The sequence below is a fragment of the Cuculus canorus genome, chromosome 3 (assembly GCF_017976375.1).
Source record: "Cuculus canorus isolate bCucCan1 chromosome 3, bCucCan1.pri, whole genome shotgun sequence".
In the NCBI taxonomy this organism is placed as follows: domain Eukaryota; kingdom Metazoa; phylum Chordata; class Aves; order Cuculiformes; family Cuculidae; genus Cuculus; species Cuculus canorus.
This window is the reverse complement of record NC_071403.1, coordinates 85,190,689-85,262,777: the sequence shown is the minus strand read 5'-3', so window position 1 is coordinate 85,262,777 and position 72,089 is coordinate 85,190,689. Positions and strand designations below refer to the sequence as shown.

Here is a 72,089-nt window from a genome sequence, read left to right as displayed (position 1 = left end):
GGCGCGAGTATCTTTTACAAGCTATATTTTGTATTCTATGTCTATAAAAGCTCAACAATGCTATAACTTAAAGGAAGAGGCATACTCCGTATGCACTGGAGAACCTCCCTGTCCTTACGTACTGGAAGTGAAAGGGACAAAGAAACTTGCTTCTGTGACTTTTCTGTTTTACCCCAACGTACTTTGCCTACTGCTGCTCTGGAAATGAAAGCAGCAGGCAGCCAGAAGAACAGAGCAATAATGCTCTGAAGTCTCAAAGGAAGGATTTTCTCCTAACCAACCCATACGGATTAACCTGGAATCCATCATGGCTCTTCAGGCTCCATACTGGCATCGGCATTTGCCCCTCTAAAGGTGAGCTGACCATGATGCGGCAAGCTAGCCTTTCAAAAACCACCATGTAATTTCCCTCCTGCACTTGGGCAGCTGTCAGGAGGGGTCTGCAATGAAATCCAATACCGTGGTACACCAAACAGCCCAACACTCCCTGTACTGCCTTATCAAAACCAAACCTGAAATCATGGTCATGTGTTTAATCCCCCTAGGGGAAAGCATAACAGCAGCCAATCATTAGCAGATACACTATGGATGCTTTCTAAGAAAATAAGTTGCTCCAGAAATGTTGAATCTGAAGCACATTCAGAATCATTCACACTTCAAAATGTTTTCTGTGTTACTGAAACGTAGCACTAGCAGAATCAGTAGCACATTTTCCTTTAATATTTGGAGCTCATGTTTTTAAAGCTGTCTTTGTATCAAAATCATTCAATAAGGTTGCTGAAAAAGAACACCCTGTTTAAAGACCTGAAACTAGATTTTCCACTTTTGCCATTTTTAAAGTTTTGCTAATAGCCAATACTCTCTCTTTAGTACCTCATCTCTCCCAGAGGAGTGGCAAACCCTCTGGAAAGAAGTTTATCTTCCATGGTATAAGTTGCCAACACTCAAGCATCCTACCCTTTCTCTCTAGTCTGTAAAGACAGTAGTTCAGATTTATCTCAGGTAAAGAAAAATGAGATGTCCGTAAGCAATACTTAACTGAGTAAACAACGAGAACAAATCTAGAAAACCAGTCTTAACAAAACTCCTAACTTCTAAGCAGCAAAACCTTCATGTTCACTATTTGCATGTGTTTCTGCATAGTATAACTCCATGTCAGCAGCCCCAAAGTGAGTCACAGAAAGCTCAACTGAGTACACACAAAAAAAAAAAAATTAAAATCAATGACAGTTGGATTAAGCCCTTAAAAGCGAGAGAGCTTCATTTATTTTTAAGGAAATACATTGGAGAGAATCAAGGACTGTGTGGAGGGGAGGAATCTTTCAGCTTGCCTACTCTCTAAAGATTTTTCCCCAAATAAATATATAGGTGAATGACCATTTTAGGACTGATGTGAGTCAGTACAGAAGGAATCATTTTTAAAAAAAGTTGTTAGTGAACAAAAACAGGTGGCTATAATTTGAGTTATACTGCAACCTTAACTGTAGTGTTTGCTATCATGAACAATATAACAACAGATGTACAGTTGCACCTTGGGATGAATTCATTATGGCCTGAGAAACATAATCATGCCATTCAGACCATATTTTGTCCATATGCTCATGTGGTTTACACCCCTGGTTTATTGGCATTGCACTTGGTTATATAGCAGGAGACTCCCAGGATCATAATTTGCACTTACTGCTACCATTCAGGAGAATCCCTTTGTAGCACGGGTTTCCCATTAAGGCAAAGACTCCCATTCATGCAGAGAAGGAAGGCCTGGGTAATAGTCTTTGTGGACAGTGCGGAAACTTAACATCTCATGGGAAGTTCCATACAAAAGTTGTCCCATAGAAACAGAAAAAAAAAAATAACCTGAAGAGTACAAGGGGCTACCGTTCAGGAAATTTTACGGTTATAAAAATTTAGATTATACTGCTATCTTATCTTGTAATTCGCGGGATGAATATTGTAATTCATTGAATGTCACGACTTATCTTTTATTCATATACTTACTATTCCATTACCAGAGAGAGAGGTTTGTCAAAGGTTAATTATTTTAAATTGCCTAGGCAAATTTATTTTGATTTGTACAATTTTTTTTGAATAATCAAAGGGCTATATATTCATACTGCCTTATGAGGGTTCAGGATTTTTTAAAAATAATACTCCTTGAAGATACAGCCATATTAAACAAATGCTTTCACAAGGACCAAAAATGGATTCCTTCAGCCCTGAACATAAAGAAGCAAAAAAAAAAAAAAAAAAAAAAAAAAAAAAAATGAATGGTTCTCTCTCCCTCTTAAGTTTTACAGTAAAAAAAAAATACCCTAGAAGTCTTAGATTGCTGAATTATTCTTCCCTCCAGCAATCCAGTTACATGTAAAGAGCATCTTGCCACAATCTCAAGACCTGCGTCCATGAGGCAAGGACTATTTATCTTAATTGCTTCCAAAGCACCTATCCCAACAGGCTCTTGATTTGTGCTTCAGTCATGATATAAAAAATAAGTGGCATCATAGTACTGAAGTACTTATTGCTCAGATGTTGCCCACTCTTCTGTACCTCTTGGTTCCTAAAGATGCTTGGTTGTTGTGAATTCACATAAGCTGTTAGCCATTCAGCTTCAAGCACCTAAGGTAAGAGCATGGGTTCTGGAAGCCATCAGAAGATCTGCCGCAAAAGGAAATGCTCTGAACACAGAGCCAAATGTCAACAGGACTACCTCCCCCTCTGCTGACCCAGAAGAGAAGCCCCAACAGAAGCTCGAAAAATGTTTCCAGTAGGAGGCTGTGACATGGACTAACAATATAAGGATGCCAAGCCCCAAGTCTTCTAAACACAAACCTCATCTTTTCTCCTTTTAAAAACAACCACTTTGCCCATTTCTGTGTATGTTTATTTTCTGTAAGCAAAGTAGGAATAATGATACTTATCCTGTAGAAGTGCTGGAAGTTTAAATTCGCGCAATCAAGCACTGTGAAAGCCTTAAATGGAAAGTGCAATGCAGGTGCTGAGCACTGTACTTAAAAAAAAAAATCATTACTATTCTTATTACTGAACTTCTGATGAGACTGCTGGAGTTGTAATGACAGAAAGGATGGTCCTTGAGGTTCGAAGTACCTTTATCTGGACCCTTTTCTGCTCTTTATGTTGGTTTCTAACTGCAGTAACTGCTGCTGTTGAGACAAAAGTGCTTCTTGGGAGGGTAGAGTGCACTAGCAAGGGAGACACAGCTGCTACGTCAGTACAGCTGTGGACTGGAATTTATGCTACACAGCAGTCCAGGAGCAAAGTATGAGGTATAGCATGGATCAGATCTTCTAGAGAGGGTTTTGTTTTCAGAAGCTTTTATAACCAGGAGGATACAACAAGCAGGCAGTATCCCCAAGGGCAGATTCAGGCTCTGTGCTGCAGGGTAGTGCTTGGATGCGGTGGTAACAGAGTACTGCAACACCCCTGCAAGGTTCCACCTGGCCCAGCCAGGCAGCACAGGGTGCAACACTGGCTACTTCCACCTCCTTCAATGCCATGCTGTAGGCAACAAGGCATGGATGGGAGCGATTTGGGGCAACTGGGGAGGAAGCAGGTCCTGCCATCCACCTCGCCTTTAACACAACCCCTGGAGATCTGTAGCTCCCTTGTCTGTGAGACTGCCCACGGGGAAAACACACAAACTGTGTGTCTCAGCCACACGGTACCATCAGGACTTAAAAACTTGTTTTCCTCGGCTCCCTCTCAATTCACCATCACCTCCCTCCACTGCAGGCAAGGCTGCATTTGCATTCTACCTGTCCTTAGACAATATCATGCCTTATGGGCCCTCTGCCAGCATCTGCTGTGACTTAAGTCAGAGAAGACAAGAGCCTAAAATCTACCTCGTTACCTTGAAATCTGGTTGCTGGAAAATAAAGCACTGTCCTATTGTTCTACATTCTCCTAACCTTTCATGTTTTCATAAAGCTCTTGGACAATATTGGGGCGGGGGAGAGGGGGGGAACTCCAGGGAAACAGCTGATTAGATTCTGGCAAGGCGGACCAAACATCTGCTTCAAACAAAAGACATCTGCATATTTCACATTTATTTTTCATAATTTACAGAAGCAACCTGCCAAAATTTAGCAAGGGAGAATAAACTAGCACATAATTAGCTAAAGTTTGCTTGCTTTAGAAGTTATTAGCATGAAGCCCAGTAGCTCACCTGGGAGGACATCAAGGAATGTAGATAACTACAGTTTGATTTTGTAAATTCAATTTTCAGTCTGGTGTGCCAGGCCAAAAAACAACATTGCCATGCCAGTTAATGCAAGCCAGCAAATGTCCTGATGTCCCAATGTCATACACTGTACAGCTGTCTCAAAGGCATTGGTAACACTGCTTATTAAATAAGAATCGATTAGGCAGACGTTTTTTGCCACAGTTTATGTGGTACAGCAGGCTGCAGGTTGGAGAGCAGAACAACAATTTTTTTAAAAAATCAGGAGGTGCACTATGTGCTTGTGTACAGATGGTACAATGAGTGCCGGGGAAGCAGGCATCTGAATTCTTCGAGGCAGCCAAAGAATCTTCCTTAAAAGTGCAGAAAAAAGATCCAAGAATGTGTATGTTCCTCCATGATCTACACTTCCTCAACTGAATTTTGTCATCTGCTGGGTTATTAGTATATTTGATAGCTATTATACTTCCAATTTTAATAAAGTTAAGGAAAACAGCATGAAATCCTGAGGTTTTGATATTTAGCTTTGAAATCAATAGGCGTTTCACTGAGTCTACTTACTAACTCAGTATTTAGCCTTTAAGGGCAATAAATAAACAGGCAGAACTAGGGTGGGTAATCCTGCCTTCGCTGCAAAAAGAAGTGGAAAAACTCCTGTTAACTCTGAGATAGTCAGGGTTATACCCTGGAGTTGACACAGGAGTTGAAGTAATAGAAAAGGGCTTTCTTACAAACCCCAAATTAAACCCAGGTTCATAAAAACATCTGCAAATCTTCTGCATGAACTAAGGTGAAGGTTTGCCCTCCTCACTCCAAAGAAGGATTTATTGTTTCAGATAGAAACCATGGGAAACCCACTCACTTGAACTGAATTCTGCTCCATATTTCAGATTTATTTGAAGCTACATCTCAGAGCAAAACTGAGAGAGTGAAAACTTAACTGCCAAAAAATTCTGTCAACCCCAAGGAGCGCAAATTGCCAAATACAGCACAGCTCTAAAAGACATTTGAAGCCCCTTAATCTGGGCTTTATGGCTTGCACCTCTCCATAGTAAGATGAATCCAAGACTCAATCTGGACACCATTAATTTGTGGAAGTAGAGGGGGTATGTATAAGAGTGAAAACTGAAGAATTTAGTCAAAAGTGGTCAAAGCCGACTGGAGTAGAAGCCTCTTTTTGTGCCAGATTGATACATTCTCATCTATACTGGGATTCAGCACTCTGAATCATGCCCTTCACTACCTTAAGACACTTTCTTCCCCACTCAGACTTACTGCAATTGAATGATAGAATCAACCCCACCTAATTTCACTATATAAGTGAAAATCTCTAACAATCTCCAAAATATTATCGTTCAGATGCAGCATTTGAACTGGTACTAAGGCTGACTTGAATAATTATAATAGCCATTTTATACACTGAGCTTCCCTCTCCCTTGCTACCAACACATTTCAATATCATAATTGCCTTTACAAGTAAGGAACGCTGGGGCCTATAGTAACAACATGAACTTCCCAGACACAAACTTTCCTATCAGCAGAGGCAGGGACAGGACAGAGATCCCACTGCAGTGCCAGCAGCAAATACAAAGCTTTTTTCGTTCTTTTGCTTTTTAAAAAACAAATATCACAAACGGTACAGTGGAACTAAGTGACTAAAAGCCTGTGTTGACCTAGACTTAGTACAGGATGCTAACTATAGATATATAAATATTCACTCATTTCAAACATGCACTCAATTTTGAAGAAATTAATAATCTTGTTTGAGCGAATCAAGACTGCTGTTGTTGTTCTGGGCTTACTAAAACAGGATTGCTGCAAAACTGAAGGTTTTTTTCCTAAGCTGAACATTTTGAAACAAAATATAATTTCAAAGTTTCAAAGCACTTAAGGATACCAAACTGGTGCTCAAAATCTTGGGACTTTTCACTTTGCAGTAAGAATACTGAAATGTTTATTTGTCAGCCAGTCTGTAAGCAAGCTTTTATTTACATATTTTCAATCCCCCGAGAAGTTCCACAATAAGAGTTTTATCCAGATGTAGACATTCTGAACAAGGCTGATCTAATTTGAAATGGTGACCACTGCATTGGTGCTACTGAACGTTTCTAGAAAAGATCTCTTCCTTCAAGCTTGACTTATCTACTTACTGTATTTAAGTTGTTCTTTAGTCACTCCGTTTACCTAAATTTAATCACTTCCAATTTGGTCAGAGTTGACCAGTTTCTACTGCCTTCTTGAAACAGCCGCAAGCTCCTGTTGCTCATTCAAACCAGTCAGGCTATTCTACATTCCTGTCTGTGCGCCTACACTTGGGAAAGCACTGAAGCACTTGCTTAACATGCAGGTGGGGCTTTTGTCCTCAGCAGAACAAGGATTGAGTTACACTGCCAAAATCACCACTTTGCACAAAGCGTGAAGATTTTTATGGTGTGGCCACTAGCAAGTGAACCAAGAACAATTATTTCTCTTCTACAGACTCCTCATTTCTCAAAAAGTAACTTTTCCAAGGCCCTGCTGCTGAGGTTGCCTTGCTGTCAACTCCTTACAGCTACTGTGCCTCTGTCAAGATTATAAACTGAAGAAACACCAACAAGTAAAGAAAAAAACAAAAAACTTTTCCACTGCTCTGGATAAAATACAAGATGAACAATGAACAGCAACAGATCAGGATGGTAGCAAGCAGATAATATTAAACAGTAGTAAACACATCCTCATAGGATGAACCTGTTGCATTGTTAAAAGTGGCCCATGGTATCTTGAAAAAAAGTGAAACTGTGTGCCTATGCGGGTCCTTTTCTTAATATTACATTTGACCTCACTCACATGTAATTTAATTTTCCTGCTTTGTCATTATTCAACTCGTTCATTCCTTTTAATTACACATACAGTAATTTATCATATATATTTTGTTATAAAGACTTATTTAAACATATATTAGTACAGTTCAATGATCTTGCCAGTGACCAAAATTCTCCTGTGGATTAAACAGAAGAGGAGGCATTGAATATAAATTTGTACAGTAAATAAACAAAACACAGACAGCCTTGTAAAGCAGGAAGAAAAACAAGGCCTACAGGGCCAATGTATTTCAAGAATGTTACAAACGGGAAGCATTTACTTTTTTAAACATTAATCATATACTCACTCCATTTATTTACTTATTTGTCCTCTTCATGGAAATTTTCTTGAAAGTGTGTAAACTTTAGAATTGCAAACAAGAAGCGAAGTCACATTAGGTATTTCCCCTATTTACACTGTAATTACTCAACTTTGCTGAAAGCTGATAAATTAAAAGCTTTTAATTTCTATCTACACACCTTTTTAGCTGGAAGGAATCTATTCCATATTCCAGTATAGAAGTATGAGTTACCACCAGATGAGGAATGCTGCAAACCTGCCTATATGTATGCTTTGACCTCATGGATATTTGCCATAGGTTTCCTCACATTTACAAAACAAAAGACAATTGGTAGTATACAAGAGTAGATACTTTATATAGCGAGGTATCAAAATACTTGACAGGCTAATAAATTCACATTCTAACACACCTTATGATAAGCTTTTGACTACATAAACCCTCAACCTTATGTCACTATTCGTCTTGGAAGGTGATTATGGATATATACAAGATCAGAGATGAGTTACCAATGCTCAGCACAGTATAAGTCAGAACTCTATAGGTTCTGCAATGCCTTGGCTATATACCTGCTTTTTCTTAGTTTTGTGAGGAAATGGTTGAACAATTTCTTTTCCACCTTCACAAAGCTGGACAGGCCTTGATGCAAACTGAAATCCTTTGATGGTAGCCAGAAAACAACTCTTGGAGTCTCAGACCCTCTACACCACTTCTCCCAGGGCTATACCTGGACTAGGACCAGTCTCAAACCACCAGTCTTTCTCCTCCTCCACTCCAGAAAAGCATGGCCCAGAAAGCAGCTGTGTTGTGTTCTGCTTGGCACATGAGCATTCTCAGCTGTGAGAGGCAACAATTACCAGACATGCACCATGCTTATGTAATACAGATCTCTCAGTGATACGCATCTAAGCCCTTTTTTCACTCTTCCTTTGAAATCAAAGAAGATATTAAGAAAAAAATTGGTTTGCCACTCTGAGGGAAAACATTTTTAGGAGTGATTAATATCTGCCTCATTTAAGCAGTCTTAAAAAGAAAACCTCACACAGGTCCAACATCGTTCACTTTATCCTCTCATCGGAATTCTGATCATTCTGGTTCTCATCATTACCACAAAGCCAGGTGAATAGCAGTGGCAATCCTACATCCCTTTACGCGTGCAGGCAGCGACAAAAGGGCATAGACAAGTGCAGCAATTAAAATTTGCTAGTGACTAAAGATCTTTCTGCAGATAATCTACAAAGGTAGGTGCAGCTGAGACAAATACATTGAAAAGCTGCATGTTCTACATCCCTGAGGTCTGGTATCCTGGGCAGAGTTTGAGACTCCACGGGTTATGTGGAGAACCTGGTTTTATACACCAACAGGTACCAAGCTCAGCAACCAAGTGCATAAAGACATTCTGAATGCTACACACTCCCAAACTGCTATACGCTCTCCCAAACTCCTTTGGTCACATAGAGCCTGGCAATGTAAGCACACATTTTCAAATGCCTGCCGCAAGGCCTGCAAAGATCCTCTACAGCATCTTGTCGTCTTGCACAGCAGTAATTATTTTTTGCTTCTCCACTACATCCACAGTGTCATTGCTAGACTAAGGATATGTTGAACACAGAAAATGGCACATACCTTCCCGGAGTTAACACTGGTCATCTTAGAGCAGTCCTGTAGCAACAGCTGGAAAATTCAAGAAGTAAAATTAGGAAGATTCTAGTTTTCAAACTTCCCTCCTCCAGCATGGACATTTAAAACCTAAAAGGGAGGACTAAAGACTATCCTTTGCACTTGCTCTCTGAAAGCACTGGGCTAATTTGCCAAGGTTTTTGAAAAGACCAGCCATCTCTGGTTTGCAACATAGTAGTTGGCTCTGCTGAGAGGGATTCCTCTCAACACCACTCCACCTGCAGCTGGAAGGTCAGCTCCAGTTTAAAAAGAGGACTGCTATGTTCTCCGGGAAATGCAGTGACCACAGCTCAGATCCTCCAAAATCCTAATTCCTCCTGACTATAGGATATAAGTGTTAAATGCATCTATATTTCACTCCATAAGAACAGAACCTCAGTAACAAAAGGCCTTCTTATGTGGCGATCTGGTTCTGGTAAGGGTGTCATCTGTTCATAAATATTCCTTGGAGATTTGCTATGCAGCCACTGATCTGAACCAAATCTGTTTGGACTACAGAATTTTCATCACAATATCACAAGCTGGTGTTGCAGTCTACACAGAGCTGAAACAAAGAGGATTTATTATGCTATTGAAAGATCTCTTATAGCTAAACTTGTATAAAAGCAACACATTGATACTTCTGTAAGATCATAAACTCAAATGTACACCAGCTGAAGAAGAGGACAATGGTAATGCCAGATGACAAAGTGATATAGTCATCATATTCATCAACACCAACAGCAGCCGGTCACTTCCTCCGCTTTGCTGATTTAGCCATAAAGGGTTGTTTCGATGATAATAAAAACATGTTAAAAACATGCATCTAGTGGCAGTTCAGAACAGGATACTTAGAAGCCCACATCTGAGGAGGGGTGGTTAAAAAAATGCTTGCTAGGAAGGACTAAAAGGAGATGGAAAAAAGAAACAAAACCAAAATATAAATGCATGGTAGGGAAAAAAAGTAGATTAAAGACTAAAAAGCAGGAACGAGCTTGACACTAAAAACATGCTGCATTATTCAGTCTAGTGGAAGAGTGTGTGAACAGAAGTGATGACAAAAGCTACAAAATTCAATATGATCATTTGAAGGGTGGGAGATTTTGCAAGCAAACACACTACTTTACAGCAATGGAGAGTCTCAAAACATTTGAAATAAACATTGAAATTTTACACATTGAGTTACAAGCTTGTTTATAGGCTTCACGTGGTCTTGTTTCTTTGTAATCCTGAGAAGTCAGACAGCTGCATTGTACACATGACATTTTCAAGTGACAGTGGCATTTTCAAAGGAGAAATCTGTTCAACAATTTGGTACGTGGGTCTCTGTTTTGAGACAAAGGCATCCATATTGATCTCACTTGGAGAAAAAAAAAATCATACTTAAGGCTTTAAACCACAGGTTTCTTTATTAATTATTGTAAGCAGCTACTCACATAATGTAAATTCAGGACACATGCAAGAAAAAGGCTGTTCATTTTTTCCAAGCAGCCAAACAAGGTACAGGCAAAAATAAAAGAACAGGTGAAATAACTTCAAGTAACTAAAAAGGTAATTTTTTTTTTTTTAATTTTTGGAAGGTTTAGTTTCTTTTTAAAAGTCATCATCAGTTTGACTTCTCACAGTTTCAAGCAACTTCCAAGTACAAGTACCACTTCAGCCACAATAAAACTCCTCTTGCTCTCAGCCACCCATCACCCCAGGAAGTGTGCATGTCTTGAGAGGCAAAGGCAGAGGGGTTACAAAGCAGCAGAAGAGGTCAAAGATGGTCCTACACTTGGATTTTCCCTGCTGTTTTTCCTTCACAGGTGTCCTAAATCAGGGGGCAAAAATACATTCTCTGTGGTTTACTCTTGCAAAAGCCTCTTTAAAAGTCAATCCTGAATCACCCACATACATTTGCACTAGTTTTCCCTGCAGCCCCCAACATTAAGAAACTTGGGGCCTGATCCAAGGACCATTGGATGGGCTCATCAGCCGCAGCAGGCTCCAAACCAACCTGTAAAAACAAAATGCTTTAATTTTGACTGAGCAGCATATTGATGTTTTCCTACATTTTTTTCAGGCCTCATTAAAGCCACAGGTGTGGGGAAAACTGTTACTAAAGCAGAAATAAAAATATGAAAGTCTACTTCACCTCTGGGTCTGGGATAGGGTGTTTTCTTTGCTTTTTTAACCTAAATATTTGGTTTGGAAACACTAGAAATACAGAGAAAGACATGCAAAGAAGGATTACCTCATCACTGTGATAATCTCACTTTTTATCAGAGTACTTCTGTCAGGCCTAGGGGCACTCAGGAGAAGACAAAAATAGTTCAGTGAAGAATCAGTAGGTAAAAAAACCCCACAAAATACAAATGAATTATCTGTAGTTTGTTCCTCTTCTTCCAAAGTTCATTTCATGCTTGGGCCTTCAAATGAGGCTGCCCTTCCTTGGCAACAGAAACCACTGTACAATGGCCAAACAGAAGCCCATCAGACTTGCCTTTGATAGATATTGTTTTGCTCCACAGCAGTTCTTTCAACCTTAAGTCACTAACCTCTCCCTCTGTAAAAATACTTTCTTGCAACCTGTGGCGAAGACTCAGTTCTCACTTGAATTTGGTCCAGCTCTGAAATACCCAGTGTGTTGTTGAAATGCTCTCAGAGAACTTGTGAGAGCAAGGAATAAGCTTCTCCAAAACCACAGAGGGGATTTCTCAGGCAAAGCCACCCTACCAAAAAGGCCATGGTAGTCAGTCAAGCTGAATATTGCTATACCTCACTTTCTCTGTATTATAGTAAACACACATTGTTTGCCAAGACAGCCCTCACCTTCTGACCCACACCGTATTTTTGTGGGCAAACCTCCTCCATCCTCTTAACTAGGATGATCTTGTGCATTACACTAGGGGAGCGTTACTCTTAGTTAGGAAGAACAGCCCTCCTGGTATGTGGCAGCAAAGGATTTCAGAAGCGAGGGTTGGGAAGTTCAAAATGTGTCAATGTTATTTCCCTTGCAGGTGATGGAAATAAAGTGCTTTCTGTGGCCTGGTTTAATTCCATGTCAGCCATGCAAATCTCTCAATAACAGAAGCCAAAACAAATTTTCCAAGAGTGCTAATCAAAATTCCATCAAGGTTCATACAATGACTGACTTCAGCAAGCTTTGGACCAGGCCACAGATAAATGCCGAACTTGCAAAAAAGAAAGAATAATTTCAGTGCAGACCAGACCCATTAAGAGAAACTTGTTAATCCCAGTATTTTGCAGGATTTCTTCTTTGACTCTTTTAATACTACACACTTCTATTAGGGAAGAACATCTTCACGCAGTGTCAGATTGCAAAGAGCTGTGAGTTCCACCAAGTGATTCTACAGTCACCTGAAACACTCCTTTACACCACAGGGAAAAGGAAACCAAGGTTTGGTCTTTTACCCTGCAAGCTGCCAGAAGAGCAAGTAAAAAAGTGTATTCACTTGGAATACTGAAACTGCCACTACTTTCGTCATTCTTTGTCCTCCTCTATACCATCTTCCAGGTCCCTTAGTTACTAAGTTACAACTACATAACCTTTGAATTAAGCTGGGCAGAGCAAATCTATAATAAAATGAAAAGGTGAAAGTTGTCAGTATTGGTAATTTCTGGAAGACTTATATAAGCTTATCTGGGCACAAAAGTCACCTTTACAAGTAATTCCTCAAAGCCTTACGTTCATGTTGTGCCTTAGAAGAAGTTTAAGCACATTTGCACTATTAGCCTGAGTGCTCAAGACTGATCAGGGAAGAAAGGTTTTAAGATGATCATATACTCCAACTTGACGTTTTATTTCTTCACAAATATTAACTTGGTGCCCTAAGTCCATTTCATTTTTTCTTATACAGCAAGTAGGCAGACAGTAGTGCTGTTTGCAGATGGATCTGTGAGGTCTCTTTGTGCAATGCATCTCCCATCACATAGACTGGAGCAGTATTGCAATGTAGTAGTTGAGGAAAGTGAATTGTAGCACTCCAGGGCCAGATTTACACAGTTATTTTAGCACCTACATGCTTTTGCAAAGATGACCCAAAGTAGTTAATAACGGAGAAAAATTAGTTCTCAGCATTGATCCTAGAACAGGAAGACAGAATTGGCCAGCTCCTAACAGAATGAACTTCTGTAATCCAACAGGAGGGGTTTTACATAATTTTAACCTCCAAACAGGCTGATAAAAATACCTATTTTCTACCAAAAAAAAAATTTTTTCTACTTCCAATTTTAATAGTTTTTCATACCTCAGAACACATATCAGTACGTGAACACACTAAAAACTCAGTCATGTAAAGCATTCTTAAACATCTCTTTAGTTACACCAGATGAGGGAGTATACAACTTGGTGGTCATTTTTTTTCCCCACTGATACCAGTAAGGTTTTGCTATTTGTCGCAGTAGGAGGGGAAACTCTTCCCTTCAGCAAAGGTCTCCAATCACAACTTTTCCCTCCTTCCCCCAAGGAAATATTAATCTTCTGGCATAAACCTTTTCATTTATAACAAAAAAAAAAAAAGTTGTTGATTCAAGGCAAGAGTAGAATTGTGTGTGTTCTGGCAAAATCAATGATTTTCATCAGGGAGACAGTTTTGGCTTAAGTCTAGAATAAAGCCTGTTCTTTGGCACTAGGGATTTGCAACATTGCTGTGAAAACGCAAACCTAAGGTACTTGCCTAGAATGGCACAAGAAATATTTACCTTATCAATAAGAACCGAGGCCCACGTTGCTATTTCTACTAAAGGACAAGTATTTGCCTAATGACATCTGGAATCCTTTCCAACCTGATTCCTTCATCTAATGCTACTCTGTCATAATCTGATGGTTTAATCCTACTTATTAAATTGCTTATTCTAGTTAATATTAAAAAAATGTGGACAAAAGCCTGCCTGTCAGTGCACCAACCTCAGAGCAAACACCGTGAAGTGGACCCCCTGCTTTCTATAAGCAAACAGGGAACACCATTTGGAATTCAGAGTTTCAAAGTAAAGCTGCCAGATCTAGTAAAAATATTGGCAAATTTACAAGGGTGGGGTTTTTTAATCCCTAGAAAACAAAAAGCACGAAAACACAACAACAAACTCCAGCCTTTGCAAACCTAGTTTCCTCTATGACACAAAGTTCCTTTCTGTGGTCTCAGCAGACCAAATATAACACATATATAATGCACACAACATCTGAGCCAGCTGTAATGTACTTTCACTTAAAATGTTTTTAACAAAACCCAATTTGTTAACAGATGCATCAAGTTCTTTGTGATTTTGCAGGGAAAAATACCCACAATTGTAAGTCTTCATTTCCCAATGTTTCATTAAAACCAAATATTTTTAGATCCAAATGATAAAACTTTGCCAGCAGTCCCTGCTGGCCAATAATCCCTTTTCTGTTGAAAACAATATTGATGTAAAAATTGCCAACTAGCTTTTAAAAAAAAATATATATTTATATAGCTATAAATAAAACAGACATACCAGATAGACAACACACCACATGTGAAAACAAACAGAACTTAGTATAGTAAGAGGTTTCCATTTCCATCACTGCAAACTTGAACCTTTTCCACACATTCCACAGCATGGGACTGGATGAATTTGTCAAAATCCAACTGCACAGACCAGAAGTAATCCTTAGTATGATTCATTCCCTGCTGAGCAATAGGCACGTGCACTAGTTTGGTCACACAAGAAGATAACCTGTAAGAGTCACTGACTTCAAATAAAATCTGGAATGTTAATTGCAGGGTTCAGACTTTTGCCTTCTGGCCCAATGTAGAATTCTTATTTCAGACTTGGAGGCTGAGGCCACCACTTCATTACTTTCTGTCCTGGTTCAAATGTATTTCCCCTCACAGTTGTTCCTCCAATTCATCCATCACAGACAGGCAAGGAAAAGACTAAAGCACTTCTTAAGAGGAAGAGAACTTTCACTACTGCTTGGAGGCTCTGCTTCAGATACTGACCACAGCTCAGGTCTCAATTCCCTCATCATGCCAGCTACTTTAGACTCAGGTGCAGAAACTACCAAGTCAGAGTGCCGCCGTGACAAAATAGGCAGGCTTCTATTCACCATAAGATATTTTCTTCTCAGTAAAAATTGGTAGTTTTCTACCTGTTCCACTATTAATTATTGTTAATGGAGATGCCAGATAAGAACAGGAGGTCTATTCTTTCTTCTGCAGAGATTTCATTTCTAAATATCAGACAACAAGTATATCTCAGAGCTCACTTTACTGAAGTGGTTTGCTTTTATTAACTCTAAAGAAGTACTACTGGATTTTAAATGACAATAACTACTGTCAAGATGATTGTAAGAGGTTATCTATTGATAGACAAGAGTCTTTCCCTTCCTCTCAAACAGTGCATCCAATTGTATGTCTTACACTGAAAGATATCTCAGCGGCTGGAAGTCTCCTCCTAGAAAAGGGCATTCAGACTTTTGTGGCCATTCCCCCCGGTAACTCCAGTGCATTCCTGAAAGAACACTGCATCCTCATTCCTATCTTGGGAGTACTGCTGGCTAATCCTTTTGGCCTCTAAACAATCAGCACAGTTAGAGGTCTCTGCAGTGTCCAGAGTACAATACTACACATCAGTGTCGCTGCTGTTAAAAGGACTGAGGAAAGTCACAGGAATAACAAGGGTTTGACAATTTTGACCCTCAGTTCAAGACAGATATACCAAGGATCACAGTAACAGCTGAGTGTTTCCACCCTACAAAGTGACCCTCTTTCTGCCACCATTTCTGGTTCCCATCCTCATCCCAGCCAGAGTGCTCAGGTTGCCTTGGCTCCATTTGTTTTGCTGGGATAGTTTCCTGCTGTTTTAGCACAAGCACCCAAGCTGAAGCAAGAGAAACAGCAGGAACACATGGCCAGGAAGTATCAGCAGGCTATTAGATCAGCTCATCCATCTTGTGGTACCTCATCTGTAACTGCCTAAATTAGAAATACAGTCTCCTTAGTCCCATACATAATCAAGAGAGAAAGACTCGGAGTGTGTTTCAAAAGGCATAGGGTTAGTCCTTGCAAGGAAGGTTTCAAAGTAGAAGCTTCAGCTTTCCCCATAAGCAGCCTGCAGAGATTAACCCCTAAATTTAGGAGTGTAGATCAAGACAGAATCATTAGTCCCCAAAGAAAACAATTCTTGAGCTGAATCATCTACTGCTACCGAGATTTACTTAAAGCAGGCAAAATGAAATCAATGCCTAAAAAATACACATCAGGGAACCTCACAGCAGCAACGACAAAGGCATCCATAAGCTTCACGCAGGGTACTGACACCCTGGCAGCCATCTGGCAGGAGAGGACTCAAGTCCCTCAGACCTGCTAATACCTATTTCCAGCAGCATTTACTCACAGAGGCAGCCACTGCTCATTCAGCTCCTGGGGCTTCATGAATTGCCTCACCTTCGATAGGGCCAGGAAGCAAGAATTTTAATTCCAAGTGCATTTTCAGGTAATACATCAGATTTCCTGCTGTTAGTATAACGCACAAAAGGGAAAGGTATGGATTAGTCTGAGATGCACCCAGACACAGCTGCCAGGCCTCTGTGTTTCAGCTAGATTAGTTCTCCTTTTTTATTGCCATTAACAATGAACATGAAGAATGAGCCATTTGACCACTTCTGAAGGATGCGGTACTGGATCTGAGGAACTCTTCACATTGATCAAGAAGGCAGACATTAATGCTTCTCCCCCATCTTAGCAACGTGTTTGCAAGTGACAAGAGAACAGCCAGATCTGAAACACCGTATTAAAGTCAAACTCGGTATCCAAAAGTTCTTGACCTTGGTCCAAGTCTCAGCCATTTGACTCAATGGTAAGACTCCTGCTGGGGTCAGCGATCTGTCCTAATAATACTCAATCCTTTTTGGCAATTGCCACCCAAGCGCACTGCTCAAATCAGAAGAGGACCAAATGCTGCCATGCAGTCAAAGCCACATTTTGACACATTAAGCATCACCACAAGTTATGTTTTATTTACTCTTACAGGAATAAATACAAAGACTTAGGGTGTGGTGGAAGTGATTTACTGACAAGCTTGAGGTGAGCATCTTATGAATGGCTAAACTTTTGCTATTGATATCACACAAAATTACTTGCTATAAAAATCTTTATGCTACACCACACTACAGTTTCAAAACCAGTGGCAGCTATTTGACAGATGCTCAGACATTCAGAATTTCTGAGGTAGACTTAAAAAAGGCAGATTAATGAGCAGATGATGGTAAGGTAGTAAAGTTGCACAATAAATGAAACTTAGCAGATGGCTCTGACTATAAAAATCTGATTTCTACATTAGATAGACAGAAAGGACACTTCCTTTATTTTCTTGAATCATTTCTGCCTTTTCCTTATGACTTTGACAGTATTGCTGCTATTTCTTTTTAAATATTGCAACTTTCCAAATTTATTTTCCCTTCTGCTTTAATCATAATGGATCTCATTGCACAAACTTTCTACTCTATCAACATGAAGGAAAACATTAGGGTGCACATTCGGAGTTGCATATGCACAGCCCCATGTTTCCTAGGAAACAAGCAATTGCTCATCTCTGTGCCGAAATAAATTGATGCATTGGTTTTGGCTTCCTACAAATAGTAGTATTTTGATTCAGGACAGAATCGCAAACGCCCCCAGCATAGTATCAGTTGTGATCATCATAATTCTGCTTCTGCTGCTTATCAGCATTTGAGAAGCTAGCAAGACCACATTGCTCATTAGAGTTGTTAAAGATAAACTCCAATTACGCAGTGGTGATGCAGACTTGAGGACAGGCAATCAGAGACCATCGGTGCTCTCTGCCCAGGGAGCCAGCAGAGCCATATGCATCCCTGGGTGCTCATGTGCAGCCATCTGGGGAGGAAGAAAATTAGTGCCTCCCACTGCAGCACCTTCTGTTGTCTACGCAGAGATGAACAAGAGTCAGAAAACAGGCATTTTGGCCTTGGAGTTGGTCAGTCAAAGATAATCCAAGTGTAAAGAGAGTCATTCTGATACAAAACGATGCTCCTTCAGGTATCTCCACATTTATACAAGAAAGTCTGAGTTTTTCTCCCTCTTTCATTACCTCCAGCAGTTTACTCAGTTATACTTTATTTACTTTCATTTCTAAGTGGGATTATTTTTTTCTCAAAACCATAATACAAAGTTGATACTGACATGTTTCTAAATATTTTACTTCAGACAATTCCAATATTGATTTAACACTGCTTTCCTGGAATCTAACTCTTGACAGCAGAGTTACTGCAACATTAAGCTAAACACTTGTGACAATTTGACCCACAATGCCAATACCACAGTAAAAAAAAAAAAAAAAAAAAACAACCTCCAGATGATTCCACAAGAAGAGCTATTAAGGAATATATGGGCACATTTTAGATACTCTGAAATTTCAGTCCATCAGTAGCACACACATTAGGATCTCAGCTATCAAAATCTAAATTTTCTGAAAACTCCCCATCATCTGAAAGATGGTCATGTCCCCTGACATCTATTAATTGCACTGAAAATTTCCTCATTATTCAAAATGTCGATGATATGAACTTATTCAATGTCTCCCCTGACATTTGGATAATCGAGGTTGTATTGCATATGGGCCATTCTTGCAAATCTTTGAACACAATTGACTACCCTCCTGAGTAAAGGTTTGCAAGATCAAGCCATATAACACCTATGAACAACATTCATCAAAAGTAAACTCACAATAATTTGTTGTATATGATCAAGTGTTAATACCAGTAAATGGACATGACTGTGATAAGGTCTGAGCGTATAACATAGGTCTTTGCTAATATGGCATTACTATTACCTGATATTGATCAGCCAGCCAGTCTGAAACCTCTCAAGCAACTTAAATGCTTTTTCTTTCAAGAATGGCAGTGTAAGTTTCACAAATGGCCACTTCGCAGAAATATGATAGTTTAAAGTTTTCTGCTACTTCTTTTTTCCCTTTAACTTTTTGCATGATCTGCTCCAGTTCAACATTACAAGTACTTAAAAATCTGGATAAAGGCAGGGTCATTAAAATAAAGAAAACAAGGAGAAAAAAATCCTATGAATTTCCGGGACAAAAATAAAGTTTAGAATCTCAAGAGATTAATTCATTTTTGCTATCAAGTGAAGTAAGCTACATCACCCCTCCTGTCACAGGGTACCCAGTCTGACCAGGGACATTTGCATAAAGTGTCAGCAAAAGAAAAAGAACTTCTGCTCAACTGTTAAAGGCACCAACATTGCTGCTTTAACAGGCAATTGTCTGTGGAAGGATAGATGCTTAATTCTTCTGCACCCTGGATCTAAGCCAGCTTCAGTCCAAATTCTATCCCATGGCAACTATATGGCTGGGGATCAACAGCATAACCTTCTTTATCATCATTTCTCCAAACAGTTAAAGATGTTTCACACATTTTTTTCTTTATATGCCAATAATTATATACTCTGCCCTCACAGCACCGAGAGACACCATAAGTACACTTTACAGGTATTTTAACATAATGTCTGTGTCTAAGGAAAGAAACTATTATTTTGCAGACTACTGATTTCTTCTTTCTTCAGCTGGCCAAAAGAATAAAGTCCTGAGCCCACAAACATTTTCTCCCACAATTAATAATTCCTGTAGCACCATCAGCATTTCAGAACTGTAAACACAGTCAGCTTTCACTCTGGAATTGTCCCTCAAGTTTAACTTCCTAGCTTCGCTTGTTATTCAGCTATGTAGAAAAAGCACTGCAGTCTGAGTCTATGGAGAAATGAAGAGATGCTTTTAATTGTGACCTACAATTCCTCTATGTTTGGGTCTATCCCACTTGGATCTGAAATCACGTTTTGGTTTGGCAGATATTTCCTGAGGAAGTTAGCAATGGGACACAGTAGGTCATAAATACAACTTGAGAACACCTTACATTTATACCGAATATCATAGACAGACCTACAGGTATTGTGTCAGGCACATAAATAAATGTCAAGACTAGCATTCTTTGCTCACAAAGACATAAATGAATATTAGGGACAGAGGCATTTAATTTTCCTCTTGGATTTTTTCACCACATGTGTGCGGCACATTAGGCTCGGTTAGAAAATTTAACAGGCCCATATGGCTAAATTGCAGTATTGTACGACCTACAAAAACCATGCTGAAGGATGCAAAGAGACAAGCGTCATTTGGGTTAATCTTGAAAAAAACCAATATACTAGAAGTCTTCAACAGATGGAAAATAACAGCATTTGCAAGTACATAAAATTGGAAGAGGAGTCTCATCAACTTAATAATATTATTTGCTAAATATACATTACTGGTGATGCCCATCTAGGGATAAGCCCAAACCACAGCACTCTGACATGATAATTTATTCCAGCAGCAAAGAAAAAAAGAAAAAAATTGCACTCTGTTCTCTAAGCATTATACACTTTGCTTTAGGGCATAAGCCATACATTCAGCTCCCCAGCAGGAGGCTGTGCAGTAGCAATACTCCAGAGAATTAACTGGGAAGTATTCTGCCCTCTGCTATGGGTAGTCAAATTCCATGCTGGAGGGGTTGAGGCTTAGGGACAGCAGGAGGATATCAAGATTCAAAGCCGAAATACCTCCTGAACTGACAGGGAGTGATTCAGAGCCTGCAGTCCTATGCCTCTCAAGTCACTTCATCTCTAAGGTACCTCCCTTTACTACAATAAGGGGAGAAGTCACACCAGGGAGAGACAGCTCATCTATCAGTGTTCAAGATGTGAACTTCCCCATCCACCCCTCCAGCTTGTCTTGGTCCCAGATGATTTGCACAGGCATAGTAGGCGTCTTCCTTAAACCACTCTCCAGCCAGCACAACCTGTCCCCACTAGGGTATCTCCACACTGGAAAGAAACTGCTGTGGTTTTACTAAATGCCACCTTGCACCAACAGAGCTATTTTTTTTTCCCTTCCCAATAAACTTCGCTTAAAATGACTCTGTAACATACAGAACAGCCTGTGTTTCTCCTGTAATCAGTGCTGGCAGGCCTTGTTTTGTTTTCTAACCAGGTGTCATGAGGGAAATGAGAAATCTTATTCCCATTACAGTCTTCTGCTAAAAAAAAAAAAAAAGAAAGCATAGCAAGACTGTACAGGTCAGAAATAAACAACTGATTACTGCAGTCAGTATTAGCACCTTCTCATGGTTCAAAAAGGGAGCCTTCTGCAACTATACTCGCTTCACTTTGTCTGTTAATCATTACCTCGCTTTCTAGCCAGAAGAAACATCAGACATACACAGCAGCCTAACCTCTCTTATGTATCCTGACAGAGGAACATTTAAATGCCACTTTGTCAGCATTTGAAAGGAGACAACACTTGCTTTGCACACTAGTAACAGGTGACTAATTCAGGCTACAATGCAAACCAAGTATTTACATAGCCAGTAGTCAAGTAAGCCAGAAATACATAGCAAGACAAGTCAACCAGCACAAACCCCTTCCTGAGAACACAGCTGCCAACATTGTGTATTAAACCCGCTCACGCTCCTCAGCATCAAAATTTTCAGCCTGCATGCTTATCCAAGATCAGATGAACTCATAAGTACCAGCAAGACAATTAATAAATGAGATAAGATCTTCCTTTGGGAAGAATACTAGATTGCTCCATTATGGTTATTGCAGCTGCATAACGCTAATAAAGGCATATCACTTTGCTAATGGGACCATCACTTCCAGAAAATTCCTTCACTCTCATATAAACTTTATATCAATGTAGCCAATTTAAGTTCCTTACTGGATCATGCAGTGCCAGACATGTCACTGCTGAATCACTTTTTCTTCTGTATTTTGCAACCATACACCTAATTGCATTTTGAATTCTGTCCACAATCTTAACAGCTACTTGAACAGTATTCCTGCCTAAATTGATCTATACCTTTATATTTGCGGAGTTTATTAAACCAGTCTGATTCTGAATTAATTTTTCCAGGAAGGAGAACTGCATTTTCTTGCACTTACAGACAGACTGGTTCCCACCATCCCCCAATGTTTCCTCCCCCTTTCTCTCCCTCCCTCCCTCCACGTAATTTAGGTCACTGGAATACAGACATTTCCAAATCATGGGTGCAACCAGGGTATTGCACATAAGTGACCTACAAAGAGGTCTGGTGGGGACTGAGATGAAAATCTGAATCTTGAGGGATTTAAAGAAACATCATCTAATAAACATCATCCTTTCTTCTGACTCCAAAATGATCACATTAAAGGAAACCAAAGTGCACAGCTTCTTGGCTGCATACAAAGCCTTTGCTTTATTAATTTATGACTGCTCAGTAGCGAGATGGTAAATAACATGCAAAACTAACATGCAGTCAACAAAGAAAGTATCTTCCTCTGCTATAAAAAGGCAACAGAGAGGTTCCAACACACAGATGGAGCCTGAGTGATCAGCAATGTATTTTTCAGGTGCAGAGGATTGTAATTCGCTCCACAAACATTCACTTCCTACAAATTTCAGGTTTACAGGCAGATCTCAGAGGAATCTGGAGTTGCACGAGATTCATCCCATAGAAATCTGCTAACAGACGGCAGAGTTGCAACCCGGCCTCCTGCCACACATTCCTTAGGCACTAGGCTAAGTCACTGATCACTCCTTCTCACCTCTGTGCTCAGGCTCAATACACTTTTCTGTGGAGAAAACAACTGGACACAAAAATCTCACCTTTTGCCTTCTATATACACATGGAAGTTTCTAAAATGACTGGAATGAACCCTGCTCACTACCACTTCCTCAGGAAGGAGAGGTTCAACTGAAGCATCTTCCACTAAATGCAGAGAGAGAAACCCAAGCGTTAGGAGGTTAGAGCTGAACTAAGCCACTGAGAAACAAAGCTGTATAGATGTGACATTAACAGGATCTACATTTTCAGGACAATTTTGCTTTGAAAGCAAAACATTCTTTTCCATCACTGCATAAAACACAGTGGTCAATACAGTGAGAGTAAGGCATTACTAAGCACCCAGAAATACAGGAGACATTGCAAGGACTGAAATTGAGGGGAGTACTAAATCCACAAAAATATCAGATGTGTGGTGTGAAAGACTCTTAAGCGTTTCTAAAGTTGTCACATCACAGAGCCCTGCAGCTTTTACTGGAGCCACTTACTAAATAATTCTTATCCAAAAGCGTGTGACTAAGTATTAGTCATGCACAATAAAATCATTTGGAGACCTCAAACCAAAAAAACCCACAAAAATGAAGTTAACATAATAGGATCAGGATGTAGAAAGAATCCCTGAGTCACTGAATCTACTCCCCAACTATCACACCTTGAACCACAAAACATGAAAGGCAACATCCATCTCCAACAAGCAGGATGGTATCACTAGTTTTGACCCCTTAATCTCAAGGGCTGCTCCTTGATTGCCAACAAAATTTTGAGAAACCACAAGAGAGCAGAACTCCACAACACTCACCTCCCAAAAGCACTCTTTTCTTCCCTGCATTTGGGATTTGAGCTGACCTTGAAGTAGAGCAGGAAGATCAGTCCCCAAAACAAACAAGATCTCAGACACCTCCTGTCTCACCCAGGTGTTATAGCTTACCCTGATGTCCGGTTGGCTCCTGCAGCTCCACCCTCCAGAGGAAGCAGCCCCACCAGTAACCCTGGGAACTCTCCTGGCCAGCTGATAGGGCTCTCTTGGCTTTAGCCTGATGACCCCTCAAACAGGCTCCCCAAAGGTTCTCGGGGTTTTTTTGGTTTTTTGGTTTTTTTTTTTGCAGAGAGCATACAGCGTGTCCCCTCACAGGGGGAAACTGCTGTTCTTCTACCTATGTTCTCTGCACCAACTGCCTTCAGACCGGCAGATTGGACCTGATTGTTTTCAAGTGCTTAATCAGGACAAACCATCTCAGGTCTGATTTTGTTATGCATGATTTTTATAGATCTAAACTATATTTATATTGCAAGCTGGATACTTCTGGCTCAGCCGTAGCTGCCAGCCTGAGGTGCTTCTATTCTAAACCTCAAAGTCAGCGATGAGGAACAGATACCTGCAGAGTATGGCTGAACATACCTGCTGGCACAGCTGCCCTCAGGAGGAAGGCCCTCTCTTACCATTAATAGAAGCGGCTGCCAAAAGCAAGCAGACTCCTGTCTGAAGCACCTCAGCTAAGTGCTTTATTTTGATGTGAGATAAATCCAACCCATTTCCACAAGACACTTTTTAGGAAGTTTGACCTTCTCCCCAAAATTGGCAAGCAACTAACCTCTGGCTGTGATGCCCATTAGAAAGCAGAACTTTTTCTCACCAGAGAAACAAGCCCTACCCCTCTGTACTCTGCCAAATCAAACCTCTGAAAATTTATTCCTCCCCTTAAACAAGAGTGTTTTTTCACACAGTAGTCAGACCTGCTGGCTCTCCAATATGGTGATTTTTCTTTTCTCACTACATTCAGAACCAAGTAGCTTGGTGAGGTAGAAGCCCATGCAACATTATAAAGTAATTAAAGCATGTAGAATAATTTCAATAATTTCTTTCTTGCTTTCTACCCTACACATGAGCAATCAGGTTTTCTTTAGCAACAATAGCTTTTGCCACAACCCTAGGGGCAGGAACCTAAACCACATGTACATAAAAAGTGTAACCTCAAGTCTCCTCTTCATAGCTCTGATGTGGAATACCACAGGCACATTTAGTCAATCGTCCTTCAAACGTCTTCTGTACATTTGGCTTTTTTCCCCTTCATGCTTGAGAAGACCTCAGAGGCTCAGCTTCAGGGAATGTAGTAGAGTTAGACTCCTGTTCATTTCTGTTAGCAGAATTTATGTTGTAGGCTTCCATTGGGAAATGTCATATTGTTTCATGATCTTAGTTTCATGTGCAGTGGAAGTACTCGCACTAGCTCTCTCTCCTTCCTCGGAAACTGCATTTCTCTGGATGGCTATCACCCCAAATACCTGGCAATAAATCCAGAGAACAAGGTAGAATGCAAGATTAATTGTAGAGGGTGTGATGTTTTCATCCTTCTGGTCATCGTACTGTTTTCTCTGCAAAAAGTTCTGCATTGACAGTATGGACTGGGAAGAAATCAGTCCACATCAAAGAAGTGAACCCAGAGACATGAAAATCCCACACTACATCTCTTCATACACACAATGCTGGGAATTTTTCTCCTCAGGCTGAAAGTGCAGCATCTAGAGAGACTCTGCTGCTTTAGGAGACTTGCTAAGAGAAACATACCGTAAAAGCATGTTGCTGAGGTGAGTAGGTGTTAGTCCAAGCCTTGTAAGTTAAAAGCAACATCTCATAATCTCTGCTAAATGTAATGGGTAGTCGAAGTAATGAAGCTAACTCAGGCGTAATGATTAATCTTAGTGTGAGTCGTGACCCTGGCAGCTGCATTCTGAACCAGCTGCAATCTATATAATGCATTCCCAGGAAGACCAGACAACAAGGAGTTGTATTAGCACACAGTGCAGATGGTATGAGTGCGTGTACCAGCAGACTCAAGCCTCGCCAAGAAGAGCAAAGGTCTTCGTTTACTAATATTCTTAAAAGGATAGCAATTTGTCTAAGATATTTATTATCTTATCATAATCAAGGAGCTTGATTTCTAGAATTAATCCTTTTATTGCTCACAAAAAATATTACCATGAAAAAAAGGTTGCTAGAGCGGATGCAGGCTCAGAGCAATGCATAGGATTAGCCATCAGCAATATATTTTTTCCTCCTCCTTCTCTTACACAGTGTCAGGGTCACATAAAGTCAAAACACTAAAAATAGGACATTGGTGGAAAGCAAAGCAAGCTTAGCTGGCCACAATGGAAACATGACGTAGGGCCCCTTGCAAGGTAAACCCATCAAAACCTCATTAGGCTAAAATAACAACAAGAGGCTTGTTAAATTAACAGAGAGTACTTGTGCCTTAACCCAGCTCTGTATTTATGAGATTCATTCTGGAGATCTGAATAGGTTATTGCAGGAAGGGAAACCAGGGCAGACAGATTAGGAGCGCCTGCAGGGTCCTTTGGTCTGAAAGCATTTCTTGGGTGGATTTTCACTCAGGAAAGGCAATGCCCCATCAAAGCAAAGAAACTAAAGTGTTTACCTAAATAGGACCTATCTGGACTGACAAGCTCATAATGTCTCTTGGAAAGAGCAGGAGAGATGGAACCAGCTTCTTCAGCCTGAGAAAGATCTCCTTTCTCCAGGAGAGTTCTGCTGTCATGCAGCTCCTGACTTCTTCGATCTGTCACACACTTTGTAAAGAGCCACCGATAAAGGCTTTCACTGTCTACACCAGTTTTTTTCTTCCTTTCACAGCCATTAGTTTGAAAGGAAAAGAGCCTGGAAATAAGCTGGACCTTTCAAAGTTTGTTCTCTATCTATTTTCGATCATGTTCTGAATCATCTTTGAACAGCCATTGCTTATTGAGAAAAGGCAGTTCTACCCACGCGTTAATATTTGCACTGTTCAGTACCTGGAGATTATGCTGCAGGAATGTTGAGATTGCTGATGGGACTAGGGATGTAAATGTCTTAAGAACTTCAGTGGCAAAGTGGTCAAAGAAATAGAAACAATATGACAGCATTTTGGTATTCAGCCTGCTTGTTGGTAAAGTGCAGAGCAGCAGTCTAACAAGCTAGTACGTGCCTGTAAACTCAACAGAGCAGCAAGTTTAATTTTAGGTCTAATGGTTGCTGACAATGAGTTCCTTTTCATCCCATCTTTTGCTTCAGCCTAAAATATAGTTTGAAAGGTACTTGACATACAGTTTCAAACCTAAACCCAGCTCCGTATTTCTAATCCATTCTATAATTTCCTCCTAACTTGTCTGTCACTGCAGCATCTGATTATCAGCCACGCTTACATTGAGAAGTTCAGGTCTACTTCTGACCTGTGCTGCCGTTCAGAATCTGTATGGCAAGTGAGACCAACCGGGAATGATGCCATAAAATCTCATTTGCTGAAGAGGCTCTTTTCTAAATTAAACTAGTTAGAACTATGCTGATTCATAAGTGCATGGTGCATTTTTTAAAATTCCACTTCTATAGATCAAAGCTATTCTCCCTTTGCTTGGAAAACATACACCTATTGATTAAGGCCTGTCCTAATGCACAGTAGCTCTTCAGTAGTGCTGCAGTGAGCAGTTGTCAATATAAGGTTTGTAGATCATCCAAATAAAATGAAAGGATCTTCAACAGTCATCAAATACAGAGATTGGAGATAATTGTATAGCAGAACTTGCATGAGAAAACCAATGAAATGTCTTTATTGCTGCAAGCTGGTTTTGGCCCAGCTGGGGACAGTGCTTTTCCTGGGTTAGGAAAGAGACTGTGTGGGTGATAAGCCTGGTGTTTTTCCACTTATTCATGAGAGAGAAATAACAGTAGTCAGTAACATTGAAAAAAAAGAGATAAAGTAAGTTCTTTACACTGGTTATCCCCCGCATTATTCTAGGCAACAATTTGGAGTCTCTCAATTCTTAGCCCACTGTAAAACAAATACAAGTATTGCTTTATCATCTGTATGTTCCCAGACACTTGCCAGAGGAATAACATGAATTCCTGTATTAATCTGTCCTGGAAGACAAATATTTGCCACGCCCCACTGTCCCCCAGGAATGGCTGTCCCAGCAACTTTTGGATTCAAGTGTGGGGCCCAGAGCAAAAGGGGAGAGACATGGAAAAGTGAGTATAGTCTAAGCCGTACTGGTTTATGAGGTCTGAGATAAAAAAACCCAGACTGTGCCTGTAACTCTTTTAATTTAACAAATTAAGAAAACTAACTATGATCACCTTCAAATAGTTCCCTTCTGAGTTGATATGCAGCTGTGTACAATGCTTCTAACATTCAAGTGATTACACAGATCTCTTTCTGAAAGGCTATTGAGGATCTCCATCATTTTTGCTTTCATATCTTCTATCAAGAAAACAATTTTGTTGAGCAACAATTAAAAAATGCGTGTGCGAGACATGCACCCTTACTGTAAGCCTGTCAATAATTGACAAGTTTCCATCATGGATTTCTTCATTTTCACAAGCAGCTTGGTGTTAACTTGCTGTTCACGTTTGCACACCATCATTTTCTGACTGAGGGTAAGAAAACATCTATATTTGAACACGCACCCACTTGTACTGAGTGACGCAATTGAGCTGAGCCTTGTCTCATTGTGACAGGTTAGAATATGTTCTAAAACCTTCTCTTTGTCTCTCCTCTCCCATTCTTTGTTCCCGAACCATAGGGTTAGTCTCATGGTTTTTTGTGTCAGACCTTGTAGATCTTTAACCTTCTCACAGAGTTTCTGGAGAGTAAATTAGTCAGGGGCTCACCAAGCTACAGACTTCCATCCCACAAAAAGCTCTTCAGTGAGGAACCTGGTCCCCTCCACACAGCAGATAGGTAACCATAAATAGACAGGCTCCTTTCTTCCCAAGTTTCTTGAAGGTTTTGTCAACTTGCAGGAGGCCCTGGTCTCGGTTCTGGGCTCCACCAAAACAGAAATAGCAAAGGCAGCTCCTAGAAGAGATGGCACAAAGGAAGGCACAGTATAAACCAGCACACACCTAAATGAGCTCAGTGTTGTTCATTTGTAGTATGCTCGCCCACCCTCTGTAAGATTATTATTCACCTACAGCAACATCTGTTCCTTTGCCACAGTCTCACCAGTGTCAGAGCGGTGCTGGAGCAACTTCTATATCCCCTTCCAGGAAAATCTCCAGTGAGGCACAGTGTTATAATGCCCTGACCACTGAGAGTTGTATACACCAGATGGATACTACCAACCTGGGCACTTTAAGCACATACATCCTACAAATTAAAGCTATCAGTCAGCCTCAAAGGGGTGCAAGAAATATTGGCAGGTTTTATTCTGCCAAAAATTCAGCTTCACAATAAAATCTTTAATGGCACACTTTGAAAAGGCAGAATTGTTTAATTTCGTTAAGATCAGTAATTCTCATTTCTATTTTCTTGCTTTGCTTTTATTTTATGGTATGTTAAACCACCAATACTGATATCATCTATTTACTATTTAAAAAATACCAGAGGCCGATCTTTAAATACTTTGTTCAAACAAACTAATTATAGTATTTCAAATCAATTTTTTTTTTCTGAATTTACTTTCCACTTTAAATTATCTGCTGCTCTCCCCCGCCCCAAAGTTTCAGACTGTCACAGAAAAGTGGCGGTGTTTCCTGAGCACCTTTGTGCAATGTATATACAGATGCTGCTCTAACCTGTATAACTTGAATTACTCTTTTCAGCATTTACCAGGTGTTAAGGCACCCTTGGCAAGCTGAGCAGGTGTTAAGGTCCTCCAGGAATTACTCCCCAACCCTGAGAGATGCTGAATTGTCTGCCTGGAAGACATCAGCCATGGACTTGTCCTCTGCCAGGGCAGAAGAGGGCAATCTGGAAAGGGTAAGTGAAGCAAAGGCACAATTAATGTAGTTCTTATCCCAGAGGCTAGCCAGAAAAATGAGCTCTATAACAGCTAGAACCCTCCACAAATAAGAGAAATATACCTGCCCGGCTGCAATTCAAGGTCCAATCTGATACATTTCAAGGTGGCGCAAGTAATTTCATGGAGATCACAGCAATGTATGCCAAATTTGTTCACCGTTATCTCACCCTTCTATCAGATCTAAGTGTCAAAGGTGAGATAGCAGCAGCTTACGCAGTATGCTCCTCCGTTTCTTCTTTCCTGGTTTTTAGCATCTCATCTGACAGCAAGATGCCAGAGTTTAAACAATCTCAGAGGCACTCACAAACCATATCCTTTTTTGTTGTTCATTTTACAAAATTAAAAACATTAAACATTAATGTCTCTTGAGTTTCCTCTCCCCCTCAACCCCTCCCACCTCCCGAAGTAAAATATGTTTCTGTGATTCCACTTCAGAAGGAAACAATACTCTGTTGTGCCCAATACTTTGTGGGTGTGGGTGTTTTCAAGAACCACTTCTGAGAAGAAATCCCAGAGGTTATTGTAATCATTCCTTTCACTCCTGGGTACTCAAGCACAGGATTGCCTGCAATCAATTTGCTCTTGCATCCAAGTATTAAACTCCCTGTGTATAAAAGTATCACAAGCACTTTCTATATTAATCTATGTAGCAATGTTCTAAAGAGCTTTTTATTATGCTGCAAAGAAATTGCAGGCCAGAGCAAAAGCCACTAAAGCCTACTTGAGCATTACCACCAAATACCAAAAATGGGTCGGATCCTCAATACACTCCAGACAGCATAATGGAGCACTCTTGACTGCATTCACTGATTCTTTTTGGGAGCAAATTCAGGTATATGTCCTTGTAGCACTGCCCCATAAGCTTACCTTAATCTTACAATAAGGAGGATTGCAAAGCTACAAAAAAACATGACAGGAAATTAGAACGTATTTAATGTAAAGCATATGTACAGAGATCTTGATTGCTTTCAAACTCATGTCTTTTCTTCACTTTTTTATCAAAGATTTGGATCAACAGACAAAGATACCGGCACCACAGGCTGCTCCACAACTAGCCCAGCAAGAGGGATTTAATCCCTGAGCAACAGTCCTTGGAATATTCCATCTGAAACTACCCCAACATTTGCTACTCAGTGTTAAATGTATTATTTGGTACTAGTGTCTGGGGGAAATGACTGTTTAACAGCAGGAACTGGAGACTACTTTTTCACCTGCAAACTGGCTTCAAGGAATACACATCAATCCTCCCATACTGGCCAGCTTTCTCACTCCTAGAGAGAAGGTTTCTCAGGCATTCTGAACTAGTCCATTCCCAGATGCACATAGGATTTTTCATGTTGCTAGCCAGCACTGCTGGATATAGGAGGACAGCGTACAACCAATAGTCTTATGTGTACCTATGAGAATTTTCACTCTGGTTAACTTTTCTATGGTTATCAGCAGGATGTGATGCCTCAGCTGCCATCTTTTCCACAATATTCAAAAAGGCTGGGAATGAAGTAGTTCAATTCCACAAATGGATCAAAACCAGATTTTCTATTTGCATGCTGAGCTGTGCCAATTGTGAGGAAAAAAGTGCTGTGGCATTCTTTCCCCGTCCTGGCTGGACACGCACACAGACATTCATACTTCATACATTAACTTCTTAACGGCTCCAAGTGCCTTTTTCCTGAATGCTCAGGCACCAATTGTAAAATCCACTTGGATGCGAACACTGAAATAAAATGACTGCAGCATTTCAGCCCCAAACACTTACAAACCTGACTGAAACAAAACCATTTCGAGATCTGAGTGATTATACACAAAAATTCCCCAAACCAATGACAACATACATTCTCTCTCCTCGCTACAACTTGTGGTAACTTGTGCAGGCTGGAATTGATCCAAATATCTTGCAGGGAGATTCCTTAGCTCTGCATTAATCCTTCACATCAACTCTAATCCTCTAAGTAAAGTGTTTGCATTTTGTGAGTTTCCATCGTAAATGACAAGGAATTTTAGGTTAGACATAAAACAAAACACAACAATGTAAGAAAGGAATAAATAAAGAAAAGCTATTCAGGGTCTGACAGCACTGGATAAATAAGCAATATGACCCACAGGGCAAAAATAAGAACAAGAATGAACACAGGCATATATGTTGCAGGTTTTGTAAAAGGTAATGTAGTTTTGGAAGAGCCATAAAAACAAGCCACACAGTAAGTAAATGCAGCTGTAACCAGAGGTTTATGAGAGTGATGGATTTCCAGAGTTGAAAAAGAAACAAATCTAAAGAGAAAACTGTAAAAACTGTGGGACAGTTCACTCCTATTATAGGACACTGGAGTGGACAGAAATAGAAACTGATTTCCAGCCCCTGCTGATTAGAGTTCAGGGAGATATACAGATATATATATATTTATTTGTATAAAAATGGGTAAAACCCTGCAGCCTCTAACAGTGGCAACATTCACAAATGATCATAGCAAATGCTCAGCACATCTACCTACCGGTATAACTGAGCTCTAGAGATTTTTCTTACATATTATACAGCTTCCTTTCTAAGTTCAGCTCATTGTATTTCTGTTATTTTCTTTTTTAGCCACTCTTTCTAACTAACCCAATCAGGACAAAAATACTATATTATAACAGACTTAGGAATACTTGTAAGACTTCAAAGGAAAACATGTCTTTTATCTGATAGCCTTTCAGTACTATACTATTTTGATATAATAACAACATAATGAAAATTTTATTGTCAGTGATCATAGAAAAGTGAAGTTCTTTAAACAGGCCATTTTTTAAGGTATTTTAAGGTAATTTTTGCATAGTTTTAGCCTAAAATTCAAATAGTTATCCACAAATCAGTATCAATGGTGTTTTTAAATGCTGCATCAAAACTAAATCTTCTGCATTTGTGAACTCAAAACCAACATGAATCAGAGAAAACCACTATTACAGATGAAACATCCTCAAATGCACAATAGAGTTTTTCCCTTCAGTTTCAATTCTGTCTGTTTTAACTTACTGCACAGAAAGGAGATCAGCACACCTCAGATATTTGTGTTTATGCACCTGCAGCTTAGAAAAGTTTTAAATACAACAGGGTTTCTCCTGTTACTCTTTTTACTTTCATCATTCATGCATTTGCAAACACAGACCTTTCAAAGCTCCAGCAGCAAGGACGGTGTTTCCAGCTGCACAGGATCTACTGGTTTTCTGAAGGCCGTCGGGACAGACAAAAAGGTCAGCCAAGGGGTCTCCCTTAACAGCCACCAAAGTCGCTGACCTTAGAGCTTGGATCTGCATACTCTTAAGCTGCTGTCAGGGCTCACAGAGTCAAGCCCTTAAGTGGTGTATCAGCTAAGGGTAAGCAGAGGCACCAGAACAGAAAACAGCAATTTGAAAGGCCCCTACACACAAATCACCTACTTCTGGAGTCCATCAGTGCACATCAGTCTATGACCGTATGGCACCCACTGCTTAGTCTGCTCAGACAGCTGTCTCCAGGTAACAGGTGAAAAAGGGACCAGCCTCCAGTACCTCCCTTTCCCCTTTGGCGTTTACTCATGATCTTTGATGTCCAGCAGCATAACCACACAGAAAGGAGCAGAAGGCATCCATCCTCTTTTTTTCTGATGAAGGAGCAGGCAGCGTGATGGCAGGATATTGTCCTCTATGCTGGAAGATGAAAGTTTAATCCTTCAACACTGAATTACTCCACAGGCATTCCAGCCCCAGCTGGGGCACCCACTAACATTTTAAAACAGTACCAGTTTTGCAGTTCATTCATAGTGGGACTACCAATATCTATCTCAAGCTGATGGAACCATCTTCTGAGTGAAGTCCGCAAATTCTGGAAAGCACTTAAGACTTCTGACTGTATTTTATCCTCTTGCTAGCTCCTTTGACAGCATAATGCTTCCAAGACACTCTTCATTCACTGTATAGGTCTCCAGCATAGGGTCCTGTTTGAGGAGGGAAGTGCTGCAACACCTTTCCTTTCATTGGATCTGCCTCTATCCTGATCCCTGTCTCTACTGCCCTGATGAACACAGGATTCAGTTCAAGAATGAGGATAGTATAATTTGTTCCTTTTCCTCTCAATACACACTCTTCTTTTAACTGAAACACAAAGGGTGAAGGATGCCTACCACATGTAGCTTACGTCTGGTGTTTTAAAATAGCGAAGTACAGGACTGGTGCTCTAGAACAAAAGGATTGTTTTCCATGCAAGACACCATGTCATAGGACGCACACAGTGCCACAGCATGCTGATACACCAGGAGACTTCCTTTGGAGTGGTTCAAAGTTTGATGTGAAAAGAAAGTGGCTAAAGTGGATTCTTTATTAACTAATGTCAGGCCTTTAGCATTATTTGAACATGATATTTTTAATGCTCAGTTATATACATCTCTACTTTGTAAACTGAGTGCTTTTCAAAGAGAGCTCCAGAATCCCACAGAGCTGTCTTTAGGGGGGCTTTGATCTTTCCAGAGCACCTATCTTGTGTGTCTGTAATTGCTCTAGTTTAACAAGGCTCCATAGCACTTCAAGAAAGAGAAAAAAAAAAATAAATCCTTTTATTAGGGCTGTAAACCAAAGTGACCACAGTGATGGAATGTGCTGCTGTGGGTACCCCGTAAATCCCCTAGAAAAAAAAAAGAAAAAAAACCCACACACACAAAAAACAACCCCCCCCAAAAAAAAAAAACGAAAGAAGAATCTCCACGATGAAATGAAATGAAATATTTATTAAACATGTTGCCAATGTCCCAGGTGGTATGAAGAAGCCTTGTGGTATGCTGAAAGGCTTGATCTTTCTAAGTATTATGAATGCTGATTTAAATGATTGGGTGAAAGCTGAGGAAGTTATGGCTGAAATTTTGGCTAAAGATGACAGCTCTGGGTTTCAAGTTGCACAAAGCAGTCTGAGGGATTAAGCTAACAAAACCCACTCAAAGATATCCAATTTCAAAAAGGGTAATCTTTGTATCAGTGATTCACACTCAGACAATGGTGAAGATTCCTCATTACTCTGACTTTGCCATATTAATCTTACTTTACAAATACATGCAGTGATTTATATCATGTTTAATTAACTGATTGAGGGCTCCTGTGGTAAAATGGCATCACATTAAGCTCTGTCCTTATGGCAAATGCGAATCACATCTTTAGCCTTGCAAGAGCAAAATATCATGGGATTCACTGATGACAGGATGTAGGAATCGAAATAAGGTCCCTCCTGTTGTTTGAGAATCCAGTGAGGGTGGTTGCCATATGCTCATCATTTCCAAGGGAAAAAAATGACAGGATAGAAGAAAGAACTGCTCTAGTTCTTCCAATATGTTCAAATCTCAGATGAAAATGATTGTACAGCAGTTCTGTACTGAGGCCAAGTTCTACATGAAAGTGCACAGCAAAGTTTCAGAAAGCTTATAATGAGAGATCTTTTTAAAGTGATTTTTTTGTTTGTTTTTAAACAAACTGCTGTGTGAAATTACTCCTTTTGTTAGGGAAAAAAAAAAACCAGAAAAAAGAGGTGAACTAAAAAAGAGGTTTCTTTGCCACCAACATAAGACAACACAAAATTGACTTACCTTTTGCTGTGAAGAGTTATTCCCCTCTAGAACTCACAACCAGTTTTTGAAGATAAAAACTACAATTGTTATCATATGATAAAATTAGATGGTGTATATAATTTGCTGCTGACATTACCAAAACTAGAAGTCTTGTTTATATTATAACAAAGTTTCTTAAAATTCAGGAAGTTTTATTTTAAAAATCTGTCTTATTAAGAGCCTGCATTTTTTATACTCACAATGAACCTTATATTCAGTAAATTCTCTAGCAATTGACAAATTGTATTACACGAGTCACGGTTTGCTCCCAGGAATTCAGTGGATTTTTGTAATTTGTTTCTATGGCAAAGAGGATAGCGGTGGGAAGGAAGAATTAGGTTTCACATTTTGCAAAGATTTTATGAGATTTCAGAAATATTCCCTTTCCTCCCTGGGACAAAGACTTTTTGAATTTTATACACTAGAATGAGACACAGGCAGGCAGCCTTTACAAGCTGCGTAGGTAAAGCATTCGGTGCTGCCAACTTTACCATTCTCTCCTATTTTACACATGTGCCTTAGCCATTGAGTTTCAGGCTAGTCCGACAGATGATGGCTCAAGATCCCCTGCTATCATGGCTTCACTTTGCATAAATAGTTAAATGCACAGCAAGCAAATAACTCAAAAGCCTCGTGTTCAGGGCACTTAGTTTATAAATCTCATGTTCAAGTCCCTAGGCCCAAACCTTGATTTTCCACATTCCAGGTGAGTGCCCCAACCGCAGCGCTACCTGATACTCCAACCTTGCCATCTCCTTCTGGTCTCAACCAGAAATTCCATCCGACGGCTGACAAATCTCTTCTGATGAAAGTTTCTTTGAAATTGATACCTGTCTGCAAAAAAAAGTTTCGGTTTCCTCAAACCAGCCTTTTCAATCAAAGAAAGAGAAAATTCCCAACCCCTTGCAACCTTTTCACTGATGGGTAGAACCCAGTCACTTGTACGGTCAACTTGGCTGGCACATTTGACAGTACAGCCGAAATCAAGGGGCAACATTTTTGCCTATAAACACCTGGGCGAGCCACCATACCTAGAGAATGTGCTGAAGAGATGGCTTTGTAACACAGAACTCCTGACCCCCTTCTTCATCCTTTATCAGAAGTCAATATGCTTCACTGCTGCTAGAAACATTAGTATGGTTTTGTGATTAGAAAGGTTATATATGCTTTACAGTCAGTCATTTCATCCTGCCCCTGTTCAGATCCCTTAAAACTGAGTAGAAACAGGGTAACTGTTTGCCCGTTGCAAAGCACATAAATTCCGGCTCTCATCATATATCTTTTTAAAATTTCATCATGAAGCGACCCCCTTTTCCCTCCTTGCTGCCTCCATTATAACATTTGATGTCTTAAAAAGTTTTGAAATTGTTTTCCAAATGTGAGCACTAACAGGATATCAAAACCATCTTGGTTTGCACTTACTTTGGAGAACAACTGCTATCACAATAACTGCAAATAAATGTGCACGGAACCATAACTTCTGTTAATAATTTTGAAACTTGTAGTGATTTTAACACCTGTGCCATTAGTCCATGATAATCTGTGATAATTTCTGAAGTTCTGAAATGCATTTTTAAAATTAAAGCATCGTTTTTAAACTATTTTTAATTTAAGGAGTTTGACACAATTCCTAGTGATTTCCTGCTTGATAAAAGGAATGTGTCTAAATTATCTTAATTCTAAAACAATGCTAGAAACAATTCAAATTTGATTACATGTAGAAGAGCATTTTGATTCTGAAAACATTTTAAGATGCAGATATTTCCATTTTAATATTCCGAGATTACTTTCATATTCCATACAAAATTACTTACTTTAGAAATTATGTTTAATTTTTCTGTTTTAAAAGGCATTTTAAAAGTTTAAGAAATATATATATATTAATATAAAATATCCAGAACAATGTATGGTTAACCATTTTTTGGCTAACTTTTGTTTAAAAATTACTATTAAATAATATTAACTATTTGGAGGGGTAAACTGCATTTCCCTCCCAAAATAGTCTGCAGTTGAATTTTTTAATGCTTAGAGTAGAGCTGTAAGCTTGTAAAAGGTACTTTAAAACATGTGAAGGTCAAAGCAAAACTTCATTTTAAATATTTCAAATTATTACAGTTATTGCTTTGAGATAATATGACATTTACAGTAATTTTTGAAATTCCAATTACTTTCAGTAAAAGCTGCTTCTTTTGTGCGTGGATAAAAAATACAAAGGCACATTGGGTATTGCATTGCTGGAGACAGAGTCTGCAAGTAAAGGCAATTAAACGTGAGCTTGATGATACACAATGTACTGGACCGACATTAAAAAGACTTTTCCGTGTTTGACTGTTTACCAGTTTTGTCTTTAAATAATAGTCTTCTTTTGGCATGTAATGTATATCTGCTTGCACTAAACATAATTTATGAATATTTTAACACATGTGTACTCAGTGGGGTGTATTATCATACTGATATAAATAGAATTAATGAGCAGTCAACCTGCCACATGTCATGACATATGACAGGGCAGCCAGAGCATGGGAATAATTCTTTCTGTTTCATATTAAAGCTTCTTTTCCCAGTTGAATTTTTGTTCCCAGATGCCAACAGACCTAATTTTCTAAGGACCATTTACAAAAATAGTAAGAAATTACAAACCTGGACTAATTTATCTTGGGTCACTTCAAAGAATGTTTATTTTTATGCCATTTCAGATGCATAAATAAACAGATTAAAGGAAGTGGCTTTTTTTCAGTTGAATTTTAGGGGTTTCACAACGAGCGGTTTGATAGCTGCCTCAACTTTCAGTCCTAGCAAGCAGACATTTCATTTGTTGTTGATTTTAAATTTGTTTCAATGTCACCATGTCTGTTTTTTTCTGTTCAGGGACTAGAATATATCAACAATCTAAATACAAAGATGACTTATACCCGGTAAGCAGTTATTCCAATGCAGAAAGAAATATAGATGCAGGTGGGTAATATCCTTTTAAGCAGTTATTCACTCCAATTTCAAAGGCTAGGTAACAATCTGCTAACCATGACTAATAAGATCTTTTTAATGAAGAGATAGTGTAAGTTGACAGAACATGCAGAATACGAGGCAATGCCAGATTCCCCATTTGGCATTTTATTTTCAAAGAGAAATGTTGAATTGTAATATCAATTCTGTTTACAAAAGGCTGCTCAGACAGTTAAAGGACAAAGGTCAGAATAAAACTTACAAATTAACAAGGGTCATAATAAAATTAACAAATTGATATCAATCAGATTGCCCAGCTAACACCTAATAAAGATCCTTGACTTGAAAAGTTTTCTTTTCAGCAGAGGATACTGCAAATGTTCTCTGATGCTGCAGTGTTAGGCTGCTGAAAACAGGGAGGGAGGGGAGATGCATACACCGCTTTTTTCCCTTTTTTGGTTTGAAATCACTTTTTTAAAAATTCTTTTACTGTTCATGAATCTTCGAACTCATGACTCATTCTCCATCCTTAACTAGAAGGTCTGCTAAAGATGGATCTAATTCAGGTTTGAAAACTTGAAAGAAGTAGAAGACTTATCTTGGGCTCTTAATTATATTAAGGGACATGAAGACCCTACAAGCTTTTGTGCCTGATGATCTTCACCGCAGGGCAGTAGCACCTCTCTTGGGAAATCTAGCTCTGTCACACTCAAAGAAAAGGGGCACCATCTAGTGCTTTTTTGGAGGAAAAGCTGCTAATATTAGTAGGGGTGTAGCGGGGGGAGGAACACATGAGGGGGAGGGAGAAGAAATGACACTCCATTTTTTTCAAAAGACAAAGAAAACCTGTTGGCCTGTTTCATCTTCCATTTTGAGGCACTGCAGTATTTAGCTGCAGGCTGTAAGTGAAAATTGTCAGCTTTCACAAGGTGGAAGGAAGGAGTCCCAACAGCTAAAATAATATATACAATTTAAAATGGACAGGGGTGCTGGTTTAAAGACGTTATTCTCCTTAATAGGTTTTTCTTCTGCCTATTAATACACTTCAACATTTCCCCATCACCCCTTTTCATTATATATTCTCTGTTTTATTAATCTAAGAGAAACCTTTTTTAAGTAATTTTAATTTCATTGGAGACTACATTGTGCTGTTAATGTTCCTGGAAATGTTCTTACAAATAATCTGTCCAGAGTTCACCCAACATAACAAAGCAGTTCTATAAAAAATGATTTGTAGCACAAAATCCTTTAGAGTGCAATAAGATCAAGTTAACCACTAGTGCTGCTATGAAAAAAGCTTGGGAAGTTTTATCTGATTGGCAAAATAGGTTCATATCTGAGTCCAGGGAAAGAGTGCCCTTTGATAAAATTTCACAGCACTAAAGGCTGATTATCTGAATGATTTTTGAAAACTCTTTGAAAACAACATGCTGGGAGTGGGGGTGGAATGAGGGAATGAGGGAATATATTCTTTTCTGCTGTAACTTGGGAAATAGATGATTTTCTAAGAATTATGAAATAGTAACTCAAATATTGTTTAACCCACTGATACTATGAATTGACAGAAATTGTGTTAGTGAAACCAGTAAGTACTCAGTGAAAATAACCACCGTTTCGAAGGTAAATCTGCTCCCTGGGAGTCCCAGGTTAAGGATTTTTGTTGTGAACTGCAGGGGATTTTGCCTTTCAGGCACCCAGAGCAAGTACAGCTATACACAGCATCAGAGCTTAGGATGTGCTGAAAAATCAAATGTTCTGATGCCCTGACCAGAGCTCCAAAAGATACACAGTTAAGATCAGTGCTTATTTCCTAACTTCTTGGCTATAATCTTAAATTCCCTGGGCCCTCCACGCTCTCAGTTGACTGCATTGTGGTAACAAGGGAATGTCAGACCTGTGTGTAAGACTAAATAAACAAGAAATACTTCTACTACAATAGTGCTGAGCAAAGCAAATATGTGGCTTGAGGAGTAATTCTCGGAGGGAAGTCTATCTCAGGAAATGAAAACAAAACTATATTTTAGATTCCTATAGAACTTTTCTTATGATGTTGACCATGCCTGTAAGGAGACCTTTCACAAAACAAAAAGCAGGTGTAGAGTTAAGGGACCTGACTAAGAGCAGGGAAGTTGGGAACAAAAATCATTAAAATTGTCACATTCCCATATCCTAAACAGGGCTAGAAACAACATGCTGGTCCTGGCAATCAGTCAGGAGTGCTCTGGTCTAGTGGTCTGACCACAAGCTGGGCAACCATACTTGTGACATCCTTGCTCTGCAGCCCTCAGATTTCAGCACATCAATTCATGGCCTGCCCCAGGGATAGGGCTGAACTTCCTTCTTTTCTAATGAAATCAGGACCTCAGGACGGCTGCTATTTGGACCATGGGCTGGAGTTGCCTCATTTTGGGCACCCATATTTTCAAATGTCACAATTTAACCCCTCTGTGCCTCAGTTTCCACATCTGTAAAACTCGGTAGCTATGCTTACCTTCCATGGGTGTCAGGAAGATTATTTCAAGTCTCTAAAGAACTTTGAAAAGCAGAAGCAAAACGAACGAAATTTGCATATTATTTGTCATTTTTTATCCCATAAAATGAAAGTCGGTTGCAGCCCAGACTGTGAACTATAACAAAATGTTCACCTAAGCCTTCCGTACAGCTCTGATGCTAAAATGGTAGTGAATTCAGCATGGCTTTGCACGAAGAGGACAGCTTCCTCACCTGCTGACTGGACAACACCCAGGGTAAGTGTTAAGTTAACATCTTAAATAACCACGACCCTCACTAAGTGATTATTTTACATATTTCTATTATATTCTTTAACTGAAATATCAATAGAGTTTGCTGTGTATTTCTGATGATTAAAAAAATCCCTTTTTAACAGAAGAATCCCTGAGAAGGAACTTACTGTCCTGGGAAGAATAAAAGTTTCCAATACAAACCTGGTTTTAGAGGTTTCCTTGGTGCAAAATGCTCCTCATTAGATTTCAGGCAGACACAATCTTGCATTGACAGGTTTCAGATCTCTTAGAATTGATTAGACAAGCTTGTTAGAAAAGTTGACACCAGTTTGTTTCTAAACTAGTTTTTGAAGAATAATGGCACTCTTTACCTATCATATACCTTTTTAACAAAGCAGGTACTTGCCTTTCACGCTGTGTACCTTCGCAAACTCTTAATGTATGTCCAAGCTTGTCTGAATTTCTTTCTCCTGCTATAAGTGTGCAATTTTTCTCTGGTTTTTGCAGTCTTACTTTCATGAACACTATAGTTCAGTGAAACCCCCTGATAATGACAGCACTAGAGTGATAATGCACTTTCCCAGTTTCCCGTTAATAGTAGCACTTGATCCAGTAATGGGTGCCAGCTCAGTGGCAGAAGGATGCTTTAATATTTTCTAAAGGTAAAAGGACCAGTTCAATTTACAGCCTTGGCTAACTCAGCAATTTTGCTCTGTCTTGGCACAGAAATGAATGTTTTAGTTAAAACAGAGAAAAAAACCCCTCCTGCTTAGTTTGCTCCATTTCATGCCAAAGAAACAAAGTCCAATTGTTTTTTTCCCCCTGAGGAGATGTGTGAAAACTGCATATTGCAATGAAGGAGTTAAAATAACTGAGGGTAAGGAGGGAAAAGAGAAGGGGATGAACAGCAGCATTAAAAAGGAAAGCAGTCTGTTTTTTGATTTTAATAAGAGACACATAATCACAGACCATCCACAATACATGTATCCTTGCCGAAGAGCTGCTGATATTCTACATTAACCTTTGGTAGTGAGAAATGTATTACTCCTACTGTTTTCCACAATAAATTATGTTATATCTGGCATCCAAATCACTAGGAAGTGTTCAGCCAGCTGGAAGCACCAGATTGGCCCAACATCCCTAACATTCAGATTATAAATAAAGGGTACCTCATACTGTTAGTATAACAAAAACAAGCAGTGTGGAGGAAGGGCAACTTCCCTGCTGCCCACAGAAGCAAAGGGTATCAGCTGGGAAATGGCAGAACAGGAATTCAAGAGGGCATGGTTTCTGCAGTGAAACGCAGTCCCCAGCACGCCAAACCTCAGGCAAATACAGGGCTACAGGCAGAGAAATGAGACTTCTCCGGTTACATCTTTATGGAGTATTTGCATGTAGAAAAAATGCCAAGGGAAAGCATATCTGACTCTGCTCTTCCCAGATGGTATAACCACACAAATGCACTCACACATACACACATCTTCCCACTCTTTAGGCAGCATTGCCTGTTCTCTTCCAGCCGTGAAAATAATTAACTCACCCACTAACTCAGTTTCGGAGGATGTGGTCAAATGTGCCCTGGTGCAGGCTTCTCCCACGCTCTCTAATCAAAGGGCATTTTGACTGTAAGTACCTAATGGCATTGTGATAAACGTTGAGAAAAACTCTTCCTGTTATGATCTGGAAGGTGAGATATTGAGCAGGAGGATGATAAAAGATGGTTCCAAGATTTAAAACTCAATGATTGAAAATGGCTATAAATGGGCTTTTCAAAAAGTGTGCAGTGAGTCCAACTGTTCTTAAGGAAACCACTTGATTTACTTGACTGGGAATACAACTGTACCAGTGTTAAGAATTGCTAAGCCAACTCTACTGCTGGAAAAATTAACCTCATCTGTTAATTTTAAGGGCTAGACTATGGTAGTCCCTGGTGAGGATGTAATGGGAAGTCTGATACAAGGACCTGTTCTCCTCACCACTCCTTCTCAGTAGGGGCTAGTCACAGCTGCATTCCCTGGGCCCTCCTGAGGGCAAGAATTAGCCCCCAGCTGGTATATTCCATCTTCATTACTCCAGCTATTATATAAACATGGCTATACACTTGCTTACTTAAGCTGAAAAATGGAAAAAAGGAACTAAAATCAAGGTTAATAGAGCTGGGCAGAGTATTCCCCCTTTACCTTTCCCTCACCATAGCTGTTTCCCCGTTCTGCCTTGTGTTGACGCTTTTCCCCAAAACAGCCCTTCCCTTCCCTTCCCTTCCCTTCCCTTCCCTTCCCTTCCCTTCCCTTCCCTTCCCTTCCCTTCCCTTCCCTTCCCTTCCCTTCCCTTCCCTTCCCTTCCCTTCCCTTCCCTTCCCTTCCCTTCCCTTCCCTTCCCTTCCCTTCCCTTCCCTTCCCTTCCCTTCCCTTCCCTTCCCTTCCCTTCCCTTCCCTTCCCTTCCCTTCCCTTCCCTTCCCTTCCCTTCCCTTCCCTTCCCTTCCCTTCCCTTCTTGTTGTAGGACCTGATGATCCCCACTCAAAAGGCAGTTCTTTCAGATCCAGTTGTTGGCCCCAAAAGGATTGGTTTGGATTTTTTTAAGAAATGGTTCTCCATCCCAAAGAAATGGCACATATTTACTGTTTTTCTCTAAGGCTTATTATACCAGTGTGAGAGTTTTGAAAGAAAAGAAAGACCCAGAAAGAAAAGTTTGAAGAAAAAGAGGCAGAACTGCAGCATTGCTTCCATGCTTTCTTTTCACTGTCAGGGACAACATATTGCACAGCTTGTTTAGGGATTCTGGATAGTGTAGTCCCAGCAGACATTTCCTGTACAAAGATGTATTCTCATTAGAGTTACCAAAAGGGAGTATTAAAAACATTACTTATCTGCACATAATCACTGTATCACGCCATGTATCCTTTATTTTAATTCCTACTTGCCTGCTAATTACCCACTACACTGAAGATCGCACAACTGCTCTCCTTTCAGCAGCTTTGTTTGCAAAGTGTCTGGCAATAACCTCCCAGCAGTGTATTATCATGCCCTTTTCATCACACTATTTAATCAATAGGGTAATGACCTCATATAAGCTAGTTCCAGGACCTAGCCATGTCATGCTAAATAAACGAAACAAACAAAACTGAGCTAGATGCCTTCTGTTTTACAGACCTGGACATGAACCATTTCTGCATTAAAACCCATTATAATGTATAGAAATTGCAAATTCTTCACATCTCTTGCCAGAAAAAAAAAGATTCTACAGCACTGTGGGGAAATGGCTGGTTTCTTTAAATAGACATAATTGCAAAACATGTGTGTTCTTGGTCAACTGTTCATAGAAAGATTTATCCTGATAACACTGGAAACAACTCTCTCCTCCAGTACATCACGTCATCACTTAGAGGACTGAATGGTGACCATCACATCTAATGGGATGAAATCACATGCAGCACACTTCCAAACCAGTAATTGGAACGAGCCTTCTTTTCAAAACGATTTCTGTTCCAGTGAGCAGAAGGAAAGCAGCTTCTCTCCATTTCCTGAGCTGTAAACTTACAAAGTGTGATTCACTTTGATTTTGCATCCCATGGCTGGATTATACTTTGTCTAATAAAGTGCATGTGAGATGTCTTTAGTAATGTGTGAACTCTGGAGCATATGTACCATCACTCTAGTGCAACAATTCTCTTGTCCAGAGAAATGAGAGTGATAAATTGGGTCTGTCTGCTCTTCGTAACAGCCACTTTTCATAATGCTAGTAGGAATATAATTTCAGAAAGACCTATTTTTCATCAAATTTTATTGTAACTGGACAACAGAAAGAGAGGAACACAACTGACTAGCGGGCTTATAAAGTCACTCCATATGCTTTGTATTTTGGGGGAAAAAAGGGCAAAATATCTCCAAAAGTACAGAAGTTTCACCCCACGTAACTTCTGACAGAATGGCTAGGACAGAAAACAAGCTGTCTTTTTGACACCAGCACAGTTGGGGAAGGGCAGTTCAGGGACAACTGAAAAGAAGATGAGCATACACTAGAAGGAGCATAAACCACACAATTTTTTCTTACCATGGCAGTTATCCCCACGCAGTGTTTTCACGTGAACTGAGACATCCTCACCTCTCCCTTCCAAAACAGTGTGAAAGAAAAGTAATAAGGTTTAATCCTGTTTTATCCCAGATATTACTGAAGGCAACCTTTTTCTACCGATATACCTTGAGACAATTTTTTGCTGGAAATATTTCGCTACACCAATGTCACTTACATTCTTTTGGCACTTTCCTTTTAGGTGTGTTATGAAAATGACAATGTGCCAGTCACTCAAGCTGTCGGCCCCAACTAAAATCTGTTCTGAGGCAGAGTAATTTACACTTGGATGAACACCTCCCAAGAAGTAATCACATAAATACCTTCATGTTGAGATGCAACTCATCACTGGTTAGGTAACTCCTATAACGAGTGTCAGCGTGATCTGTCCCAAAGATCTCAAATGGCTTCAGAGCGAATGTTCTGTTAAGCTGATGTAGACAATGTTGGAGTGGCAACTATGTAAGTGTGCCTGTGAAGCACTTGCTGTGTTACAAGGTATTAGTTCCGGACTATAAAACTGTGTTTTGGAAAACATTCTCTCAAAACATCCCATATGACACTAGTCTAGCAAAGTAAGAACTTAAAAAAACTGAACTTAATGAACCAAAGCCCTCCAATCAGCCCATCTGGTGGTCTGGCGACTGCAAAACTAATACTCTTACTTCTGATGCAGAGGCTGAAAAAGCAGCGAACAGCAAAACTTGAAGGTAGTGATAAGACAGAAAAGAGAAGAAAGAAAATTTCACACATCTCCAACTGAGGCAAAGTAACCTCCAACATTGGGTAGTCACACTAGACATTAACTGATTCCCTGATATTCATTAGAACACTCAGAATTAGTGTAAAGTCAGCATAAAATATCTCTGTCAGGTAACACCATCTTGCCTTCCCAGCAAAATTTGTCCTTGGATTGCCCAGGAAGAAGGACACATCATTGAATTATCTCTCTAATCCATATGCAACTTCCAAAAGGATCCACTTCTACAATGGCAACACATCTCTCCAACAGGTAAGTGGGGCAGCTGGCACGAAATATGGGACTTTCTGTCCTTCAAGGTGCTACTCAAAGTCTAGCAGAAGGATCAAGCTTGACAGGACGGCAATGACTTGCCTTTACAACTCACCACTTTGGTACCAGGAATTAGCGTATTGATACTTTAAACACCACCAGTAGTTTTCAAGTTAAATATTGACTTGAAAGAACTCTCTTGCAAGAATATCTCATCTGTCAGGTAGATTTTCAAGCTTCTAGGGAGTCTTCCTGTTCAGAAAAAAAAAATTGTGTACCTTTTCCTCCTATCACTTTTCTTCTGCAAGCATCCTTGTAAGCTGGAGGCAGAAATCCTTACTCCAGAGCATTCTCCTCATGTAATAATATTACAGCCAAAATAAGAAGAATTGGTTTTCATTTCTTACTACATAAGCAGTAAAAGGTCAGAGCTTTCCCTTCAGCCCTAGAAGCTTCTTTGCAGTCAGAGGACAACAGGACACTATAGACATCTGTGTTTTATGGAGAAAAAGGAATGAGAAAGAAGAATAAAACCCCAAAATGTGATAACTTTTCCTCAGATATTAGAAAGATCTTTTAAAACATGCAAGTTTGGAAAAGAGAAATGCACAGTCTAAAATATTTCTGAAAATTTAAGTCCTAAAAAGAAAAGCAAACAAAAAAACTCCACACTACCTCACCCGCCACTGTGCAGATTGCAGGACTTAGCCGTGGGATAAAGACCTCTGAAGATCTTCAGAAATGGCACTAAGTAATCCTGAGACCTATCCCCGCTTGATCAAAAAGTTCAGGAGCACCTCAGAGAAAAGTCTATCAGATATAGATGGGACGGAAACAGAAAGAAAAATATAAGGCATCAGAGCCTCAGATATTTCACCATTTGGATATGTGACAATATTAGAGTGGAAGAGCAGGAATTTGATAAAAAGATCTGATAGAAAAGCAAAAGAGTCATGTAAGTGATAACTAAGTTGATAAAGAAGTAAAAGGCATAATCTAATTAAAGCTGATCCACATGGGTTTCTGGAAAGCAAATCATGTCAAGCTAACTTGATATCATTTTCTGATGTGATTACAAATGGGACTGCTAAAGACAACCATCTTGATGGATGCCTGTAAGAGAACTGGCTTTGTACCACATCCTAGTTTGACCAAAATGCTAAAAAGCATAAGAGATGGGATTCATCCACAATAATTAGAGCTGTCTAAAAGTCTGGCATCCTGTCTTAACTGCTTTGTGTTTCCATTACATTCAACAAAAAGAAAAAGTTACTATTTAACCGCGATTTATGATTTTTTAGGTAGGTTCCCTACATCTTTCTGTGAAGGTCTCCACCTCTCTCCTTTGTCTATTAAGAGTTTAATAAACTATTAGCTGTTAGAAGCTAATTTTTGGATGGCTAGAATTAGATGTGATGAATCAGAATGGCGTCTTAAACTACTTGAAAACTACATAGATACACCTAAGACAACATTACATGACTGCTGAGCAAGGCACTGTTTCTGGAATTCGTTATTGACTCCTAGACTACTTTTCATTTTAAAAAAATAACTTTCACAATATGACTAGAAAATGGAAAAAAAATTAAGAAGACAGCTGGGTTAGGTGAGTGTCACCAGACATTTTGTACTTCAGTATAGTCAGCAGGAAGACCATGGATCTATGAACAAGACAGACTTAATGAGGGAGGACTCTTCTCTGGGAAAAAGAGATCCTAAAGAGGATACAAGGGTTTGGGAACAGAGGAATGATGAATAATCGGATTACTATGAATTTCTACAGTATTGCAGTAACAAAAAGCTAGTATGCTCACCAGATGTTCAAACATAAACAAATAGGAGTAGAGAGGTTATGTTATCTTATTTAGCATCACTGAAACGACTACTAGTTTCACCGGGTTCCTGGCGTTGTTTTAAGAAAATCTATGAAAAATTCAATGGATTATGAGAAAGCCAGGGGAGCAATTACAGTATTACGAAATGTGTCTTACTGCAAGAGACTCAAGGCACTCAATCAATTAACTTATCAAAGAAAAAGTTGAAGAATGATTTGATCACAGTCTACAAGTGCTTACCATAGGGACCAAAATTTTATAATAGAGGGCTCTTCAATCTAGCAGGCAAAGGCAGAGCAAGATCCAAGGGCCGGAAGTTACAGCAAGACTAATTCAGTCTAAAAATAAGGTGCAAATTTTAAACATTCACGGAACAAATTGAAATAACTCTCCAAGAACCATGATTTATTTTCCACCACTGGAAAATAAGTTTTAATCATGATGGCCTTCTTAGAACTTTATATTTCTGTTTCTAAGCTTATTAATACATTCATTCCAATAATCTCAGAACATCATTGTGGAGAAAAAGAATAAATGTGGTAAGTTCTGAAACGTTCACTGCAGCATTCATTCACAGCCAAGAGATTTCCTTTCCATTGGATCACCAAGTCACAGACCCTCTACTGTGAAGCTTGCCTAACTAAGACACCTTCTTATTACTCCACACTATGCAAACCTTTTTGATTAATGAGCACTACATCAAACTAGATTGCACTAAAATTAGGAAGCAAGAAGAAATCTTAATTTGCAATTATTCCTCGTAGAAATACTTCAATACAATACTTTAGAGTCATTTTAGGCGTACCATTGTTTTCCAAATATAAAAGTAAAACAGAAATCACAATATGGTAAAGATGTCTCAGTAGGCAATTAAAAATTAATCTGCTAATTAGATCAAATGAACAAGAAAATAAGGCTCAGGAAGACATCAATTCTAATTAACATAATATTAACTTACAAAGGACTTGTTCAGACAAAAAAAAAAAGATATCTTTATTTCAAATATGAGACCAATCAATAAAGGGAAACAAACAGTTATTTCTTACCTTGTTATCCCCATGACCAAAGCCAAAAGGAAATGACAGTAGTAGTGAGTCAACTCCCTGTGCAACTGTTCATTTCTTATTATTTCTAATCTTGTTAACTATTTGAATCCACCATTTTAACTAGCTTGTATTGAATTCATGGGGATTCTACCTATATTGTGACTACTCTACACTTGCTGTGCTTTTTAAGAATCCTCTAGGCACTTAAAAATAAAACTAAGGAGATCCAAAGTCTCACCTAGGTTCCTCCTCAGCTAGGCAATTCCTAACTAAAGCACAGGGCTTTACTGTGGAGACAGAGGACGTTAAAATAAGAAAAAAGTGGAGGGATTCTTAAGTCTATATCAGGGATGATAACATATACTCTCAAGGAAGGAAATAACATTATAGGACACCTTATTGAATAAACCTGACTGGTTAAGCGGAAAGGCTCAGGCAATCAGACAAGGAATTGGGCATGGTTGAACCTAATTAGATAGATTGCATAGATTAGAAATATCTGTAATTACAGGACAGTTCCTAAAATATTTTTTCAAATGTCAGATTACTCTAGCGATGACCAACCACACCACCCTTCAGGTTGAAGTCACAGGACATAAGCCACAGACTTTTGAGTGCTCCAAGCAATTTGGCAGCTCAGAGATGACCATGACCCCAAGACTCCAGTGCAGAAACTATGTGGACAGTTCCCAGAATAGCCCACAGTACCACATTTTGCAGCCCCTCACAGATCTCCTATGTGTTATCTAGATTCATATTTTACAGTGACCCCTTTGCCAGGCCAACACAGCTTCCCTGTCCATCTTGTGACACAGGCCCAGTTTGGGAGCAATCCTTGAATTTCCTGAGAGCTTCGTGGGACTCAGTGCACCTAGCCAGGCTGGACGTGACTGCATTATTTACTTTTCTGGCAGGAGAAAAATGAAATCTAGAAAGAGTATGTAATGGTTTAGAAGCAGGCTTTGCATACCGATTCCACAATGAATGTATTTCACTTTGATCACCCCTTCTAGCTCATAAGAGAATTGAGGCAGTATTTTGTTTTGCAGAAATTAGTACCTCCAAGACCTGCAGTGGATTTATTATTTCTGCTAGGGCTTGCACTTCCTTTCTGATCCACTGCTGTAAAATCCAGAGGGACAGAACAGCACAGAAAATTACTGCAAAGATGTAGTGTGACATAGGAAGAGTCAGACGCATTATGTGTGAACAATACGACAAAAGAAAAAGCCGTCTGAAAATAAATGAAAAAAATTAATAATCAAAAGGGTGTCTAATTCTTATCTGGGCACTTGTTTGCTCACTCTGAATTAGAACCATCAGACTGTGGCATATAAAGCTGGAGGGGACCCTGGGACCAGAATACTGTCTGCCTGAGGAAGCTTCCAGAACCAACCATTCTGGGGCAGAAACAGTGCCACCAGAAAACAAAGAAGGCATGGAAACATAATTTTTCTCTTCCTTCATTCCTAGGGCTCCACAGGCTGGGGCCAAACCTCTATATCCATTCCAAGTGGATATGAAGCAAACAATAACAGCAATTGGTTCACACAGGGCAACAGTCTTATAACATGGGCATCAGGTACTGGTCAGAGACTTCATATCATCGTGCAGAGATGACAAAGCCACTGTTAAGAGAGAATAATTTCCAATCACCCCACCATTAAAAGCAGCAGCAGTATATGCTGAATAACAAGAGTAACACACACATGGAACAGGGAGACTTCATTGTTATGCATTTCCATGTGAACTGTGGCTTATAGTTAATGGGATGCAGGCTCAAAGGATAATGTATAGAATGTACAGAAAGTGTTTTTTTCAACTACAAGCTATGAACATTTGACAGAAAAATAGTCTATCCAGAAATCGCTGAGTATGTTGGAGAAAAATGGAGAATGAGTGCACTTGGAGAATTTCATACTAGTTTGATCACTGACTCTTCAGTAAGCTATTTAGAACCACAGGCTAAATATCCTCCTGGAACAGATGTATCAAGCAAAAGCTGAGCCTACTTTAATAAATAAGCAGTGGCTATTTTCCTCTCCAGAATGCTTGATCAAAAAGCTGTCTTCTCTGGCCATCCTCTGTTTTGTGTTTGGTAGCTGACAACATTCTTCACTGATTTACACTGTAACATGTGAGAGTTTTAGCAAGTCAAGGTCTCAAATACAGGTCAGTTTTTGTCACTGATGAAAGAAATCACCTACATGATATATAGTAGATTAATACTTGTCAGGCTTTCCAAACAAGCCAGAAACCTATTCTTTCCTCTTCTTTAAAGAACCCTCTAACTTGTTTTCCTATAAGCGATGAAAAAAAAAAACCCCGAAACTAAGGAAGCAGAACATAAAACCTATTTCTCTTTCCTTGATAGCCTGGAGCAGTACAGCAGGATCCACAGACTGAAAAAAAAAAAAAAAAAAAAGAAAAAAAAAAAAGAAAAAGAAAATCTTGCTACTGTAACTTCTACAAACAGTTGTTAACTCTGCCCTTGTTTATATCTTCTCTTCATGTATGAACAACAAGGTAGCAGAGGGTGCTTCTCACCTGGGAGGATCACCCAGATGCGCGTCCTCCTTGGTACAGCAAACGACAGGGTGGACATGAGTGAAAAATAGTGAAAAACTCTCACAGCTCCCTGGCAACAAGGCCAGATGCAGAAAATAAGTGAGTGGATGGGGGATGACTGCCTCAAGACTCCCCCTAGTCATTCTTCAGTGCAAGCCTACCCAGAGTAAGACAGCATTATTGTACCTGTTCCAGAAGAAGGTGTTGAGCTGTCTCCTGGCAGCAGCGCGCTGAAGCTAACAGGCCCAGCTATGACTTGAGACATAAGTTCTACAAACAGCAGTTTCCACAGTCTTGTACAACCACAATTCTTCTCCTCAATGCAGTTCACACTGAGCACTGGAGAACAGCTGTGGAATTAAGCTTCCATTATAATAGGTACTTAATAGCAGGCCTTCCTGGTGGCTATCTCCAGCTTTCTGCAAGGGGCCTGAACCTCCAGGGTTCCCTACAGACCTCTAAGACTTGTAGCCTGTTCATTGCCTGACCTAATTCTTCTAAATGGCTCACCCATTTTGGCTGACAATTTCCTCTAAATGCCCAGACACCAAGCAATGGAAAATTTCCTTTAAATGCCAGTTAATGAGCAATGGAAAATGTCATCATGACAAAGTTATGCAGATAATTTAGGGCTCTGCTGGATCAGGCCTTTGTGAGCTACATTATAGTCTCACATTTGATGAAATTTTTCTCAGTGTGATAAATAAGATGAACCTCTATGATGAGAAAAAAAAGATATATATGTAAAATATTTTTAAAGCTTCTATGGTTCTCAGTTGGCATGGTAGAAAGAAAGAGAGAAAGAGAATGCAAAAACATAAACTAGGCTATGCTTGTGTAAATTACTCTGACATTTAATAACTCTCTACTAAAAATTCTCAAGCAAGGCTACTTCAGATATTTTTAAGGTCATGTATCATTTACTGTCTAGGTCAATTTATGCATCAGCAAAAATTGCTGCAAATCCTTCTGGACAGCACTTTAAAAATAAAGGTATATGTAACTGTTTGGGCCATATTTTCCTCACCGGTTTCTGCTCTGTGAACATTTCACCTTGGAAAATTAAAGTAACATTCTGTAATAAGTGAAGTCAGTATGATATTTCAAGGCAAGCCAAGGACAAGCTTTATAACTGTGCTATCAAAATGCTGTTAATAAAAGCAAAAACTATACACACGATGCATGTGTTCCTCTATAGATGGAAAAAATTATTGTCCATTAAGTTAACATTTCAGATACCTTCTCAGTTTTTCCTAAGATCCCAAAGAAGGCAAAAAACACATATCTCTTGCAGTTAACTTGTATAAACTATCTGCTGTCGTGTAGTGTTCTATTTTAGTAAATACTCCAAGGCTTCTTAAGAGAATATATGGACAAGTAGGATTTCTAGGGGGAAAAAAATGGTGGAAAACTGTGGCTAGAATGTTCTGCCTTCACAGTTAAGTTTTATACCAATGCCTAAGTTTATTTTTGTTTGGGTCCACAGGGTTGTAATATTTATAAATGTATCTTACATTAAGCATCTAAATCCACTCCTCCGTTGTATAGTTCCCCTTACTGCTTTATCCAACGGCTCTGTGATTATCCCCAGGGCAACCATACTGCAGTAAGTACTATTATCTCCTTTTGATAGACACGAAGCCAGACATACCAGGGCATGCCTAAGCGGCACGAGGCAGTGCTGCAGAGAAACATCCAACCCAGCTCTCAATGGGCAAGGCTGTCTAGAAGACACCAGGCACATAAGGTTACCTCACTCAGTGCCCCTTTACAAAACCCCAAGCATGGCTGAGCCCCTCTCTGCAGAAACACATGACAAGGCTGAAGGCAGTCTGCACCATGCAAGGAAGCATGGCCAGAGACTCATGTTCTCGGAGACGTGGAAATTTCCTTAGGATTCCTGTCAAACAGCAGACTGTGTGACAGTGCTATAACCTTAGATATATTTTGCTTTTGTAGTTTGCTTTTCTATTTTGCTGTTTTACACAACCAAAGAAAAAAGTTCTCAGAGGGTTTGAAAGCCTATAGCTTTCCTTGATACCTGCTTTGCCTGAAGTATAACTGCAGAAGCAGAGAGACTGTGACCTGTTTATCACATTTCCTTAGGTATATAGTACAAGCGTCTACTCAGATACAGACACCCTTTATCTAAGTATTCCTTCCCTAGGAGAAAAAACTGTGTTTAAAATACCACACAATTGTACTGAGTCGTAGAGTTTGTACCCACATCATTTTTAAAAACAGATTATCCAAGGAACGTGCAGCTTGGAGAATTTGTCTTTTCACCTGGTATCAGGTGATCAAAATGCACACACACATGTTTTCATTGGAGAAAAATTATGAGCATGTGTGTGTTTTGCTTACTTCTTTTTCAGTGTTCAAAAAGAAATCAGTTTTTGAAGTGAAGATGTAGTTTGGGAACAGAAAAGCCCAAGATAGCCCACTTTGAAAATATCACAGAACATTTAAAATCATTCTGGAAAAAGGTAGTATTTGTCAAATTAATTTCATTATTTATAATAACTTCCATCCTCTCACAAATCTTGATATTTTCATTGAAATCACTACTATTGATTTTCCCCTTTTTCCAGCCCTAACAAGAAAGATGAGCTGTAACATAAAGTCACTTCTCTTTGTTAGTTACATTGATGCAATATGTTAGATATTTTGAAAAACCTCACTAATGATACATACATTTTTCCAAGAAAATGCTCACTTTAAATCTCTGTGCTCCACAGCTTTTAAAAACAAGCCTTTTTTCACTCTTATTTTCAATGCTGTCATTACACTGATGGAAAATTCTTGGGAAACTTCTCAGATATTCCACATTTATTTAATCTCATTTTAGATCATTGTTTCATAAAATAGAGTAAAAAGTTCTCGGGCAGTTTATAGTACTATTAAAAACTAAACTAACTTTATTATTCATTCAGTCTTCTTCATTATTTATCCCTCTTGATTTGAAAGTAGGACTCACAACTGCAGCACTAGGAGTTTGCTGCATGTCCCTGGAACACAGCCTCACCACAATTAGCCATTGATCCAGCTGCTCATACCATGACAAGGGAACGTAAACTCCCTCCTCCTTGAGGCTATGGCTCCACAGAGATACCCCTTCAACATCACAGACTTCTACCACTACATTCTTAACTTAATAAACAGCATTGGCTCAGAGCTGAGTTCTTGAGCTGAGTTCTTTTGTTCACTAGGAAGGGGGGTTGTGGGGTGGGAGTGTTCCATCACGAACCTGTTAAGCCTTTTTGTATGCGCAGAATACTTTTTTGCCAACTTTTGGTAGTGCAATTTTGCATAGTTAAACTGATGTAACAAGATCTCTCATGCAGAACTAGATACACATTTAACATGCTTTTTTTAAAAAAAAAATTGGTTTTACTGTACGAGTAAAACCTCGCTAATGTGTGAAAGACCTGTGGCAAATATTCACATTTTATGAATGAGGTTAGTGAACAATGAGCTCGGAGAAAGGAAGAAATCAAAGAGGGCACTGCAAAATTCATAGCACTCAGAGAATCTGACAGATGTCACTTAATTTTAATTATTGATGACAGCATTTCAGACTGTGCTTGTTAACATGCAGAAGTATGAAAGCAGACCACTTTACAGTACCCAGATGCTAAGAGGGCACTAGGAAATGATAGGAGACATCAAGATTCTAGTAGCACTTTCTAGTGTGTTGATCTTAATGTTTTGTTATCCATCAAGTTGTATCTACCAATACTGTAAAAAAAGACACAGTTTCTTCTCAGTATCCATTTTAACTGGAAACAAACAGCAAGTAATTCACTTTGCACCTATGACATAAAGAGTTCAGGTCAGCTGTTTCTGTACCTGAGTGATGTATCATAGCTTTTAACGAACATATTGCGAAACAGATATCAAAAATGCCATGCATGTCTTCATGACTCTTTCTACTAAAGCAAATATCTACCCATGTCAGTACAACTTCAAGACAGTAGCTGTGTTCAGCTACCTGTAATGGATTTTAGAGCCTCTTTCTTGATCCATTTTTTAAATCTTGTCTCTGATTTATATTTGATAGTTATGGTGAACAAATTGATTATTCAAATGTCACAGCTCTCCGTGATTATCTGAGATACTTTAACAATGCATATAACACAGTTTCTCTGTTTAATACATAGTACTTGATCTTTTTTCTTATTAAAAAGTCTTCTATTGGCTTTAATTACACTCATGAGAACAGAGAAGTGAAAAAAAACATATCGTTTGCCTGAGGCCTCAGGTGGAAAGAGAAGGTTTCACAACTCACGCAATCACTCTTTGGTGACTTTAAAACTTCTCACACTCCCGACTGTAGACTAAAATTCACTGCTCACATCTTATAAATGAAGTGTGATCCCAAAGTACTCCAAAGTAATTAATGAAAACTAGGCAGGCAGCAATATACAGCTAGTTCACTCTTTGACCTATAGAAGTATTTTACTCCTTAACTTTGTGTGCTTGGTAGACATGTTTATACATTCGCATTTAGTGGCTCAGGGAGGAAATATCCACCTTATGATGTAATACATGCATGTGTTTGCATTTATATTGTTTTAAATAATGATGTAATGTCATGGTCCCTCAGGAATCTCATGGTAATTTCTTACCTACCAAACCTGGCTTCTGTAAGTCTCTCTTCACCTGCCCCAATTCCCTTGCTGGGCTGAAATGGTTTATACCTGTCTGGGTTTGCTTTCTTTTTAAGGATTCCCACTGCACACCCCTCTTCTGGGCCCTCGAGGACCTCAGCAGAAACATGGACCACCAAATGGCTGGTGGGATGGTGGCAGCCAGCACAGAGTTGGAGCCACTGGCAAGTCAAGGGTGCAAGGCCACCTCAGAGACAGAACTGCCTGAGACAAAGCTGCCTCAGAGATGAGGTTCGGTCAGAGACAAAGCCATCTCAAACACAAGGTGCCTCAGAGATGAAGCTGCCTTAGATGAGCAGGAGGCACCTCAGGGAGACGAGGTCACCTCAAGCCAAGCCCATGGCTGGGGTGCCAGAGAGCTGATCCAACCTCCTGCAGCTTTTCTTTCACTGAAGCACTGGACTAAAGGCTTTGAACGGGAGTTACGAGGGAGAATGGGCTGCCCCCAAGACAGGGCAGATGGGTGGGCAGATGAAGGAGGGAGGGAGGAAAGGAAGGAAGAAGGGAAGGAAGAAGAGAGGAAGGGAGGGCAAGAAGAAAGGTGGGGTGGGAGGAGGGAGGGCAGGAGGGAGCGAGGAGGAGGCAGGGCCGCCGCTCCCCTCCCGCGCAGCTCCGCACGGCACCGCCCCCGGCGCGCGGGGCCAATGGCAGCTGGAGGCGGCGCGCGGGGCCAATCGGGCGCCGGCGCCGCGCGTTCCGCGGCAAAGATGGCGGCGCTGTCGGGGCTCTGCCGCCGCGGGTGTGGCGCACGCCATGCCCGGTAGCCGGCGCAGGGAGCTCTGCCCCAGGCCCGCCGCCCTCAGGAGGCGCAGCGGCGGCGGCGAGGAGCAGGCGGGCCGGCGGCGGCAGGAGGAGTCCCCCGCGGGGCAGGAGGAGGGGGGCCCGCCCGCAGGGGAGGAGGCGGTGCGCGGCGCTGCAGGTACGGCGTAGGCGGCCCTGGAGCGGTCCTGCTCCTCGGGGGCACCAGTGCTTGGAGGGGCTGCTTACAAGGGCATGGAGTGATAGGACGAGGAGGAATGGCTTAAATTTGGAGAGGGAAAGATTTAGGCTAAGCATAAGGAGAAGTTTCTTCACCATGAGGGTGGTGAGACACTGGCACAGGTTGCCCAGGGAAGCTGTGGTTGCCCCATCCCTGGAGGTGTTCAAGGCCAGGTTGGATGGGGCCTTGGGCAGCCTGATCTAGTGGGAGGGTCCCCTGCCCATGGCAGGGGAGTTGGAATTAGATGATGTTTAAGGCCTCTTCCAACCCAAACCATTCTGTGATTCCCCTAATGCTCACAGTGCTGATCCACTTCAGGGCAGGAGGAAGCCTGGCCGTGCCATGCACTGAAGCTGCAAAGCATCTTCTGAGATGCTTCTCACATACATGAGAAGCATCTTCTAAAGTTATTTCTGTAGGCGCTTACATCTGCGACATCATTTCTAGAGGGCAGAGATGCCCAACTGAGCTTCAGGTGGTGTGTTCAGTTCACGTGCTGATCAGAGACAGCGGCAAGCTGGTTTTGAACAGCCACGTTCCAGCTTCTAACAATCCTAGCTTAACAGGCCCAGTGGAGAAAGTGTAGGCAGAGGTAGGTTGAGATTCGGAACAGTTTGGGGCCTGTCTAAGTTGTGACCCAAATCAAAGGTGCAGAGCAAGCAAGAATACAAAATATTCTCTCATATAGGCACATGTAACTTTCCTCTTATCATGAACTGAAGTCAATATTCTCTCAAGTAGGAAGATGGACAGTATCATATAATGCTCCGTTGTCTCCATGGTGATGTAACCATCAAAGATAGAGTCGTATTCTGCGTTAAGTGGGTAGTTGTGAAGAATATTACTGTTGAAAGTAAGGGAATGTTGGTGAGCATGAACTTGATTTTTATTCTTAAAGTTATGAAAGCATGTTCTTTGTACTTTCCTGTTGTATGTTAAAGGTTACTTTGGCCTTTTATTTGTTATTTTTTAATAAGGGTCATCTTTCTCTTTACACAGAGTCATGTTTACATAAAACACCAAAAAGATCGTTGAGTAGGAAATCCCGAATACCTACTTTCAGCTCTCCTGTTAATGACACTGATGTACAGCAAGAAATCTTTTGGGATCCTCATTCACCAATTCCACAAAGCTTAGGTAATATTAATGAAATCCATACTTCAGGGTGCCTATTTGAGGCCTGCGGTGGGAGTGTAATAAAAATTATCACATTTATTGAAAATAGGACCTTTTCTGTTATCATAGTCAAGTCGTTTTGTTTTATTTTTATTAAAAGCACATAATTTTCCAATGTATTGCTGAATCAAGCTCTGATTTTAGCACATATATTTCATTTTTTAAGATATTTTGCACTTCATAGATTAATCTCCTTTGTGGTTTTTAAGAAGGTATTTTGGTTTGTTTTCATAGGCAATGGAAAAACCAAACGGTCTACCAGTAGATGCGCCGTAGAAATTTCAGAAATTGTTAATCGTATTGCTCCTCAGGTAATTGTTACTCTCTAAAACTCTGCATATGCAGTAATCAGAGGATAGTACTGCACCGTTAGTGAAGGCTCAGTTGTAGTTACAGTAGTCTCATGGTAAGAATTGGGTATGTAGAAAACTGCTAACATGTTCATAAAACTGGACTGAATTAAAATCCGAAGCTTGGCATTTGGCTGATTGTTCTTACGAGTCACAAATGCTGTAAAAAAGGACATATTAAGAAAGTGGACTTGAAGCAGCTCCATTTTAGAAAGTATTACTTTCATAATACAAGTTACCTGGTCTTATGAATACCCTTGTGTTTGCTTATCTTTTATCACTTCTTCACAGATTGAATTTATATGGCAATTGTTTTTAAGCATTTTGAATGGTCTTGAATGGCTGCTGAAGTACAAGGCTCAGATGAGAGAGACTGAAACTCCACATTAAATTAAATGTAGTAACGTTGCCTTATTATTCTAAATAATAGGCTTTTTTAGCCTAAGAGCTATGCTGTTGGTGTCTACCTCTTGCCATGAACCCAATGTGCACAGCCTAGAAAGTGAAAACAAAAGCATTGGCTTATTGTTTGCATTTTATTAAGTGCAGGAAGAGAATATGTCATTCCTAAACCAGTTCTGTAGTATTTAGCTTGCAAAATATGCCTGCTTGTTGGACAGGGGCATTTAAAAATGTATTCGCTATTTGACATACAGGGGCAACCTGTTGCCGTGCCTCACCGCCCTCATTGTGAAATATTTCTGGTGGAGAATTCAGGCAGAAGCAGTCAGATTTTTTTTTTTTCCCCTGGAAGAATGCAGAATATTATTTCTTCCAAATGTTCCGATCTGTTAATGCTGCTTTAAGCAGATACAGACAGTGCATCTCAATTAGCTCCTTAGTATACTGAACTAAACTAGATCACAGCTTGTAACATGCAGGTTATGTGTTACCTGAAGTAAACAGAGTATTAGATTTGAGCACCAAAGTAGAATTTAGTTATTTTAACTGAAGTTCCTGTTTTAAGTTGATATGAAGTAATATGGCTATCAGTAGACAGTGTTGCAGTAATCTCAACTGGTGTTGATTTAGCTCCTATTTGTGGCTTTTAACAGATTTGATCCAGTTTAACTGTCTTAGCAACTTAAAGTAATGCAAAGTGTGTATCTAGTCCAGTCTTTATCTGAAATCAAATTGCTAAGCTTTATAAATCTAATCATTCAGGATGAAAAAGCAACCTGTAATGAAGGCTCCCTCTTAGGGACATGGATTGGTGAGGATGCTATTCCCTGTACACCTGGAGTGATAAAAGTGCGAGCTAGGACAAAGTTAAGTTGTATAAGGTAAGTTATAGTTTTGTCTTGCCCATAACAGCTGGGCTTTCATGAAAATGGGTGTGTGGTGTTCCTCTATGTACATTGAGCCATGTAATTGCACATTAGCATACAGAATGCTTTTAATTTTGGACTTGCTATCTCTTCTTGATGGGGTATTTATTGGGAATTACCAAAAAGATTGTATGCTGACTATGCACTGAAAGTGGTGGGATTCGGTCATATTCTCAGTAGTTGTTAAACTAGAGAATGAACATCTCGATCAGTTGTATTACTGAGCTTGGCCAAACTTTCTCAATAGGTCTGACTTTCTTTTCTGTATTTTTTTTTTTCCATCTAGAGATCTTAAAATAAAAAATCCTGAAGAGGAACTCATGAAATTGGCTAAGGAATTTGATAAAAATCTAGTAGAGCTAGATGCCGTTCAGGAACAAGAGAAGCTTGGTCATGACTTCATCCAGACTGCCTCAGAGTCTTTAAGTAATTCTAAAGGTGAAGTAAACATGAAGAATGTGAAATCACTCCTTGATGAATTTTCTGAAACAGATATTGCTCTGTCCCTGAAACCAGTTGGACAGAGCACTGGCATCCCTGCTGCAGAGCCCTGTGAGTCTATCAGTCAAAAGTCTATAGACCTTGAGGCTGAAAGAGCCCTTCATGCTCTTTTTGACTGCTCTACCCAGAAGTGTCCTGGACGGCTGAGCCAAGGACTATCAGGTATTTCTTTAAATAATAGTTTCCATGAAAATAAAAATACCTTGGAAGAGGAACGCCTTCCTGAGCAAATTAAAGATGTGCAACATAATAATTCAGGGTCATGTCAGAAAGGTACTCCGTGTGCACTAGGAAGTGTGAATCAGACTTTTCCAAATCCTGATGCTCACATAGTGACCAAAAATAATCCTCCTTCTTTGAAGACACAACTGGTGGTCTCCAGTAAGCCTACTGGAATAGTTAATGATGATTTTGATGACTGGGATACAGATTTTCTTGCAGACGACTCTTTTGTGATGCAAATAACCCAAAATCCTGAATTGATAAGTACTGAAGAAGCACCACCTACAAATCCATCTGTGCATGGTTTCAGTGATGCTAGCCGAACAAAGGAAAGAAATGGCTGCAATTCAGTAACTTGTCTGGAGAGTGTACACAAATCTAACAGTTTGCAGTTTTCACCTTTGAAACATCCTAGTAAAAACATAAAAAATGTTGTGAAATCTCTTTCTTTACAAAAGCCATATAATAAGACAGAAAGCTCAAAGATGGAGACGGTAGCCTTTCATGTCAAAAGTGATGTTAAGCCAGATAAAATAAATTCTGTTTGGAAAAGTGCCCAAGACAGTGATTTGAACTATGTTCCTGTTTCAATGCAGTCTGAAGTGAAGAATGAAAATGAAACTACTCAGCCTAAAAGTAACCCTCTTCCTCTTTTTAATTCAAGATCTAATCCTCATAGACAACAAATTGAAAAACCTGAGAATTATGCACACAATATTTTCTGTCAATCATCCAGTGTTTCAACCAATACGAAACCTAATGATGTATCTAAAGTGGTTAACCAAGCTAATACAGGTCACTTAAATCAAGTTGAAATACCAAAGAAACGTCCTCTGTCATTTGATGACTGGAATGAACCAAAATTCTCTGATGAAGTATTAGATATGTTTTATGAATCGAATAGTCTTTGGGATGCAAACTGTGAGGATGATGAATTGTTGTATCAGGTATGTGATGATATAGAAAAGCAGACTCAGAGCCAGGATGTTAAAAAAGAAAATGAACGAGCTAAAACTGTACAAGGAACCAGTATTAATTCCAGATCAAATGCTGATAATGGCTTTCCAGCATCTAAACAAGGACTACCTGATTGCCTCTTGGCACAAAAAACAAATGCAAACCAGGGTGCTCTCTCAGTAAACGATTCTTGCAGAAATTCATCAAAAGTTACACATGGACTGGCTGCACCAGGTCACGTAGTGAACTGTAAAAACGTCTCAAGTGCTCTAACTGTGATCTCGGGTACTTCTATGGAGTGTAAATATGCATGGTCTAAAACCTGTCATCAAGCTGCTTCTGAAGATACTACAAAGACTGTTTCAGGAAAATGGTACAGGTCAAATTCTGTGCCAGCAGGAGAGACTGGTTCTGAAGTAAGTTCTGTTAATGCAGTAAACATTTTTAGTAGCAAAACATTAGACGGACCAGATCTTTTGTGTAATATGGGAAAGATGCCAAATAGCAGTTCTGATAACAAAATATCACTTATCCCTTCAAAGTTTAAGTTCCGAAAGACTAACAACTCTCAGGGTGCTCTTCACTTAGGGTCGGAAAATCCAGGGAGTCATTCTGGTATTGGGATTCTGCAGGGTTTGGAAGGAAGCAAGAATCAGGTGAATGTGACTTTGCACGGCAAGCTTGACAATAAGAAACCACCTTTCAAGAGGCACCTTTCAGAATCTTTTGCACTGCCTACATCAGGTATTTGTCCTTATTCTATCACTTTTAGGCTGTTCTTGTTTGTTTTACTGTAATCATGAGCGTCAAAGGAGAAGTTTATACTATATTGTAGCTTACAGAAGGCTTCAATCTTCGTCCATTCAGTTGAGGCATTATTAAATGTTCTAACGAGTATCTGGAGGTTATTTTGTCCAAAATAAAATTGTCCTGACACAGCTTTTGAACTCCTGTAGTTAAAGGACTTCCGTTCCGCATCTTCATTCCGCTTCTCTGAATACTTTTCACTCCCTCTTCGTAGACACTCAAATCACTAGAGTCAAGTATAGGATGAGGGGGTGCTCCTTATACCATCGTCTTAAATTGTTACTTGAAAATGCTACTATTTTGATACATGCTAAAAGTGGTGGTGTGAATCTGTGCTTTAATTTACAGTTCGCTTTGAAAAACGTTAAAAATTAGTTATCTCAACCATGATTCGTAGAACCGTGGTTAATGGTGGGGCAAGGAAAGAAGGCAGCAGGTGATAGGGAATGCCAGGGGGTTTTAATTGTATGCATGGAAACTGGAACCTTGAATCATTTGATGCTTCTGAAACCTCAGCCTGTATTGTTTGCTCTGTGGCTAAAATTGCCAGTGAAGTATTCTTGTGTTATCAGTCTAAACACTAACATTTCCTTTCATCCAGAGAAGAGGTCAGTCACTTTTCTATCATCAAGCAATGGTCTAATATTTAATGCACTGGTGTTACTTACTAGGGAAATGTAGAACCAGTCTAGTGCGAGTCAGTCTTGTTTTCACTTGATCTCAATCCTTGGTGAAGTTTTAATCAATATTAATTTTTATAAAACATGCCTTTAGAGTGTACCACATCAAATTCAATTTTCAGGAAGCACTGTTGCAAAAGCAACAAAAAAATTCCTGCAAACTATCAGCCAGCATTGTTTGAAGAATCAGTATTTTCTCTCTGTTGCATACTCAGGAAAGAAGCAGGTATATGGAAAGTAGAGATTTTGGATAGGAAGGGGGAAGGGAAGAGATAACTAGTCATTTTCTGGAAAGTTCTTGAGAATAAAGGAATAAAAAAGAATAGCATAGATTTTCTTTACGGATAAAGACTGTCGTCAAATTTTCGTTGAAAGAACAGTGCTGTAACAAAAAGATGGATGTTAACAGATACTTTCAAAAACTGATAGGTAGTTTTTCGTGGACACCTTTTTTTTTAAGAAGCAGCGACACTTTGTTTGAATTATCTGGTTTGAAAAACTGTTTATTAAAAATACATTATTTGGAAATTGGTGTATAAAAATGGTAACATTCTTGACATGTTCAGAATGATGGGAGCGTTCCTGTTGGTTTCAGTGAGGTCAGGATTTTATTGTATGGGAATTTATAGTTCTCTAATGCAACATATAAAATATTACACTTGGCTATCACAGTCTTGTCTCCTTTGCCAATTTTTATTGCTACTTTTGACCTTTTTTCAACCTTTCCGGTTTTATTTGTGTGACGTCTGTACTATATCTGACCCCTGTGCCTATACCATCTCTGTGCCCATATCTCTGCCTAACTCACTAAATTGTAGAGCCCTTTTCACTCTGATAGCCTTAATTTTCTTAACCCGTTGCCATCTCCTATGTTGACTCCTGATGTCACAAGGTTCACTTGAAGGGCAGCTAAGTAAAATTTCCTTGAAGCAAATGTGTGCATCCCAGTATTTTCGTTGGGAGGTAGTAATCAGTAGCACTACAAAGGTCGTGCATCTTATCCCTCTTCCTGCCTTGGGGACAGAACAGATAACCATTTTTAACTTGGGTGCCTGATATGTCAGAGTAGTGTGCTCTTGCCATAGATCATGAAACACTGAAAACAGATAAGTTAAAATACATATTGAACAAACTCAAAGGTTCCTAATATGTGATTTTTATTTACAGTGTCTGTGGTGGAACAAAAAAATCGAAAATGTTCTCAAGAAGAGATTGAACGGAAAAAACAAGAGGCTCTTGCACGAAGAAAATCCAGAATGCAGGCATTCTTTAAAGATACTTGAATTTGGCATTTATTTTGTCTGTGGAGTAAGTTTTGGGGAGATAAATGTTGTAATGCTTGAAGATACATTTTAAACTGTTCACAGCTACTGGTGGCAAGCTTTTTGTATTTCTCCATTTAAAATATCTTGACCTGAACATTAACTAATACTCTGGTTGTATTTAGTCTTAATTAAAAACTACCAGTTGTAAATCAGTAGTCCCAAACTACCTTCAGCACAATGAAGATAGTATTGAGTTCAAATACTATTATGTGTCGAAATTATATAGTCTGAAAATAATCAGACCATGAAAGCGTTTGTAAACACACGTAAGTGGGAGATACCAAAACCAGGCTGTATGTGTTTTGGTTGTATTTCTCTTATTGCAAGTATTTTAAATACTAAGAAATACTAACGTTTACTGTCAGGTAGAAGAAAGCTTTTAAGTTCTGGTTTAAAGAAAGTACAATCTATGAAATGTCCAACATCAGAAAACTAATGGAAATGAACAGGATTTGGAAAGCATACTCAATTTGTCCACATTACCTTAAGTAAGAATTGTACATAGTGAAGGAAGAATTTAATATAAAAGTTTCATAAGGTGAAAAAGCATCATGGAAAGCACATTTTATCTTTCTTTTGCTCAATTCCTTCCATGAAGAGTTGGAAATACCCTAGCTAAAAGAAATGGACTATGTTTTTTGGACTATATTTTCTAAGCATGCATTTCTGAGCTAATTAAAAGGGTAGCCTATATCATTTTACTAAACCATGAGCAATGTGAAAGACAGTAGGTGAAATCTCAACAACCATGAATCAGTTTAGCTTTATGGGTTGTACATATTTTTCAAACTAAAGGCTGTTAAAACATAAAAATGCAATGTCATGTCAGCTTAACAGGGGCTGATAGAATTTTTGAAGTGATAGATGGGTGCAGAGCTCAAACTGCAAAAACTGCCTGTGGGTAAGCTGCAAGATATTTTTCAACTGAGAAATGCTTATATGTAAACATGTGACACTATGAGAAGTGACTGTAATTTTTCTTTGTAAATAAATAACTTTGAAATGTACCAAAGGTTAGAGGAAGCTTTTGGTTTTTGTAGTATGTGCCATTTTTGTAACTCCTAAAAATGTAAGTATTGTATATTTGTAAATCATCATTAAAGTTTTTTACATTTGTCTAGTCTGTTCTGGAAAATACTATACTACAGAAGCTAGTAAAAGGGAGTGAAATGGGAGTTTCATATGGACTTTACCTGAACTTTTTCTTTTGATAATTTATCCAGTTATTCCATACCTCAATTTTCTACCTATAGTGATGGCAAAGTGCTTCCCTTGATCCATTGAAACTAGAAATCAACCATCTGCAGTGGAGTCCTGAAATACTTAACTATACTGGTTTTTCAAACTAATAAATTTGCTTTCTTATTTACCACTGTTCTTGGTGCTAGGCAGTTGATTCTGAAATAACATCCCCAAGTCCACCCAAAACCATGCTCATGCCCAGACAGTGCTACTTACAGTGTGCAGCTGCAGCCCTTTATCCTTCTGCCAGCTTCAGCCGTTGTGTGATATATGATGAGTTGGATCAGCTTACTGTTCCAACTGAAAATTAACCAAGAGTAAATATTTTTAGCTTTTCGAAGAACTTTATCACAATTACACCCTTACCAGATAACAGAGCAAGACTCTGTTATGTTGTCAAACCTCTGCTGGCAGTGTTCAAACAGTTTGTAAGATGTAGGATATGCATGTCCATATGACAAATAAAAGTAAACATATGACAAATAAAAGTGGCTGTTGTGAAAATTGTATTTATCCTGAGAATGTAGTTTGATCTCTGTATCTGAGGGATATGCTCATCTTTGTGGTGTTCTAGGAAAGTCTGACGGGTGCAGACATGAGGCATTTAGCCTTTGTCTAATTCTCAAACATCTGGATACTACAGCCAGCAATGCAACAGGGCTGTAGCTAGAGATGGCTCCATTTCTCCCAACCTGAGGGGTACAGGGTAGCTGTACAGGCATTTAGGGGCCTCACAACAGTCGGTGAGGTAAAGAGGGCAGTTCAGAAGTTTGGTGTCTGAACTGCATTTCACACGTGCTTAGCTCTACATCAACAAAAGCAGCCATCTGCCTAACAGGATGCGGTACTAGGCCTAGACAGCTGCTCTGCTGTGTGTGGGCAGCCAACAGCTTCGGAGAGCAGATGACGACTGCAAAAGCTGCAGCCCTACTCCTTGCTCTCATGTTAAGTTCCCTCTCCTCACCACCAAGAAAGGGAGCTGAACAGCAGCCCTCAGACTCCACAGATTTTGCAGATTATGCTCAGCATCCCTCATGCTTCCTGGTATTGGTGACTCATGGTTACTGCACGTGCTTCAGTCATGCAAGCTTTTGACTGACTGCTTGCAGTAGACAACAGATCTTCATTAGGAAACTATCTACATAATTTTATTTAATTGACACACATGTATGCATAAGAAGTTTGGTATTTCAATAGCTGACATTTCACTATGAAGCCAGATCTTCCTCCAGGCAAAAAAGACCTATACAAATAGTAACAACAGTCTTAAATACATTCTAAATTAGATTATGACTGTCATGTTTCATTATAAATTAATTTGTGACTGTTTGCTTAAGCACTCATCTTCGTTTCATTCAGAGCCTACTAATTTTTTACATGAGCAGAGCGATCATTGAGCTTAAGTTTAAATGTAAGTGGAATTCCTGTGTGTCCTCATACCTGAGTATAATTTTTATTCCTTAGATGTTAACGCATTTCACAATGCGTTAAGTAAGTGATGTTATTTGCTAAAATCCAAGGATTATCTTTTTCAAGTAAAGCCTGTGGTACATGTCTTCTAGGAAAGGCGGATGTGTACAAGTAAAGAAGCTATTCATCATTACTCTCCTTATCTGTATCTAAATTTATGTGTTGAGGAATATACATAAATATGTTCACACCCAGCCAGTTCATGTTAGTGAGGGATCACCTTTGAAGCATTTGAGACATTTAGTAATACTGAGTTTTTATTGTGTTAGTTGCACAGGATTTTCAGAGAGGTCAGTATCCAGTGTTTCTTCAAAGTTTGACCTATAAGGCACAATTAATCTTGGTGCTGCAGTTGAGGAACAGCAATGTAATCTTATACTATGTGTACCACTTATTACATCTAAACCTTGATACCCAGAGGAATAACATAGATGAATTCATTGATTATATCTTTTTAAGCCTAAAAAGAGCTACAACTTGTCAGGAAAGCATAGCTGGAAGCAACAGATAGTGACCTAAACAGTAGAATTCCAAAGATAAAATTGAAGAAAATGAACACAGATGCTTCATTGTTTGAGAGCAGCTTTGTCTGCAACACACACCAGTGAATCCAATGTTTGGAGAGGAGGCCAAGGCAGATATAATCTGTGGAGCTAAAATGACAGCTTGAGTAAGCAGCCATCAAAGATGAAGCTAGGAAGATGCTGGCGATTGTGCTATAAATCATAACTGTAATATTTGGTTTTGTCAGAATAGTCAGGAAAGTCCTGCCTTATCAAACACTTAAGGATAACTAGTGTACCGTTCTCGTGGAACTAAACACAGATTTCTGTGACTGTTGCCTGGGTGTAATGTCAGTGTGGCAGCCAGCAAACCATTAAGGGCCTGATTCTACTCTTGCAGCCATTTCCTTAAAGCACTGGAGGTAACGGAGTGACTCAGGCAAATAAAGAATCAAGCCCATGCATTTCATTATTGTAAGTATTTCTTGTCTTTAGCACATAAATCTAGTAAAAAAACATTGCATTTATCAGAAATTGTTATTGTTTATGCACATTTCAAAGTTTTTTTGGGGGAAAGGTTGCATTTACGTATACCTTTTAAAAGCCACAGTTAGCAGCTTTCACCTCGAACAAGGTAGTTAGCAGATGGAAGGACTAAAGGATTTATAGATTTCCTTTTAATGAGGTTGTCTGCTCCTTGCAGCTTGTCCTCACTAAAGCAAAAACTTGATTAAAGTTTTAACCCTGGAAAATCAGGACCCATGTAAACATGGGAATGAAGCTTTGCACACGCTGCCACACTCTCCGTGAACAGGTGTCCAAATAAAATATTATATGCTAAGTGAGCAGAGCAATTTACATTTGAGGTATTATTATTTTTGCCTGAGCAAGGCAGGACTTCTTACATACCTAAAGCCAAGCACATGCTGGGCATGTTCTGCAGAATGACAGCTGTAGAGCCCAGTGTCTAAGGCTATTTAAGCACCTGGGGGAGTAGGGAAAAGCGCTTGATGAATATCCCATTGGATACTTAGTTGCATCTTTGGGTGTTAGAGACCTGCAGAAAGCTGGACCTCAATGCCAATAAAAAATGGACGTAATGAGAGAAAGAAAATAGTGTTCTCCGAGGCTTGCATAACAGTTTTGGAAACATTTTAGTAGATGAAGTGTTAAAGCTTCCTTCTACCAATAATGACATGGAAAGGATTTTTTTTTTTTTAATTAGCTGTCATGTTCTACAGCAAAACCCCAAAATATATGCTTAAAAATATCACAGATTTGAATACCTCTCTTCCTGTTTGCTCCTCATAGGCTACATTGTCCCTATGGATAGGGTCAGATGCTTTTGTAAAGTCTCACACTGCAATTGAAGGCAACATTGACACTAACTATTTTGCTATTGAGCTTGAGTAAGTGTTAGCAACAAATAAATGAAACTCAGTTGTATAGAATGGCTATGTTTTCCATATCACTTGCTCAATTTTCAGCATGCTGACTTGTGTGACTTCAATGTAAGCCGCTCAATCAGAAGTGGCAGTCAAACCAGCAAAGACCTCAGTATCCAACATAAAACATCAGAAGATCCCAGAAGATTTTCTTGTTTGTTTTTAATGCCAGTTTTCCAATAAACAGTCAGAAGGGAAAAGAAAGCTACACTTCTTCTTGGGCCACATGCAAAGTCTCATAGATTCATTTTCTCCACAGTTTTCCCCCGGGTCACAGGACTGACCTGAGTCCTTTACTAGAAGGCTGCCATCCAAATCTCATACAGGATTTTTTGAAACTCCTCAGGGTTTTTTGCCTCTCCATCCCTTGGTAACTATAATCCCTTAATGTCCAATATGGTTGTTAAATGTGCTCTGTAAATCTAACGAGGAATCATGTCTTATTAAGGCTTCTACAACAACCAGACTCCTGTTCCTTTATGGGATACTGGAACTATCTACTGTATTTTAAATTTACATTCACTTTTAGCCAGATATTTAACTCAGGTATTTTTGAAGGCATAAGTCATCCACTCCTGCTATTTAAGAATCTCAAGTGTGATGCGTTAAAGCTATACAATCTGTAATCTGCATATGTGAGAGGAATACTCAGACGTTTCTAAAGGAGGCATGCAGGGTGAGCGAGAACAGCAAGTTCATATATGCTATACACCGATCTATGAATGTGAAATTTCTGAAAAGGTTCCACGTCACGGGTGAAGAATTTCTAGAGATCAAAAAGTTTGAATATACTGCATCAGAGTGTCAAATCTTGACAATGTAGCACATTTTAAAAAGTCTGCCCAAGTGACAGTTTTCTAATAGATAACCACAGAGATATGAAGAAAAGTTGGAAGACAGCCTGGAGAAAGAGTTATGGAGGTGAATGGAAAGAAATTTGAAGATGGTTTAAGATAATGTCAATTGGGGTAGACGAGATAAAGACTGGTCCTTTTTCATTTTCTTGAGAAAGTTTGAGGCACCAACAAAACTACACAAAACACCTGTTAGTTATAAAAATGTCAAACAAGCATACATTTGGGAAATGGAGAGACTCAAACATTCATGAAAGGGTGAGAGAAATTCTTGGAAGATGTGTCAGATATATTTGTCATGTCAGCAATTTGCCTGTCTGTGTTCCAGAAAAAACACAAGTAGTTTTGTGAGCACTGAAAATAATCAAGCCTGATTTCCTACAGATTAATTGATGGAGTTTTTAAAGATGCAAGTTCCAACTGAACCTTTTATCATCGAGTCCCACAGCATTAGAATCCAGCATGGATTCTTTAGGGAATAATAAAAATGAATGCACACTTGAACTCTTCTGCAGATACGGGCATTTTTTTGACGTTCTCTTCTCCATCATCCCACTTATTTTCATCAAACTTCTGAAAAACACCATTTTTTTAGGCTCTTTGAAGAGTAGACCCTTCACTCCTCTGGTCTACTTGGTGAAATTTCCCCATCTTTTCCATCTAATGGTAGTTCCCATGATACTTGAGCACATATGAGAAAAAATAACTTCCACAGTTCAAACCTGCCTTTCACATGAAGTCTTGTGATTCACTAATTCATAACTAATTTGATGTTATGAGTGATCCAGGAATAAGAGAAAACAGGAGAGAGCCTGGAGCTAGGCAAGCCTTGTGTAGCATCCTGTGCTTTCTCAATGTTGCTGTCGGTCAGCTACCTTCCTGCTGAGAGAAGCCACTTCCAGTCTGCTTGCTCATAACAGCTGAAACTACCGGTCCTACCCTGTTACATAGATGTATGAATATTTTAGTTAATTTTCTATACAAGAATATTTATCAGCTAAAATCAAGAAGTAAACCTATTTTAAAATGAAGCTAGCTTCAATATTTACTGCAACTTAATGACAACTTTAGACAAGAATTTAATTATACGGAGTCAGCATACCATATATATTGTAGGGAAGCACCATGGGACTTATTTTAAAGTGTAATTTAGAGTATAACTTTTAGACTGCTCCTCAATATGAACTTAAATCAAAATATTTCCACTGATGGAGCACATTCTTCAAAACTGATTACAAAAGTAGCCACAGTACTAATGGAGGCTTACTCTAATTTTATGTGTTATGGTATAAATGACTTGCAAGAACCCTCTTGGGAAGTTGTACTGTAATTTAATATCTTTAAAGCTAGAAACTGCTAGGGAAATATTTTTTCTTCGGGACCTACTTTTTCCCCTAAGTGTTACCTAGAAATACGTCTTTCGGTCAGACTGTTTTGTATTCCTTGCAATTCACAGACTATGTCCAGAAAATATGTTGAAATGTTACCCTGTGCTTCGCAAATCCAGCCTGCCTGGAGGAGTGGAGAACCAAGAACTCAGGAGACAGAGCTTATCCTTCCTCCTACTCTTTGCTGGCCTTGTGCATGCTGACCTCAAAGAGGTTTACAAAGGCCAGTAATGGTTTCCTTGTTCACCATTATTTTTTGCTGGCAGCGCTCATGGTGTTGAGGGGAGAGGAAGGTGTTCCAGAATGTCTGTATTTCAGGGCCTTGCAATGAAAATGCCACACAACCTTGGCAGCACAGCTGCATCCCACCACAGGGACATGTGAATTACCCCTGTGAATATACAGAAACTACCTGTGTTTAGCAGTCTAGCCAGCTAATTACATTCTTATTTTCACTGACCTTATTTTACTGCAATGAGTAAGAACTGTTGCTGTTACACCACCTTAGGTCTTACCTACATGGGGCTGCTGTTCAGCTGTTAAGCAAACTTATTTCAATAAAAGAGTGGCTGACACCATTCCCTGACTAAATAATCTCTAGAAGAAAAAGCAGGTAAGAAAGCACAACACTCTTGGGTAGATAAGCAGCTAGGTTTATTCCAGGCTTTAACTGCTTAAAGATGCAGACACGAATGAAATGGGCTATGCCAAAACACTAAGGGATTTTTTTCGGTACCTAATTATCCCGTATGGCAACTTTTTGGTGGGCTCTATTTGTAGATCTTCATTTAGGCAAAAATAGCTATATTGCAGATTGCTACGGCACCACTGTACTGTAAGGTTGTGCCAGGCATGTGCTCAAGGATATTTCTACTTTATATAGAGAGGCATGCTATCTCCTAACTGCTCCAAAGGCATCTGAGAAAGATTTACACCCACACAGGGCTGTAACAGCT

At 39.5% G+C, this 72,089-nt stretch overlaps 1 protein-coding gene and 1 long non-coding RNA gene across 5 annotated transcripts; both read left to right on the top strand.

The window, feature by feature from the left end:
* Positions 1 to 40,600: 40,600 nt before the first annotated feature.
* LOC128851606 (uncharacterized) lies at positions 40,601 to 44,209 on the top strand. The gene is made up of 3 exons (XR_008448953.1): positions 40,601 to 40,708; positions 42,225 to 42,330; positions 44,070 to 44,209. It is a non-coding gene; the product is annotated as an uncharacterized LOC128851606 (long non-coding RNA).
* A 12,372-nt stretch (positions 44,210 to 56,581) lies between these two features.
* Positions 56,582 to 65,919, top strand: ETAA1 (ETAA1 activator of ATR kinase). Of its 4 annotated transcripts, none has more exons than XR_008449350.1 (7): positions 56,582 to 56,825; positions 57,885 to 58,022; positions 58,296 to 58,372; positions 59,576 to 59,694; positions 60,026 to 61,835; positions 62,008 to 62,163; positions 64,074 to 64,209. XR_008449350.1 is itself a non-coding variant. In XM_054063779.1 (7 exons), exons 1-7 carry the CDS (start codon positions 56,660 to 56,662, stop codon positions 64,187 to 64,189), a joined length of 2,538 nt encoding a protein of 845 aa, XP_053919754.1. In that variant the 5' UTR covers positions 56,582 to 56,659; the 3' UTR covers positions 64,190 to 65,919. The 4 variants fall into 4 exon arrangements, 3 of the variants coding, with proteins under 3 accessions (XP_053919754.1, XP_053919755.1, XP_053919753.1); XM_054063779.1 differs by having other exon boundaries at positions 62,052 to 62,163; positions 64,074 to 65,919; XM_054063780.1 differs by lacking the exon at positions 62,008 to 62,163 and having other exon boundaries at positions 64,074 to 65,919.
* The last annotated feature ends 6,170 nt before the right edge of the window (positions 65,920 to 72,089 follow it).

Excerpts from the sequence above, each read along its gene's own strand:
- ETAA1 (XM_054063778.1), top strand. The coding sequence starts at position 56,660 with ATGCCCGGTAGCCGGCGCAGGGAGCTCTGCCCCAGGCCCGCCGCCCTC. Across the intron at positions 56,826-57,884 it reads GGCGGTGCGCGGCGCTGCAG|AGTCATGTTTACATAAAACA; the intron begins GTACGGCGTAGG and ends CTCTTTACACAG. Across the intron at positions 62,164-64,073 it reads TTTTGCACTGCCTACATCAG|TGTCTGTGGTGGAACAAAAA; the intron begins GTATTTGTCCTT and ends TTTTATTTACAG.